This window comes from Aphidius gifuensis, linkage group LG1 (assembly GCF_014905175.1).
Source record: "Aphidius gifuensis isolate YNYX2018 linkage group LG1, ASM1490517v1, whole genome shotgun sequence".
NCBI classification, from domain to species: domain Eukaryota; kingdom Metazoa; phylum Arthropoda; class Insecta; order Hymenoptera; family Braconidae; genus Aphidius; species Aphidius gifuensis.
In genome coordinates, this window is record NC_057788.1 from 17606902 (window position 1) to 17678990 (window position 72089).

The following is a 72089-nucleotide window of genomic DNA, read 5'->3' on the forward strand; positions in this document are numbered from 1 at the left end:
GCTGATTTGTCTGCTGGTGCGTCAATTGCCGACAGCACTGCTTGACTATCGGAACAGATACAGACCTCTTGTTCCTATATCCACGTTCTAAGTTTATCTCTGCACATACTAACACCGCGAATACCTCCGCTTGAAAGACCGTACAGATTTCGCCCAGAGTAAAATTTGTACCCTTGGTCGATCCTTGGAGCCAGATTCCTGCCCCAGTGCCCTCCCTGGTCTTGGATCCATCTAAGAACCAGGTGAGATCGCATCCCGAGGTCGAACCCGGTTCATTCATCCACTTCTCCCGTTCCGGATAATTTACTCTGTATTTCTTTTCAAAGCAGTATCTTTCTTCCAAAAAGTCCTGCCTAGCTAATACCGCAGAATTTAACTTTCTCTGCTCGAAAGCAATAGTACAATGTCCAGTATCGCCTACGCGTCCCACCCACTGCCTATTTCTCATAAGTCTGCTCACGACCCTCAGTGCTGCTATCCTCTCTATTAGATGTAGCAGAAGCATATCTAATAGTGCTCTCATAGCACAAATAGGGGTCGACTTACTAGCCCCTGTAATGCCTTAACAGCCTCTGACCTGTTCTAGAAGACCCCTGGCCCCTACCTGCCCAGTTTTCTTCCACCAAACAATAGCCCCATGTGGCCCTTTCTCTACAGAACCCCCTCCAGGAGTCTCTCTTTGCCATCCTTACCGCCTGCTTAAATTCTTTTTGCAGAGCTCTATAATGCTCTGCAGCCCCCGGTCTACCTTTAAGTACCTTATTCAGGGCCCTACGTACAACGGATCTTAGCTTCTGTAGCTCGCTACTCCACCATTCACTCTTATCCCTAACAACGCTTAGAGTACAGTTATTTTTATACGCCTCGACCATTGCATCCCGCAAAAATGTCGCCGCGCCTTCGATTTCACTCAGAGTGCTAAACCTCGCCAGGAAAAACTCGATTATTTTCTCCAGCTCAGCTTCATGCATGCCAGTCTGCTTTGCGTGGATTACGAAAGGTCTGCGTGCCCTCAGCCGCGGTCGCCGCAGACCATTCAAACTTAATGTATCGGTGATCCGACAACGTCGGGTCTTTGGATACCTTCCAGTTCTTAATTCTACCTGCCACGTCTGGTGTGGCCATCGTTAGGTCTATCAGTCCTCTACGAGGGCTACAACTTCGTTAGAGGGAGGTGGGTCAGATGAATCGTGAGGCATGTAGACAGACCAACACTGTATCAACACTGTTCCACCCTCTTCTGATCCAGTCACAGTTTCACTGCAACTAGATCCCTCCCACAATGTTCCCTCAAGAGGGAGGCATTCATGTCCTTACTAGAACGCATGCCCTAGGCCTAGAAACCGTAATATCATAACATATTTCTTAAGCAACGCTGTAGCCTGTGAGCTACGGTGCAGGTTGATTTGAACAAAAAGGATACTTACCACCATTAGGCTACCTTCACCCTTTCTTTCGTCACCTTCTTGGGGCCCTCTCCGGTCTTTTTGCTCAGCACCATGAAAGATGCTCGGCCTAGCCCATAGAAAGGTTTCATGTTCAGCTTGTTCAGCTGTTCCACCTCAGCTTCCGGTATTCCGAGAACTAGTCTTTTGGCCTCCCGCTTGTTCTCTTCATATTCCACCCATCTACTGGTATGTAACCCAGTATTTTGTCTGGCAATTCTCGTCAGTATGGTACCAACATCTATGATCGATGACCGAAAGTTTGCCCTCTCCCGTCTCTAGCTTTCCTACATTCACCCTGAGCCATTTTTCAGACTCGGTGTTTGCGCACGCTACCCTAATCCCTCCCTGGTGAAGGTGACAACCTTGAAATCTCGGAAGAAAATCGCCGCACGCTATTTCGTCCATCCTTTCCAGAAATTCCCCTTGCATCAGGTTGGACTCCTCCTCCAATATGTCCGACCGGTCCTCGTGAATAATCACGAGTTTGGGCACATCGGCAGTTGCAACCGCAAATGAGAATTTATCCGTCTCATCCCGTTTCTTCTTGTGCTCTTGTTAAGCCGATTGAGGTTGTCTGGCCCGTTTTTGAGCTTTAACGGGTTTAACAGTTCCCCCCATAGGGGTGCCTGCGCCCCTTGCTATCGCCCTCTTTCTCTTGGCTGCACCCCTAAGCTTTTTAGGCCCAGTCTCGGGTAGCTCTTGTTGAAGACTATCAGTGGAAGAGGCATCCCCCCGGTGTCCCAACTTCTCCGGTGCTGTCTCTGAATATACGCTTTTTTTTTTTTGCTTCAAAGCCTTAAATTTACCTAAAAATTAAAAGCTTTAAAGATACGACCTTTTTTTTTTAAATTCGAAGTTTTTGGCATTTACGTCTTTCTTCTATAAACGTGACAATATAACTGCGTATGATATTCAAATAATGAATTTTTAAAAATAATTTATTTAAATGTTTTAAGCGATTATTACGTGGGTTTAAATAATCATTATTTCATCCATAATTCTTGTTTTGATTGTTCTACTTTATTAATTTGAGTGATAACGAACTCAAAATTCATTGTAAATATTTAAAAAAATATCAATAACTAATTATAGTATCAATTGAGTTGATAATGTATTTCATACTGCTACCTGCAGCACGCATACCACCATGCTATACTCGGTTATAATATACATTGCAAGCAATTCGCGCGAAAATTAAAAGCGAATAATTTCAAAACCCTGTTGAATGGCAAAGCGTTTTTCAAGAAATGGCACCATACTGCTCAAAATTGCCAGCCAAGAAATCGCGCAAGGCCCTCAGTGAAAATTGTCCAGTAAATTAATGAAAGAGAAGACAATGCTCTAGTCTCATACGAGGCGAGTAAGCAACCGTTTCGTACCATAAAAACAAAGGGTTTAATTTATTTGCCGGTGTCACAAAGAACTGTTGATTATTAGAAGCGAAGAATGTAGCCAACACAGGATTGCCAGCACCGACCTCTAATTGCATCGTAGATTTTAACCTTCTCCACCTCTTTTAATTTTGAGATACAAATTAAAACATTTACGGTACAAAATAGTGCAAATTAGGACGCTTCTATTAAGTATCCTAGAAAATTTTTCTAGAACTGATGCATGGTTAGTTTACGCACCTAAAAAAAAGACGAAAAAACAGGATAACTTTATTTTATTATTAAAAAAACGAGATAGAATGTTTGACCCCACAGCAACCGTTGCCAACCACAATATTATAAAATTAACAAATAAAAAAAAATTAAGAAAAAACAGACGAAGAAACAGAATAATAAATTTATTTTATTGTTTAAAATAAAGACAGAGAAGAAAAAAGAATATCAATCTAGGGAAACAGAACAACCAATCACAGAAGAAAGAACCGCCGTTACTTTTCTTTTTTTTATAATTGGAATATAAGTGATTATTTGTTTACTCAATATTTATCTATTTCGTAATATTATTTGTTATTTTTTACTGGAAAAAATATCTAAAATTGATAAATTAATTGTAATGAATATTGAAAAGTCAAGTTATTTACTTATTCACAAATAAATCTTTCTTTCTACAAAGTAGTACTTTATTTACGAGTTATTTGTTTTTTTAATATTTTCTTATCTTTTTTTTATTTATATATATTATCAAAAGTTGTTCCAGTGCCAAAGAAAGGTAACCTGTTATTCATTGAAAATTACAGACAAATATCTTTACTACCCATATGCTCTAAAATCTTTGAAAAATTATTAATTGATGTTATCATGTCGTATTTTGGTCAATTCATTTCCAAGTATCAGCATGGCTTCACCCCGGGCCGTAGCACTTGCACTAACCTGTTACAATTCACCGAATATATCATATCCAACTTAGACAGAAAGTGTCAGGTCGATGTAATATACACTGACATGTCCAAGGCATTTGACAGAATTGATTGGATCATATTGATAAAAAAGCTATTAGCCATCAATCTACCTAGATGTATCATTAACCTCATTTGGTCATATCTAAACAATCGTCAGTGCTTTGTATGTGTCAATGGAGTGTATTCAATTCCTTATACACCAACCTCAGGAGTGCCTCAAGGTTCTAACCTTGGGCCACTTCTATTTAATATTTACATTAACGACTTGCCTGAATATCTTTCTTGCTATACATTAATTTATGCTGATGATGTCAAACTATTCTTACCCATTACCACAATAAAGGACTGTCAATTTTTACAATCAAACATCAACAAATTTATTAGCTGGTGTAATCTAAATAAATTAGATGTAAATATATCCAAATGCATTGCAATGACATATGGTAAAGGTAAAAAAATACATATCACTGATTATCACATGCAGGGTCTAGCTCTAAAACGTACTAATATTGTTACTGATCTGAGTGTTTCATTTGATAGTAAGATGTTGTTTGATTATCAATTTGAACGTCTAGTCAAGTCTGCTATGTCTGCTTTAGGCTTTGTGATCAGACTGTCCCAGTCTTTTAATAATCCTAGTTCAATTAAGGCACTTTATTATTCTTTTGTGCAGTCTAAACTAGATTACTGCTCTATTATTTATTCACCAAGAAACAAAAAACAAAATAAACTATTCAATATGGTACTACGTAGGTTCCTAAAATTTCTGATTTTCAAAATATATGGTCACTATCCTGTGAGAGGAACTGATGATGTGACCCTTCTGGCGATGGCTAATATGGAGGATACTTTTCATAGACGTAAAGCATCACTCATTATTGACTTCATAAAATTATTATACGGTGACATTGACTGTCTTGATATACTTTCAAAAGTTCGCTTTAACATTATTACTAACAAGCTTCGTTCAACTGCACCTTTCATCATATCGCCATCCCCTGCTTGCGTTGCATCATCATCACCCGTCTCCCGTATGGTTAATATCACAAACAATGTTTGCAAAAAAACTACCTTGTTCAGTCACATCATGCAATTTAAAAAAATATCACCAAAATTTGTCACTGAGTGCCTAAAAATATCTAAAATATCTAATAATATCTAACTTGTTAACATGACGCCTTAATAGGCCACATGCACGACTGTCTTTAAGTTATATTAATAATTAAGTTGTATATTAATAATTAAGTTGTATATTAATCATTAGGCTAAAGATTGTAATAAGAAAAAAAAAAAAAAAAAAAAAGAAAGAAAGAAAATTAAAATTATCAATTTTTTGTATTTGTAGTCTTAAGTTATCATTATACTCAACTTTTCACTACTGTTAGTGTTCAATCACTGTATAAACATCCGACGATCAATTGTTGTTCCTATTATTTTTAAGAAACTAATTTTAAACTATGAATTAATTAATTAATTATTAAATTTAACTATAACATTGTAAATATCCTGTAGCCCTACTTTGGTATTCTTACTGCTGGGCTTATGCACTACACAAATAAATAAATAAATAAATAAATAAATATATGGAACAAATAAAGAAATATATATATATTGTCACCGATTTTTTGACCGATAAAGTAGAAAAGTCAGTGACTATGGGATCTGCGAGGATTTCCCCCCATCCTCCACTCTTACCACCAGCACCCGTATTCAGAGGATGTTCTCATTAGGGCGTTTTTTTTCCGATGGTGGCGTTTGTGAAGCTTTTCTATGTGAAATCTATATAAAAAAAATTTTGTCAAGCGCCATCAGCGGAAAAAAAAAGCCCTAATGAGAACAATTTTGCCCCGTGAATACGGGTGCAGGAGAGAGTCAGCTTGTGTATAACGGCAACCAACACTGAGAAAAATTTCTTCTATTTTTCAGAAAAAAACTCCTGAGCAATATATTCTCTGAAAAAAGAAGAAAACAGTTTATTATAAACAATAATTGGTTTGTAATAAAAAAAAAGAAAAGTCTTGGCAAAAACAATATTCTGTTCGTTTCATGAAAATGGTTTCTTGTTTCAAACCATAGATGGTTTGCTTTAAGAAGAATACTTCTAAACGTAAACCACGTTCTTCTTGACACAAACCAAATTCTGTTTTTTTATGCAGATGGCGTTTTGTTCCAAACCATAGAATGGTGGAGAAGAAGAATACTTCTAAAAATATGCCATTAGCTTCTTGTTACAAACGGTCGATGGTTTATAACAAGATCATCAACTACTTATTTCGAATGACAAAATGTTCAATACAAACGATTAATTGAGTAAATATTTAAATTTAAAAAAAAAAATTTAATCAATTTTATTTTAGTAGAACATTGATTATACGAGTTAATGAAAACAAAGTTTTTTTTTATTTTCTAAACTACAAAATCTAATTGCCTCGAACGGGAATCAAACTGGGGTCCAACCAGATAGATATAAAACACGTTACCGATGCGCCGCAGAACCAAATATGATAATGGCAATTTATTAGTTATACATCAAGAACGTTGAGATACGATCAATACATTAGATACAAAAGATACAATTATCATTTACTTTTTATTATATTTTAATTATGAATTATTTTGAATAATTTATTTTATTTTCAACGTAGTTATTTCTAAAAGAATTAAATGATGTCAGTTTATCTTAACTTGATGAAATTGGAATTAAATATCACTTTTCAACTATTTTAAAAATAAAATTAATTTTTCGAATCAATTCATTATTAAAATATCTTATGGGTTGTCTGTCTACAAAAAACAGAAAAAATATAGAATATTATATAATGCGTACATTTTAATGAATAAATAGTATCTAATGAATGAATAAATAATAATAAATGTATGAATGTATATATATGGGGCATTCCATGTCAACTCACAGGGTTTTTTCCCTCACCCTCTCAGATTTGAAAACGGATATTTTTTTTGGGTTAGTCATCGACTCAGATGTACCTCTGATTTTTTTTTTATTTTTACCATCATTAACCGCCGAGCCAGAATCAAAAAACACCTCCTTCACAAGAGTAAACTACGATTTCGCCATTTTTTAAAATTCTGATTTTTTTACTGTGAATAGTAGAGCACCAGATTAGCTCAATTTCAAAATTTCATCATGGGATAACGATGGGTTCATCATAAAAAATTTTTTTTTCCATGACAAAATTACTAAAATCAGGCAAGATCATATGCCCAAACAACAGGTTTTTTTTTTGTTTTTTATAGGAAATTTTCTCACGATTACGGGATAAATACGAAAAAAATTCCCACGCATGCGCAAAGTGGTTAAAAATCAAGTTCGATTATCGAAAAAACGGCTATTTATCGGTTATATATCGTACAGTTATTAAAATAACGATTGGTTCCAAAATTCAATAATAGTAATTGATGAAACTCGTTAAGGAAAAAAAAGTGTCATAATAAAAATTTAACATCTCGAATAAATATTGATTGTTTAGCTATAACTACAGCTATAGTTAAAAATCTAACGGCTAAGTAAATCGTATACATGTTTTGAAAAAATATCGATAATTCGAAAACTATTCGAGATATCGAAATTTTTATTAGGACATGTTTTTCTCTGACGAGTTTTATCGATCGCCATTATTAAATTTTAGAATCAATCGTTATTTTCAAAGCTGTACGATATAAAACCGATAAATAGCCATTTTTTCGATAATTGAAATTGATTTTTAACCACTTTGCGCATGCGTGGGAATTTTTTTCGTATTTTTCCCGTAATCATGAGAAAATTTCCTATAAGAAACAAAAAAAAAACCTGTTATTTGGGCATATGATCTTGCCTGATTTTAGTGATTTTGTCATGAAAAAAAAAATTTTTTATAGTGAACCCATCGTTATCCCATGATGAAATTTCGAAATTGAGCTAATCTGGTGCTCTACTATTCACAGTAAAAAAATCAGAATTTTAAAAAATGGCGAAATCGTAGTTTACTCTTGTGCAGGAGGTGTTTTTTGATTCTGGCTCGGTGGTTAATGATGGTAAAAATAAAAAAAAATTTTGTAAGCCATCTAGACTCGCGGGTTTATTATGTGTAAACATCTTCGGCGTGTTTCTACGAAAAATTCCTACGAATGCGCAAAGTGGTTAAAAATGAAGTTGAAATATGAAAAAAACGGCTATTTATCGGTTATATGTCGTATAGTTATTGAAATAACGAATTATTCTCAAATTTAATAATGGCAATCAATAGAGATCGTCGGGGAGAAGAAAATGTTTTTAAAAAAATTTCAATATCTCGAATAGTTTTCAAGTTATAATATTTTTTAAAATTTCGATATATCGATTTTTTTTTATTTATTCATTTAATAATGGAAGTCGATTAAACTCATCAAGGAGAAAAAAAAATCGAATACAATTTTTTGATCGCGCGAATAGTTTTCGAATTATCGATATCTTTCTAATGTTAATGATAATTTTTTTCATAATTGATAATATAATAGAGCTAAGTAAAAAAATAAAGCTAAGTAAAAAATATAGCTAAGTAAAAAATATAGCTAAGTTAAAAATATCGCTAAGTTGAAAATATAGCTGGTAAAATTATGTAGATATTGTGTGTTTGGCTATAAATATATAGCTAAGTAAAAAAAATAGCTAAGTAAAAAAAATAGCTAAGCAAAAAATATAGCTAAGTAAAAAATATAGCTAAGTAAAAAATATATAGCTAAGTAAAAGATATAGCTGGTAAAATTATGTAGGTATTGTGTGTTTGGCTATAAATATAGCTAAGTAAAAAATATAGCTAAGTAAAAAAAATAGCTAAGCAAAAAATATAGCTAAGTAAAAAATATAGCTAAGTAAAAAATATATAGCTAAGTAAAAAATATAGCTAAGGAAAAATATAGCTAAGTAAAATTATGTAGATATTGTGTGTTTGGCTATAAATATAGCTAAGTAAAAAATATAGCTAAGTAAAAAAAAAAGCTAAGTAAAAAATATAGCTAAGTAAAAAAAATAGCTAAGTAAAAAATATAGCTAAGTAAAAAACCTAGCGACCAAGTAAAAAAAACTTGGATATATTCATTATTTTCGAAAAAAAAATATATATTCGTGCTTAACAATACGCGACAATCAATAATTAGCAGTTTTTTTGAAAAAAAAAACAAAAATTTCGACTTTTTTTTTTGAGAAAAAAAAATTGTATACATTTTAAAAAAAATATCTATAATTTGATAACTATTCGAGATATAAAAATTTTTATTGGGCTTTTTTTTTAGCTTGGCGAGTTTTATCGATTGCCTTTATTAATATTAAACAAAAAAACTTAATATATCGAAATATATAAGTTATTATAACTCGAAAACTATTCGCGATATCGAATTTTTTTATGTTGACTTTTTTTTTTACTTGACGAGATTCATTGATGGCCATTATTAAATTCGAGAATTAATCGTTATTTCAATAACTACACGATTTATAACTGATAAATAGCCGTTTTTTCCATATTTCAACTCCATTTTTAACCACTGCGCATTCGTAGGAATTTTTTCCGTATTTTTCCCGTAATCGTGAGAAAATTTTCTATAAAAACCGAATAAAAAAACATGTTGTCTCGGTTATGATAATATCTTCTGAAATTCTTCTGTACAATTACAATAATAATTTTCTCTTTCAAACTAACACATCAGTCATCAATGTCTATTTCTCTTTTTTTAAAACATAAAATTAGTCAATATTATAAATAAATTATTATTGTATAATAATTCAATATTATCTTTTGTATTTAGGAAATATTATTTTATATAAACAATAATAATAGGTATATTAATCTTGTAAATGAAAAATACTTGCATATGCATGTATATATATGTACAATATGAACTTTACTTCGCCTAACAAATGCAAGTATAACTAATAAATACAAATAAAATACTTGTATATTAATATATACAACGGCGCGTATATATATATAATAATAAATAAATTAAATATATAAATACGCGCATTTAAATTCATCTATACTACAGAACGGCTGATGGTAACGGTTACCGACCGATTACCATGGCGCTGCAAGGTGCAATGTAGACTGAGGGTGCGAACTCACGACACGCAAAAGTTTGCGTTTTTACATGGCTGCCATAATTCTAAACATGGCGCCTCCGTGATTTAATCCACCCGCTCGACAATGTTTAATTCACACGCGCGTTTAAATCACTCGAAATTACTATTACTATATATTGCCAAAATATCACTGAAAAATGTAGTTGTGTGTAATGTGTGTGTAGTGTATCTAGTGTTCAAAGCTTGGATCATGGAGGCGCCATGTTTAAAATTACGGCAGCCATGTTTAGAATTATGGCAGCCATGTAAAAACGCAAACAGAAAATGGATTCCTGCCCAGATCCGTTACCGGATCTGACGTCTAAACTCTATGTTTTTTCCTTTTACTCTAACCCAACCCGCGCCTAAAGATGTTTACACATCAAAAAAATTAGAGGTACATCTGAGTCGATGACTAACCCAAAAAAAATATCCGTTTTCAAATCTGAGAGGATGAGGGAAAAAACCCTGTGAGTTGACATGGAATGCCCCATATATATATTTGTCATGAGATGCTGAATTTCTTGATAACATTTTTCAGGACGATATTGACAAGCAACTCTTGAATCTTTTTTATATGCTGTCAAGAATCATGAGTACATTTTGGGATTTTTTTTTACTGAACTATGAGCTCATCAATAAACAATATTTATTTAGATATTTATGTTGTTTAATTTTTATCTTACATTTGACGTGAGAATCAACGTATTCCGGAGGTTATGTATGAATGAATATAAATAATAAAATTATGCAGTGCAGCCAATATAGCAACATGAAAAAAAGAGAAAAGAAATAATTGCAAAGTTTACCAACTGAACGGAAGAAATCTGGTCGATTTGAGAAAAATGCAAAGACCGTAAATATCAAAATTATTCTTTAAATATAATTACGCAACGGAAAAATCTGATTTTTTTTTTTAAAAAAAAGCTCGTCATTGATTTATGGGATCATTACCAAACTTCAGCATCCTCATATAACTCTATCATATTTTAATTAAATTTCTAATAGATTCGCGACGGAAGGGAACAAAATATTTGATGTATAATAAGGCACGGTAGTAGTAGTTAATCTCATCTCACACATATTCTCATCAACACACATACATTTCTTTCTCATACTTGACCCGAAGCACTACCGTACCTCCTGATTTTATTTTAGTTATTATTATTTTAATTTAAAGCACCCAATTTTAATGGGGAAAAGACAAGCAGGGAGTCGCGGTCTACCTTTTGTGCTATCCTTCGTAGCTGCAATTCAAGGCATAAAATAAAATAATCATAACTAAAATAAAATAATATATGTTTTATAAAGAAAATTAATTTTCCAATTTTTATCAATTCTTTTATTATGCAATTTTAACTATTAAATATTTAATTTTAAAATTGGAAAATTAATTTGCTTTTTAAAAAATATATTATTTTATTTCAGTTTTTATTATTTAATTTCATGCCTCGAATTGCAGCTACGAAGGGTAGCACAAAAGGGAGACCGTGGCTTACTGCTTGTCGTTTCCCCATTGAAATTGGGTGCTTTAAAATAAAATAATATATTTTTTTAAAAGTAAATAAATTTTCCAATTGAAAAATTAAATATTTAATAATTAAAATTGTAAAATAAAGGATTTATATAAATTGGAAAATTAATTTACTTTCTAAAAAATATATTATTTTATTTTAGTTATGATTATTTTATTTTATGCCTCGAATTGCAGCTACGAAGGACAGCACAAAAGAGAGACCGTGACTCCCTGCTTGTCGTTTCCCCATTGAGATTGGGTGCTTTAAATTAAAATAATAATAACTAAAATCTATATATCTATATATATATATATATATGTGAAAATGAAAACCTTTGAGGCAAATGTTTTCAGCAACTACCCAACCGATCATTATGATTTTTTTTTTAAATTAAAGAGCTTATCACGGAGATCGTTCTTAGCGTTTATTCGATTTCATAACTTAAAAAACAACCGAGTTATTAATTATTATAAATAATAGCCTGTTACGCGGCAGAGTCAACAGGCGGCGCTGCTGTATTGGTGTGTGTGAAAACATGTGGAAGCAAGTCGTTGCTTCCACCACAAACCTTTGCCCATTGGCAATTGTCACTGTGATATACGGACGTTATTTTGGAAAAGTTTTTGAATCGCTGATAATTATTTTATTTTTAATGATAAGTATTTTTAATGGTAAATTATTTTTATGAATTGTTATTGTTTCGAATAAATTTCATTTGTGTTAAAAATTGTTTTTAATTTTATAACCTTTTGTGTATGTACTCTCAAAACGTTTTCCAACGTCGTTCAATCACGTTTTGCTGATTTTTTGTCGTTGTTATATCGTTGATTAGATATTGTTTGCGTTTATTGCACGATGAAAGAAAAATGTATTTAAGTTGCAAGCAGGAAGGTGAAACGACAACGTTTAGCTAGGTTAAGTCAAAATAACAATGGCTCACTGGAGGGCTGCAATAGTAACCCTGGTAGAAATATTTCTCCAACTTTTTTCCAACTTTTCTCCGCCATTTCTCGACCTTTTTACGAAAATGACCCATGGTTGGAAGTAATGGCGGACAAATTTCTCCACCCTTTCTCCAACCAAAATTTACTCCAACTTTTCCAACTTTTTTCGACTTTTCTCCAACTTCATTTTCATCCCAACCTGAAATGTGCTCCAACTTTTCCAACTTTTCTCCAACCATGGCATTTTCATTTTGGAAAAGGGTGAAAGTTGGAAAAAAGTGGAAAAGTTTTCTACCAGGGAATAGTGATAATACTGATAATAATAATAATAGAGGTTAGGTTAAGTCAATAACAATGGCTCACTGGCGGGCTGCAATAAAAATAGTGATAATACTGATAATAATAATAATAATAATAATAAGCAGCGTTTGATGATATTGATATAGCCGGTGTTCTAGACGCTATTTATGAAAATGAAGATTACAGAAGGTATCGAAGAAAATTTACTTGAGCCAGGTGTTCCATGGCGTCGCGTGAAATGTCTGCATTTACTTACTTATAAAATAATTGATTATAAAAATGATTTCACGTTATAATAGGAAATATGAATTTAAAATGTAATAATTGTCGTGCATTAAAATGGTCCAAAGAGCCTCAGGTCTCTGCTGTTCAGGAGGAAAAGTTGTTTTAGATGAAATTATTACTTTCGCCTGAACCGTTAAAGTTATGCACAAATTACTCTTTTTTTAAAAAATATAATGAGAATGTTCTGAAATTTTGTACACAAGTAGATCTTTTCATTCTGAATACAACGGTATAATTATTTTCTTATGTTGATCGGTTAAATTTTTTTGTAATTAATTATTGAAAATAATATTCAACATTGGCTCTTATGGAGATTTCAACCATTTTTTCGGAAAGAAAAATGATGAAGAATCTTGAAAAAATCACACATATACTAGAAACCGAGTTTTATTAATTGCGCGAAAATTTTCATATGTTGATCGGTCAATTAATAGAGTATTGTATAAACTTTACAAAAATTAGATGTGGCAACGTATGGCATGTTCAAACACACACACATACCCGCAATCCCATATATTGTATATGGGGCGCAGGCGCTTTTCACCTCATTTTTTTACAGTGTAGTCGGATTTCAGTTTTGTCTGTGACGTCCAGAAGCGCCCCAACACCGCAATAATTTGTGCATAACACTCCTTAAGGAGTCTTTAGAATGTTCTCATGAAAATTCAGAAGCATTTTTTGACATGATTCGTGTTTATAATTCGGCTTTTCAAATGACATCATTTGGTGCAACAGAAATTAGGCATGGAAATTTTATGCCAACATTTAAAGTTCAAGGTCAAGTTTATCATTTGGCTTTAGTTCTTAGCCAATAATACAGAAGAACAAAGTTTTACAAATATACTTTATGGGTGATTCAGAGAATGAAGTAAAAAGGCGTTTATCTATTGCTCCTCATACAGATAAAATGATACTTTATGATTTACAATGTATGTTGCATGTGAATAATTCGTACATTCGTAGTTTTAAGAGTGCACTCGATTTGATGCCATCAAATCCAGCTGAATTTAAAATTGTTATCAGGGCGGATAGAAACCACAAGCAGAACATCGTGGTCGACATAATGCTCCTGAAAACTGATGAAGTGGCTGTATTAATTGTCGGCCAAGAATTCTCAAAGAGATAATGTATTACGAGCTCGAGACGATACATTAACGCGCGTAAGTGAAATTCATCGTTCTATGATGCATTGCAGTACCCTAATGTTTTGTTGTGGACAAGATGGTTTATTCTATTGATGTTATGCAAGTTAATCCAATTACGAAAGTTCCTCTTAATAAAACTGTTTCTGCCATGGACTTTTTACTCTTATAGACTCCAGTCAGAGAAAACTCTGATTATTTACTTAGATGCGGTAAACTCTTGAATCAATATATTGTCGACATGTACGCGAAATTGAAACCGAACGATTGCAATATTGAAGGGCAAATCAAACTAGATTGCGAGCTGAAACTTACGTTGAACTTCAAGATGCCATGCGTGCTGACGGAAACCCAGATCAAATTGGCCAAAGGGTTATTCTACCATCTTCATTTGTTGGTGGTCCTCGCTACATGCAACAGCGTAAGCAAGATGCCATGGTTTACGTACGAAATTACGGGCGCCCAGATCTTTTTATTACAATGACGTGCAATCCTCAATGGCCAGATATCCAATCCTGTTTACTTCCCAATCAAAAACCCGCTGACCGGAATGACATTATCGCTCGCGTTTTTAATTTAAAAGTAAAAATTCATAGACCTTATTACTAAAAATAAAATATATGGTGAAGTTAGGTGTCATATGTATACTATTGAATGGCAAAAAAGAGGTTTGCCTCACGTTCACCTCTTGGTATAGCTCAAGGATAAAGTGAGGCCAAATGATATCGATTTAGTTCTTAGTGCTGAGTTGCCCAATCAGCACGAAGATCCTATATTATTTAATATCGTTAGTAGAAACATGATTCATGACCCATGTGGACCATTGAACATAACATCACCATGTATGCAAAATGGGAAGTGTTCAAAAGGTTTTCCCAAACTGTTTACTATCGAAACTCAATCAGGGCAAGATGGGTATCCAAAATATCGACGTCGATCTCCTGAAGACGGTGGACAAACTTTCCAGCTTAGAAAGTCTAGCCGCATAGTAACAATCGACAATCGGTGGATTGTGCCATATAGCCCCGTATTATTACGTGCATTTGACTGTCACATCAACATAGAACTATGTCATTCAGTAAAAGCTATTCAATATATTTGTAGTTATATTAATAAAGGATCTGATCAGGCTGCATTCTCGGTAGAATCACGTGATGAAATAAAGGCATACCAAAATGGTAGATATATTATTTCCTCAGAAGCTGCATGGCGAATTTTGGCCCCTAAAAATGACACCGTCAACGTCATAAACGAAAAGATTCTTTCTATGTTTGAAGCTGATGAAAAAACCTATATTTCTTTCGATACACTTAGTGATCAAGACGATGCTGTAGATATCCCGATCGAATTTCTCAATTCATTAAATCCGTCAGGTCTCCCACCACACAAACTTGATTTAAAAATTGGTGCCCCTATTATTCTCATGCGTAATTTAAATGCTCCAAAATTGTGCAATGGGACAAGGTTAAGAATAGTATCTTTGAAGAAAAATCTTATCGAAGCCGAAATCCTAACTGGATCTGCGAGTGGTCAAATTGTTTATATTCCAAGAATACCAATGATAACGAATGAATATCCCTTCGAATTTAAACGTGTCCAATTCCCTATTAAACTTTGTTTTGCTATGTCAATTAATAAGGCACAAGGACAGACAATGAAAGTATCAGGAATTGACAACACCGATCCCTGCTTTACTCATGGACAATTTTATGTTGCCTGCTCCCGTGTAAGTTCAGAAAAAAACTTATACATATACGCCTCTGACCAAAGAACTAATAATATCGTTTATAAAGAAATATTAGATTATCAGTAGTATTTAGCACATTTTTATAGGAATAAAATTACTTTTTTAAAAACATTTAGCTTAGTTGTTAGTTATTAGACTACAGCAAGTTGAGTGTTTTATATTACTTTATTTTAAATTTTTATTTTTGTTATTCAATTTTTGTGTTAATAAATATAGATAAAATGGCTGTACTAGAGTTGAATCTTATAAACCTTCATTAGAAAAGTCAATAAAAAAGCTACAAAAGCTAAAAAATTTTGAACCATACCAGCAAGCAGAACTTGCTGCCAGTCCTAAGCCTGGGTTAAAATGGGAAGGAAAATGACGCTCATAGCGAAGGTTAGGATGCAACTCTAATACTGACAGTAGAGTAGTAAACCACCCTCGAGCGAAGCCGGGTAAATCAGCTAGTAAGATTATAAAATCAAACGAGCCCGAAAGGCGAAGTTTGATTACAATTATATGACACGTCTCGTTCGAAGATGATAGTATAACATGTAGTAGTATCGATAAGCTATCATAATGTTTAGAGTCCCAGCCGTCTGTGTTTATATTTTATTTCTTTATTTAATTAATGATCCCTGGATGGAATAGATTGGGAGGGATTGAATCATCTTCGAACGAGACGTGTCATATAATTGTAATCAAACTTCGCCCTTCGGGGGAGTTATATTATAATTATATCATACGTCTCGTTCTTGATGATAGTATAACATGTAGATGTGCATAATTAAAATATTAGATACAAACCATATGTGTATTTATTTATTTTATTGTTTCAATATAGAACAGTTAAATGAATCCGCACATGATACAATTGGTTTATTGTAAAATTTTGCAAACATCTTTGATTGTGTTGACCATACAGCTGTACGTCGTATTGTCTCCATGTTGACACCTTTTTGATATGCTGTTGATACTGCAGCATGTTTTGTGCTATATGCTATAAATTGATTATCAACACCTGCTTCTCGAAGTGTATCTTTTATCCACTGGCTCAGAGTTTGGGCACTGGCAGCACCATATCGTTTTGTTGATGATAAGAACAGTTTTTTGTTGTTTTCTTTTCTGTGTTCTTTCGTGTATTTTAAGTATTCTTGTGTAAATGATACTTCACAAACCTTTGGATCTTCATTGAAAACTTCCAAGATCAACTCTGGTTGGAATGTACCCGGTCTTGATGTCTTTATCTGATCTGGTATTTTTATTATTATTTTTGATGATTATAATTCGATGTTACCAGTGTTTATCAATAATAAAGTTTGCAATCTTTGAGCTGTTGTTAACATCAACTATGTGGCAAGTTTTTTACCTGTCTCTTTGAGGTTAAGTGAATCAAGTGGATGTTGTGTTTTTAAATAATTTAAAACAACTGAAACATCCCAAGTGTTGGAGTATTTGGATCTTGTTGGTTTCTGTTTATATACTTCTCTAAGAAAACGAGATAAAAGTCCATCTTGTGATACATCGCGAGATGATATAATGGATATGGCAGCTCTGGCAGAATTTAATGTGTTATATTTTGCTCCTTCTTCAAATCTTTCAGTTGAAAAACCAATAATATTTTCTGTTGATGCATTGAATAGATGAATTTGTTTTTCATGTGAATAATTTCACCATTCTTTTAATGATACTTGATATTGTTTAATTGTTGAGTCTTTTAATGAATTTGTCATCACTTCTGCTGCATTCTCATCTAGGCCTTTGTTTATAAATGCTGACTTAATAATTTGCCGACCACCAGAGAAAGGCTTGATGACAATGGATGAGTTCTTTTTCTGCAAGGAGAAACCAGCATATTTTTATTTAGATGTAATATAATTGAATCTTGGAGAAGAGATGTAAAAAGAGGATACCAGGGTTAAGTTGTCCATAAAGGAACAACTACCACACCTTCAGCTTTGTCTAGAACTATTTTTCGTAAGCAACGTAAGACGAGTGCAAAAGGTGGAAATGCATAGAACTTTTCTTTTTCCCAGGGTATTGTGAATGCATCTATGATTGTTGCATCTGAGTCTGGGAACCTTGAACAAAATTTTTTGCATTTTTTATTCAGTCTAGAGGCAAATAGATCAATTAAAAAAGGACCAAACTTTCCAAGAATTATTTTGAAAAGCTTAGGTGATAGTTCCCATTCAGTATCAATGTTTGTATTTCTTGATGCTACATCAGCCTCTATGTTTTCTTTTGAGGCTATGTATGATGCTACAATCCATATTTTTATTTCTTCACACCACTGCCATATTTTCCTTGCTAATTCACTGAGGTTACGAAATTTAACTCCTCCAGTTTTATTAATGTATGCAATAGCAGTTGTGTTATCTATTCTCAAGAGAATTTCACAATTGTAATATTTCTCAGCATAACATTTTAAGGCAAAATGTGCTGCAAGAAGTTCAAGATAATTAATATGAAGTTTTTTTTCTTTTTTGTCCCAAAACGCATGTGAGCTGAGACCTTGGCAATGAGCTTCCCAGTCTGATAAAGAAGCATCTGAAAATATTTCAAGTATGTATCTCTGGGTCTTGAAGGGGTTTATGCCAATTAAGGCATTATTTTTTCACTATATAAGATCTTCAATAATATATTTTTTTATAATCATTTTCCCATCATAATTATTATTATCAAAAATCAACGCCAGGAATTTTTCTCTTTCAAGTCTCTTGCAGTAAACTAAGCTGTAAGCTACTGCTGGACTGTAAGAAGTTAGAACTCCTAGCAGTTGAGCTACATCAAGAATCTTGTACCAGTTGTCTTCTCTAAATTTACTAACTAAATACTTAATATTGTCTTTTTTCTTTTGTGTTAGTTCTACTGTTAAATTTTTTGAGTTTAGTATAAATCCCAAGTATTGGCACTTTTGGTTTGGTGTTAAATTGCTTTTTTTGTAATTTATGAAAAGTCCAAGATGTTCTAATAAACTCTTAATTTGATTGACATTAACTGGGGTGATTAACTTGATTCTATATTGAGAAAATAGTTGGTCACACTAACATTATATCTACGACTTTAAATTTACTATCACACGTTAAAATCCATCTAGAATTTTTTCTTCGTAATAAAACAAATAACAACAAAACTTAACATACGTTTTGTTTTGTTGTTGAATTTTTTTTTGTTTTTTTTGCTTTCCAATTACTCTGATTTATAAATAATTACATTGACATTGTGGCTTGTTGAAATTTTTTTTTTTTTTAAACATCAAAAAATACTTTCTTTCTGTATAAAAAATTTCGATTTTGTAAATTTTTTTTATGGAAAAATATTTATAAACTTATGATACACTTTTATTAAAAAAAAAAAAAAACCTTTTGTATTAACTTAACTGTTTAAATATAAATAAAAAATCCACCATTTTGATAAACCATTCATACATTTAAAATTCAATCGCCGAGCAATAATTTCAACTGGAGTAATAGAATTTTCACTGAAAAAATTTAAAAAAAAGGCATTAAATAATTATTGAAAAAATATTGTTTAAAGTTTAATTTATAAATGAGACTAAATCCACACTATATTTTTGTTAATATTTTAAATTTTTTAAGTCATTCAATAATAAGCTAACTTGTAATTTATTTTTGATAATTAAAATACTGTTGGCAAGTTTGGCTGTTGAATTTTATAAACAGAAAAATTGTTTCGTCAGTTACATCCTTCCTCGAGCGAAACTTGCATGCATTATTTTTATTAATCACCAAATTAATTTAAATTATGTTGCAGTAATTGATAAACAAAATTGTATGAATATTTTTAAAAAGTTTTGATTTTACTTACCGCAGTTGATCACCAACAGGAATTGAAAATAATGGAAAACACTTTTCTCTGCACTGACATGTTTTTATATTACAGATCCTTGGTATCGTGGAGTTTACAATAAATATCACAGATATAACTACAGGTTATTATTATCTAAAATAAAACCTACAACTTAGTAAAATAACAGAAATATTAAGATTAAAATGAATAAATAAAAAAAAAAAAGCAGCGTTAGGAAATTTTTCTTGGACTTTTTCACTACACAACAAAAAAGAATAATCAATTGTAGAACTTTCAATGTATGACTACTTGACACATTTTTTTCTAATTATTTTTATTATTAAAGTATCAACTATTAAAGTATTAATTATTGAAAATATCAACAAATTAAAAACGAAACTCAAGATTTTAAGGTTAGGGTATTAAGTCCAAGGGATTTTTAACTATAGTATTATTCTTAAAAACAATATAAAATTTTCGGGTCATTGTTTAAAAAACACTGAATCATCCAATTGAATTTAATCAATATTTATATTGTGTCAATTAATTTAAATCAAATAATTTATATATAAAAACAAGACAACAAATTTTAGACAGCTGTGTGTTGACTTTATCATAAATTAATATTTTTATTATTTTGAGTTACAATAATTATGGTGGCGCTGATATCAGCCAGCCAGATCTGCCGATAAATAAAAAGTATAATATAAGTTGGTATTGTAGAAAATGTCTTGGCGTTATACGATATTATTTTCTGTCTATTTCTCGGACGAAAATTGGTTTTTTGCGCTGACGCACGGTGCGTTTAGTAATAGATATAAGCCGCCTAATGCTTTGTGAATTGGGCTGCTGAAATACACGTAATGCCTTCGATACACTGCTAAGGATTAGAGATATTCTTCCACGGTGGATTTTTCCGGCAGATTTCTACCTCCACATCTTTTTATATATGTGTGCACCACATTAAGGCGTGTGGCCACTAGCATAGTTTTTCGAACAAGTTCTATGCCATAATCCATTTATTACCAGAAACAACTGACTTTTTCAGTGATAACTGGGAATAATCTAGATGTTTCTGGTAATAAATGGACTATGGCATAGAACTTGTTCGACTGATAAATAACCGCTATATGTGGCGCACACATTATGCACACATATATAAAAAGTTGCGGGGGTGGAAATCCGCTGGACAAATCCGTCGTCAAATAATATCCCTAGCAATGTATACTTCTATAGAGAAAAAGAAGAGGCAAAAAAAAAGAAAAGACATCTTGTGGAGGTGGAAATCCACCAGAAAATCCGCCATAAAAAAATATCCCTATGATCGTGCTTCTCGAGAAGAAAAGAAAGAGTACGCATAATATTAGATATCATAACCTAAAAAATACATTTAAATTACACTAAATAGCTATTGCACATATAGTTAACTGAAGTTCTGATTATGATTTTTGTCAAATGTGCTTTTTTTTGCATTATAAATGTTAGTAAGGTGTGTTGATTTTTAATTAATTTTTTTATTATAGAATTTCAGTCATGAAAAATTGCATTAAACAAGAAATTTTGAACACAAAGCTCCAAATTCACTCTTTGTTCGATATTTTACAACATCGTTCGACTGTGTTGAAGTAGTTTTCGACTTTTAAGCACTTCCTTCAACCAGGTTGCTGGAAGCCTTGGTGTTCTCGTACGATTCTCATGATTGAGGTCAACGTGTACAATTTCAAAAGTTTCACTTGAAAGATCAGAAAACAAAAGTTATTCTAACACAATTATTGATTATTCTTAAAATCTTCATTTAAAAATATTCTAAACATTTTTCATTTGTTTCGTGTTTCATCCTTGACGGAACGCTGCAACCATTTTTCTTGGTTTGTTAATTGTTATTTGTTAGTTCGGTTCATTTCAGGTTATTTAATGATTCAATAGCCGTTATTGAACAGTTAAATAACCACCCAGGAAAAAATCGATTAGATATAATTAGATCCGAAAGTAGCAAGATCTACTTATATATGCTTATATATAATTAGATCTATTGAGATCTAATGATATCTAACTAGATCTTATTAGATCTAAGTAGATATAATCAGATCTAATCATATCGAGAAAGCTGCGGGATCGAATTATATATTGTAACGAAATTTATTATTTCGCTGGTTCTCGAAATAAATAATTAATAGAATGAGCTTGTATGTTCTAATTATTTATTTGCTGTAAACTGAATTGTTAACAATTAATAGGAGTTGATTGTTAATAATTCTAAGGGTCACCATACGTGGAGGGTCAAGTCTACTAACGAGTGGTGTCAGTGTGGCACATGTTTCGTATATATTCGAGGTCCCGTAGTAGACTTGATACGTTAAACCTCGACCTGTGCTAGTTTTCCCTTCCATCCGTCGAAAAAACGAACTCTCCGAAGGCTACGGGCTGGATCGGATACCTATTCGTGTTGCGGGCTAGGAAAGCGTGTTGCACATGTCCGGGGCGATAGGTGAAAAAGCGCGTGAGTGAAAGTCAAGAGCTTGCAGTGAAACTACACGACTTGTCTGGCTCTCGAACTGATCACTACCTTCTCTTGACTGGCTCTCTTGCACTGAGAAAAATATCCTGCGATTTTTACACAGATTATTGTAAAATTTGGGACCGTGGCCGGCATCTACGAAATACACCATAATTTTGTGTAATTTTTGCATAAATAAAAAATGATTCTACGTTATCTGATAAATCCCATAAAATTTTCATTGACTATATTGTAAGATTTATTATTTTTAAATGGAAACTTATTTCATATGAGAAAATGTAAAGTTTGCATTGAAAGAAAGATAAATTTTGTAATATTTTATTGTTAATTTTACATTTTTTTGAGAGAAATACCGGATATTCCGAGAAAATGAAACACCAGAATAATTTAATAGAATTCATCTTATTTATTGTAAAATTTACCGAAAAAACATGAAAAAAAAACATTTATTCAGTGATCTTTTTGATTTACGTCGTTGGAACGTAAAATTTACACTTTTTCCGTAGAAATATTGTGACGTACACATTGCTCCCACTCTTGCTTTTTTGTCGAAATGTTTTTTTGCCAAATAAATTAATACGTAGTTTAAATTACTTTTACAGCCATACGACACAATAATTATATTTTAAAATAAATAAAAATGATGTAAAATTAAACTAGACTACAAAATAATTTATTTAGCAATATCGATTCCTTAGCTATTTTTCCCATAATTAATTGATAAAAAAGCTATAGGCAAATGTTTCTAAGAAAAGAATGTTGCCAAATAAATTGAGTCGTAATTACGACTGGATTAATTTTACAGCCATTACGTAGTAGATAAAAGACATGTAATTTTATTTTTTAAAAACAAAAATGTCCAAGGAAAAGCAGTAGCTAAGGAAAAGATGTAGCTAAGAAAAAGATTTAGCTAAGGAATTAATGTGACTAAGGAATTATTTCCTTGAAATATAATTTTTTGGCAAAATTAATTCCTTAGCCACATTAATTCCTTAGCTACTGCTTTTCCTTGGACATTTTTTATTTATTTTATAAATAGAATTCATGTAAATTTATTTTTTAAAAATACATGTAAATTTATTTTTTAAAAATACAAATGTCCAAGGAAAAGCAGTAGCTAAGGAAAAGATGTAGCTAAGAAAAAAATGTAGCTAAGGAATTAATGTGACTAAGAAATTATTTCCTTGAAACATAATTTTTTGGCAACATTGATTCCTTAGCCACATTAATTCCTTAGCTACTGCTTTTCCTTGGACATTTGTATTTTAAAAACTTAAATTTACATGTATTTTTTTTATAAAATAAATAAAAAATGTCCAAGGAAAAGCAGTAGCTAAGGAAAAGATGTAGCTAAGGAATTAATGTTGATTTTTTATACATTAATTCCTTAGCTACATCTTTTTCTTAGCTACATCTTTTCCTTAGCTACTGCTTTTCCTCGGACATTTGTTTTTTTAAAAAATAAATTAACATGTATTTTATTTATAAAATAAATAAAAAATGTCCAAGGAAAAGCAGTAGCTAAGAAAAAGATGTAGCTAAGGAATTGAGGTTGCCAAAGAATTATGTTTCAAGGAAATAATTCCTTAGTCACAATAATTCCTCAGCTACATCTTTTCCTTAGCTACTGCTTTTCCTCGGACATTTGTATTTTTAAAAAATAAATTAACATGTATTTTACTTATAAAATAAATAAAAAATGTCCAAGGAAAAGCGGTAGCTAAGGAATTAATGTGGCTGAGGAATTAATGTTGCCAAAAAATTATATTTCAAGGAAATAATTCCTTAGCCACATTAATTCCTTAGCTACATCTTTTCCTTAGCTACTGCTTTTCCTTGAACTTTTTTCATTTATTTTATAAATAAAATACATGTAAATTTATTTTTTAAAAATACAAATGTCCAAGGACAAATACATGTAAATTTATTTTTTAAAAATACAAATGTCCAAGGAAAAGCAGTAGCTAAGGAATTAATGTTGCCAAAAAATTATATTCCAAGGAAATAATTCCTTAGTCACATGAATTCCGTAGCTACATCTTTTCCTTAGCTACTGCTTTTCCTTAGACATTTTTTATTTATTATTTAAATAAAATTACATGTTTGTTACTAATTAAAATTATTTGCATCGTGTCAATTACGACTGTCGTGTAAATAAATTTTTTTTTTTGTTTTTCTTTTAGATAAAACTACGGGGTATTTTGTAATTATACCTTTGTTGACGTTTTATGTTTTTTAAAAGTACGGGGTGCCCCGTAAAAATAAATTCTCTATTTTTAAAAGCCTTTAAAGTTTGTTTGTTGTCATAAAAAAATAAAAGAAGCCGTAAAAGTACGGGGTCCCCTGTAAATATAAATCGGTCACTTAAAAATTCGTCAGTGTTTTGCTAACTTTTTTAGAGTTTTTTTCCGTATTTATAAATTTCTTGGTAAACGTATCTACGGTGTCATACCGGAATATTTGATGTTACATTCACAAATAATCTATATACCCTACATAGACTATAAAATAACTCGTGAATACACCGTAAAATATTCAATGCGCAATAAAATAATTCCGTGATAATTTGATATTTTTTACATCATATTCCCGTAATTATAAATTCCTGAATTTTTACGGTATTCTTTCGTAAATAGTAGTAACCACATGCAGAAAACTTAGTGTAAATAAATAGTTAAATACGGAAATGTCAACTTGGCCCACTTCGTAGTGGTTGCCCCGTAGAATTAACAAAAAAATTCTCTCAGTGTAGTCTATATTCATATCACAGTTAATTCTAGTTTATTTATTTGTTTTTAATTTTTATACTCCATTCATGTTTTAATTTTTTTTTATATGTTTATTTCTTTATTAATTTAATTTATCAATTAAAAATGTATTATTTTTTATTTGTCGAATGTCATCCTTGATATGGACGAAAATTTTCCGACTTTTAAGTTTACGCGTGATGGCTTAGGGGATAACGCACTGGCTTTAGGATTATAGGTTTATATAGGTTTAGGTAGATGTAGGTTCAAATCCCGGTCGGGTCAAGCAAAAACAAAAATAAAACAAAACAAACTCCGTTAATATTCTGAATAAAAAAAAAATCTAAAATTTTTTTTTTTTTTTGTCAATTTAAAATCGTTATATATTATTCAAAAACAAAAAAAAATGTAAATTTTACATGATTCGTCGGTAAAACACCATTTCTACAAAATAAAGGTAATTTCTACAGTTTAACTTTATAAAACAACATTTCTACAAAAAAAATGTAATTCTCGCAGTTTAACTTTGTAAAACACCACTTCTACAAGAAGAATGTAAACTATACACAAAAATACGTGAAACACTCGATTACTTAAAAAAAATGAATTCTTACAATATTTCAATACGGTCCCAAATTTTACATTATTTTTTGTGTAAAAATCGCAGGATATTTTTCTCCGTGTGGTTCACTACTGGTTCTCTCGACATCGTTTGGATCTCTCGTAAAGGCTCTCTAGGTATCAGACGTTAAGTCCTGGTGAAACTCTGCCCGAATTTCCCATGACGGACTAACACTAATGATCACGCTATATGGTTCTCTTATTATAATAATAATTATTATTATATTCTCGCTACATAATGTGTATGTGATGATTAGACCATCATCACACATAAATGTGTATGTGTGAGTTCACGAATGGATCGCTGTAAATAATAACAATAATAATAATATTGAGATATATTATTATTGCAATGGCAACGTATGTGTAAGACCTGGTCACGGATGGATCGCTGTATGGTTCCCTATACAAAATACTTATTCCACATGTAGAATATTTGCTCCTACACTTATGATACTTGTGACGTCAGTATTTTACTATAATATAGTCGCAATGTAACATAGGCGTATGTAACACACTATACTCGGTTCACGATAGTTCCCTCAGGTTTGGTTACGTATTTCATAGTCCGATCAGGTGGACCGCGCCCCTCTACCATTTCTAAGACTGAGTTAGGTTTTCGTATTTTGTTCTCGTTACTCCTACGGCTATTGGCTTCCGAGATAACCAACATGGCTCCTCCCGGTGATTTTGAGGAGGATGGTGAGAAATCCTCGTTGTTAACCTTGGCCGATAGTTCTCGCCGCGCAGGTCAGAAAATCGGTTACAATATAAACATATATAATGAGATCTAATTAGATCTAAGTAGATATAATCAAATCTAATCGTATCGAAAATGCAGCAAGATCTAATTATATCTCGATATATATACTTATATATGTCGGAATTTCATAGGAAATTCATTTTTTTTCATGTAACGAAAATTTCAAGAAAAAAAAAATTTTTTTTTTAATCATGAAAATACATTCCGGGATCTATAAAACTAATACAAATAAAATTTATGTTTGATTGTTTATATTTTTAAATATTATTCTATGCTTATATAATTTGCCGATCATCAGCCGAGTGTCGGTTGATTCTCAGATTGTCATGATAAATATTCAATTGAAACAAATTTTCGTTGTTTTTAATTATTGCTGCTATGGTTGAGTAGGTAAGGCTGTGGACTTTTATCAAGAAGATACCGCGTTCAAGTCCAGGTGATGGTGAAAATTTGTGGTCAAAATCTTTTGGTCCAATAGATCATTAATTATATAAATAAAAAAATAAAATTGTATAAACAATTTGAAATTTTTTTTTTTTTAAATCAATAAATTTTTGGAATCTCCGTAGATCTACTTAGATCTCAGTATATCTAATTAGATCTAAGTGTATCTAATTAGATCTAAGCATATCTAATCAGATCTAAGTAGATCTAATTTGATCTAAGTATATCTAATTAGATCTAATGAGATCTAGTTATATACGAGTGGATCGCGCTACTTTGCGGATATAATTATATCTAAAGCAGTTAGATCTAATTTGATCTACGTCGATCTGATAGATTGATATATATCCATATCTGACATTGGAAGGCGAACTCTTGCGTTAAATGTGTCGCCGAGAGAAAAACGACTCTGTTGGATTCTTATCCTTGTCAGTCACGTCAACTACAGTTGAGTTAATACTACTAGAATATAATGTAACTTCCATTAGATTTTTAGAGTAGTGCAGCACCCGTATTCAAAGGGGATTACAATTTAAATGTTTTTTCCTTCATTGGCAGCGCTTGTGAAGCTTTTGTGCAGGGTTGCCACAAGAGATTTTGGAAAAGTACCTCGCGGAGTGGGAGAAACGTAGTGATGTGCAAATACCGGTATTTTATTTTTGATACCAAATACGGTACAAAATACGGTATTGATACGGTAATTTACCATTCAATACCGTATCAATAATCTGTATGTAAAAATACGGTATCAGTGAAATTTTCGATACCAATACCGTATTTACAACTATAGAGATGTTACTCATGGTATTGAAAAATAAAAAATATATGAACATAACTTGATTTTATTGTATAAATAAAAATAAATACATACGAAGTTATAGATGATAAATAAATTCAATAAATAAATTCAGTAAATAAATTATATAGCAAAATTAAAATATAAAAAAAAAAAAATATTTGTCCTTAAAAAAATAAGGTTTTTTTAAATAAAAAAGTTAGTATTAAAAAAGTTAGTATTATTGGAAGAAGTATTTATATTAATAAATTTTCATTACACTTAAAAAGTTTCTTTGTTATTATATCGGCTTTTAAAATAATAATGTCAATGTGGAATGTGCAATATAATAAAAACAGCTGAGCAATTGACATTTGACAATAAAACAAAATATCAAATATGGCCGCTATTAATGACCAGTGCCACGGTTGATAATCTAGAAATTATATGAAAAAAAAAAAAAAAAAAAAAAAATACCGTATTTTCACCTATATAGTTGTAAAAATACCGTATCGAAAATTTTACTCGTATTTACATGGAAAAATCGGTAAAAGGCATATTGGTATGGTATTTTAATTTGATACCAAATACCGTATTTTACCGTATTTAATACCGGTAAAATACCAAATACCGTATCAGTCGACATCACTAGAGAAACGTACCTTTTAGAAAAAAAAAGTACCTCCACTTAATTTTTAATTTCATCAACAGATGGCCTGTTTTCGGCCTCCATTTTGTCCTTAAATAATTTTAAAAAAATTAAACATGATAATACAATACAAAAGACCAGTGTTTTTATTTATTGCAATTAACAAATATTTAGTACATTTTCATATAATACCGTCGAGTAATAAAATTATTCTTTTTTTTTTTTTTTAAGCAACGTTCATACAAAATATATTTGTATGTGTATATATTTGTTAAATATATTTTATATATTTTTATATTAAAAAATAATATATTTATTATAAATATATTTTATATATTTTTATATTAATTATATATTTGTTAAATATATTTATATTCTCCTTAAAAAAAATATATTTCATAATTCCAAACTATATATTTTAATGTTGACAACTATTTTAAATTCAATACGTTTAACTTCCATATCAATCATAGCTTGAGGATTCATTTGAAATGATTTGTCAATTGTTACAACATTTTTTGAAATGTTAAAATTGTTTTTATGTTTTTCGGTCAATGCATGACGAGCAATATGGTGAGTGCCGCCAGATAATATTGATTTACACAATTTACAAAAAGGTTTATCAGATTCATCAACATCAAGCCAAGTGTAACTATTTTTTCTCTTACACTCATCAATTCTTATATTTCTTGCTACTGATCTAGCTCGTTTGCTGTTATTATCTTTATTTGGTTTTGATAATTCAATAATACTTCTGTTAATAATAAAGAATAAAAAAATTATGTACTCATTAAATTAAATGGTTATACATTGTATAAAATGTTTTAACTTACGTAGATGAACTTCGTTTACGATTATTTTGAGTTGAATGGTGAGTTGTTTCCAACTGATCTGGATTACTTTGTGTAGAATCTTCTTCAACTGTTTCAAGTATAGGTATAAATTCACTACAATATGATCCACAGCTGTGTTAAACAAAAATAACAAATATGTGAAGCTAGTTTAAACATTTAATTTATATTTAAATAAATAAATGAACTAACGCCAAGATAAACTAACCTCGAAACTGATCGTGATGAAAAAACTGAATTCGATGTGTCATCATCTTCATCAGAGTATGTATTGAGTGTTATTGGTGTTATTAAATTATTGACAGCTTTTTCATTCTTCTTCCCTGGTAGAAATATTTCTCCGCCGTTACTCCGGCTTTTTCCGGCATTACTCCGGCTTTCTCCGGCATTACTCCGTTTTTGGCCCATTTCCGGAGAAACTACTCCGGCATGAGGTTGGTGGCGGAGAAATTACTCCGGCATGAAATTGATGGCGGAGAAATTATTCCGGCATGAGGTTGATGGCGGAGAAATTACTCCGGCATGAGATTGGTGGTGGGAAAATTACTCCGGCATGGGATCGATGGTGGGGAAATTACTCCGGCATGAGATTGATGGCGGATAAATTTTTCCGGCATGGGATTGATGGCGGAGAAAATATTACAATTGTTATTAATAAATACTATTTTTGAGCAGACAAACTAGAAGTATTTTTCATCGGTTGAACATTTTTATAATATGACAATCTATTCTTTTTGTGTTCTTTTTGGTTCATGGAGACCACATCCAACCCCGCACATACACACTTTATAAAAAAAAATTGTCAAGTTCGCTCACACATTTATAATCTAATCCTCGCCGAGTCGCCGGACGGCTGCCAGAAATACCACCTCTACTGCTCACCATCGCTACTCATATGCATGTGTGCGCCACTGTAGCATAGCAGTGGAAGCAACGTAGATTGTTTTTATTCATTATCTTGTTAAAAGAAAAAAGTTGTAGTGTTGTGCCCTAGTATATAAGGCAATGGAAAATCATATCAATAAACAAATAAAATAATAAAAAAAGCCATATTGTGCCCAGGGCTAATATTAAAACACTCAGAATAAATGAATTCTGCTTGGATAAATTTGTGGTTCAGCAAAATGGCAGCAGCCGACTCACCAACGGACGACAGTCTTTATCCAATTGCAGTTCTGATCGATGACTTATAAAATGCAAATTTACAAGTAAGTACAATAATTATTATTTTTCAAATATTACCAAAGTTTTTTATGTTTGAAAAAAAAAAAATAACTCGATCTTAGTCAGCAAGTGTTTGTAACAATGAGGTTATAACTGGAGCGGTTTTTTTTTATATTATTTTCATCATATCAGTTGACTTAAAATTTGTTTAAAATGTAAATATGATGAACATTTTATTTTATTACAATTAATGAATATATTTTTATTTTATAGCTGCAATTAAATTCAATCAAAAAACTTTCAACGATTGCCTTGGCACTTTGTGCTGAACATACTCGTTGTGAGTTGATACATTTTGTTCCATTGGTACAACGTTTGGCATCTGGTGATTGGTTTACGTCAAGAACATCGGCATGTGGTTTAATAAGTGTATCTTATCCACGTGTAAGTACAGCAACAATAGCTGAACTAAGAAATCATTTTTGTAATTTATGTCAAGATGATACACTAATGGGGCGACGTTCAGCATCATCAAAATTGGGAGAATTTGCGAAAGTTGTTGAAATTGAGTATTTAAAATCTGATTAATGTTATGCCGGAGTAATTATTCTGGCATAAGATGAATGCTGAAGAAAATACTTCGGCATAAAACTAGTGGCGGACTAATTTTTCCGACATTACTTTCATGCCGGAGTATTTACTCCGCCATCAATCTCATGGCGGAGTAATTTTTCCGCCGTCAATCTTATGCCGGAATAATTTTGTCGGCATGAAGTTAATGTCGGAAAAATGAATCCACCACTAGTTTTATGCCGGAGTTTTTTCTCCTTCACTGATCTAATGCCGAAATAATTTCTCCTTCACTGATCCCATGCCAGAAACGTAGCGTAAACGGTCGGTTAAAACAAAAAAACTTATAGAAACTACCCCCCCTAAAATCTTATTATCTACAACTTTTACTTGAAACATTTTACTCTAAGTCTAACGGGAAACGCGTAATTGACTTTTTTATATTAAATTATTTTTTTTCAACCCTTTCCCTTGTCCCTATCAAATTTTAAACCCCACCATTCGATTCGCGAGCCCCGATTACATACCCCTATATTTTTTGTTTTAAAAATCTTAAAACTTCCCCAAGTTGGACAGATTTTGACCAGACTAATATGTTCTCAGCAACTACCCAACCGATCATTATGATTTTTTTTTTTAAATTAAAGAGCTTATCACGGAGATCGTTTTTAGCGTTCATTCGATTTTATAACTTGATATACAACCGAGTTATTAATTATTATAAATAATAGTCTGTTACGCGGCAGAGTCAACAGGTGGCGCTTCGGTAGTGGCTGCTTCACACTCATACAATCACAGAGTTAGAAAAAGAGAGAGAACGTGCTATAGTCCCAAATGATTTATGTATTTGCATTTAAACATAATCAAAAAATTAAAAAAAAATGAACGATAATGTTTTTTAATCAACTAGCTTAGGAATCATCAGGCCGATAGATGAATAGAAGTGTAGGTCAAAATAAAGTTACAAGCTTAAAAATTTTAGTAAATATTCGGTTCAAATGGAATGTGTTATCAATAGAAAATGTGTAATAAACAGAGCCGGGAAGTTCGTCTGTTATTTCAGCTTGCCGTAAACACTATGGCAACATGGTGAAACATAGTTCTGAAAAAAGACGATCTGAACCTCGTACATGGAAAAAATGGCCTCAAAAAATGGCCTTATTTTTTTTGGCCTCTTAAAATGGCCCTTCAAAATGGCCTTATATTTTTTGGCGTCTTAAAATGGCCTCAAAATGGCCTTATTGTTTTTTTGGCTTCTTAAAACGGCTTTAAAAATGGCCTCATGTTTTGGCCTCTTTTAGCCATTTTTGGGCCATTTAAGAGGCAAAAAAAGCCATTTTTGAGGCCATTTTCTATATACGAGGTTCAGATCGTCTTTTTAAACTATATTTCACCATGTTGCCATATGGTATTCTGAACGAACTTCCCGGCTCTGTTCATTAATAACAATTGCATGTAAAAACATAAAAAACAGTATAATTAAGCATTTAAAGTATAAACAATTTCCAAAATAATTTTTTTTCAATTTTATATCACTATATGCCAGTTGACTCTGTCTCGACACCGAATTGAGAGATGCCTAATTTGCTCATTTTTTATTGTTTCAAATTGTTTAAACATTATAATGGACTTTATTAACAATAGATTAGTATTTTTCTATAAAAAAATTAATAAAAAATATAAAAAAACTTGTAAAAATTTAAAAATTTTTTTGTTTTATAATTTTAATTTAATTTATTCATAACAATTGCATGTAAAAAACAATATAAAACAGTATAATTATGCATTTAAAGAGTAAACAATTGCCAAAATAATTTTTTTTCAATTTTATATCACTATATGCCAGTTGACTCTGTCTCGACACCGTTTCGATCGCGTTTCGACAGCATTTCGACCGCCTTTCGACAGGCTTTCGACACCAGGTGAGGAATTACCTAATTTGCTCATTTTTCATTGTTTTAAAATTGTTTTAAACATTATAATGGACTTTATTATCGATAAATTTGTATTTTTTTTATAAAAAATTAATCAAAAATATAAAAAAACTTGTGAAATTTATAAACAAAAAAAAAATTTTTTTAAATTTTTTTTCTTTCTATTATTTTTTTATAGAAAAATACTAATCTATCATTAATAAAGTCCATTATGATGTTTAAACAATTTGAAACAATAAAAATAGCTAATTAGGCTCTCAATCAGTGTCGAAATCATCGAAGGCGGTCGAAATGCTGCAATAAAGTACGATCGAAACGGTGTCGGAGTCAACCGGCATATAGTGATATAAAATGAAAAAATTATTTAACGATGTCTTTAAATGCTTAATTATACTGTTCTATTATGTTTTTACATGCAATTATTATTAACTGTTATTTAAAATTATATACAAAAATTTTTAAATTACAAGTTTTGATATGATATTTTATGAAAATCCTAATCATCATCGTTTAAACGATTTAAAACAATAAAAAATGAGCAAATTAACACCTCATTCGGTGTAATCCTGTCGATTGTGACAAAATATCTGTAGCCAGTCAATTACCGATGAATGGTCTGAGGCTCGACAGCTTTCTGACTCCAGTAGAAATGCGAAACATATCAATCTAACCTCTCTACCGTGTATAATTTAATCTCTTATTTGATATTAAAAATATGTACTAGTCAAGGTTTCATTCAGTTTAAGTTATTCTCATTATAATTTTATATTTATTTCATATTTTTCCAACTCATTTTGAGTATCCAGTGCTCGTAGATTACGTTTTATATATGCTGTCGAATGGCTGTCAAATCGCTGTCGACTGAGTGCTACATTTGAGAGTCAAATCCCGATCGAATAGGTGTCGACGCATCCGCTAGGGAATTATCATCATACCTTATTAATCCATTCAAAAAATAAATAAAGGAAATTTCATTTAAATAATTAAGGTTGAAAGTAAATCCCATCATCAAACAAAGTTTGGGCCCAATAGTATGTAATCCGTATTGTAAAGAAAAACAAACTGATAGTTAAAAAATAGTGGTAGTAAAAATTTTTTTAACGACAAGCGTAAATATGTATTCTGCCCCTATGCCCCTGCCCTTATATGTTGAAGTTGTCAACTTTGACATCCATTATCTAAAAAAAAAAAGTAGCATGAAAACTTAAAAAAAATCCATCGAAAAAAATTCTGACGTTTATTTGCTACCTAAAAATCAAAAATTGAATAACGGGAAATTTATTTAACTTTCAACCTCAAGTTTGGAATAGGAATAAATCACATAATGTGATCAAAAAATATGATGTTTTCTAATTGAAAATTACATTTATATTTTTTGATCACATTATGTGATGGGGTTATTGATAACATTGAGAGAATAATCACATAATGTGATCAAAAAAAATATAAAAGTATTTTAAATTAAAATGTGATCAAAAATAAATCACATAATGTGATCAAAATATAAATGTGATTTTTAAATTATAGTGATTATTTTGTCATAATTAGTGTGAGTGCTGTGTGTGTGAGTATGCAGCTGCGCATTCATCCAGGGCAGCGTTCGATAGCTGGCCGAGGCCAAAAATCCGGCCAATTTTTTATCATGGTTTATTTTATATGTTCGTAGTGTCAGCACTGCTACATTATAATTTCAAATATTTACATGGGATTTTCTCATAGTGAGTTTTGATTTATCAAGTTGTTTTTCCGTTGGCCAGGCCAGGCCCTCGGCCAGCTATCAGAACTCCCAGCGAATTTATGACTTAGCTCTTCCTGGCGTTCGAATTTTGAATTAATTAGAAAAAACAAAACATTTTAATCCATGGCGCGTAACACACACGTGAGTTCAGACGCCATAATGATGATAATTATCGACGCTTGATTCTCATTGGTCAACAAAACGTTAATAACTCGAACAAAGCGTCGTAGACCCAAAATTTAAAAACACGTACTATTTAGAATTTCACGTTCAATCTCGTGGTATACCTGGCATGCGCGACTTACGAGACATCCTGTATAGATGTATATGGAAAGTTGATTATTTTAGTGACTTTGTATACAACCATATACAGTTGTATATAAGTTTATACAATTATATAAACTTGTATATGAGGTATAAACTGTTTGTATACAACCATATACAACTATATACAACCATATACAACTATATACAATCATATACAACCATACAACATGGTAGCTTAGTTTATTAATCTTGTATACAATCATATATGGTTATATATATGGACATATACAACCGTATATATATATATGTTTATATATAAACTGACATATATATATGAATTTATAAAATCATATACAACTATACAACTTGGTAGCTCCCGAGATGAAAAATATTATATATACAAAAAAAAGGCTGTCGTATACGGCTGTTTCCGTCCCACCAAGCAGACAATAAGCAGCCGTATACAAGTATAGAAGTATACGTATATTATATATACAAATATTGGTTTGTATATATATAATATACGTATGCAGGTGAAATAAATTCTGATTTCCATTAGGCAAAAACGGATGAAAACCTCAATGTGAAAATTTATAAAGAAACATAATCAACAATTAAAAAAAATTTTCTTTAATTATTTTTTTTTTAATTGGTTTATTAAATGAATATTTAACTAGTTATCACTGACTGAGCGAGAGACAGAGAGAGAGAAAGAGAGAGAGTCGTAGAGAGTAAATAATGGAAAATTCTAGAAATAAAATACAGGCTCCTAACTAGATTCGAACCCCCGAACAATAGATTTTCTTTTATTTCAAATAAACGCCTCAGCCCGCTCGGCCACTGAGCCATTGATGCAAAATTCATTTCCTTTATCTTTATATGCCATTCAGTCACAAGAGGTACAAACGAAATCGTAGACTTAAAAAAAAAAAACTAACAAACAAAATAAACTTAGAACTATTTGAAAATTGTGATTTTTCTTCTATGGAAATTAAAAGAGTTGGTTAAATATTTTTAAACATTTTAACACTTGTAAAATATTTATGGTGAGGACTGATTCATTTATTAATTTATTTTTGTTAATTTATCGGAATAAAATTATAATAATTAATGAATATATTTCTTTTAATGATTATGCTGTTACGTACCAGGCTAATTAATTTGTATTAATTATGAAATAACAAAAGAAAAGAAGGAACTTTGAACAACAAAAATAATAAAATAATAATTTAGCAATAATACAAATTAATGAGCTTGATATTTAACGTAATTTTTATAATCCTCTTGTTTTGTTATTCCCTACTGGGTAACGGGTTAGGAGGGAATGTGTGATTATGTAGATTCTACCTTGATGTTGTGGTTTATCCAAAATTTTATCGAAGAGATCGTGTCAATCCGGATGGTCGCCTGATGATGTTGATAATTGAAGATAATCCAATTGGTAACACAAAACTTGCAGCACAGAAAAACAACACCCCGGAGAAATTCACAGTCAATGTTAGGTTTATTCATATATGGTTGTATACAAACCGTTTTCCCGGGTGGGCTGTTCGGATTTATTACGGTGCCGACAATCTCTCTGTCGCAGTCATACTAGTATTATTAAATTCATGCCATACTAGTATTATTAAATTCATGTCATACTAGTATTATTAAATTCATACTAATATTATTATCATACTAGTAGTATTAAATTCATGCAGACAACGCAGGAATTAAACAGATATATCATATGAATACAAAATGGTGTTCCTTTACTACTAGACTTTTTCTCTTGGCGTTTACTGGCTACTGCTCAATCGCTCATCGGCCAGTATGTGTTCTAATCTGACTTAAATTTTCCGTTATTTTCAATACATTAAGTTATTAAAAGTGTGTCAAGACTGAGAATAATTTTCTGCTGTGACTTTGTTGTGATGGGTTAACATTGTAGAAAAAATTAAATGCAGCCTTCCAGGGAAAAATCTATTTCAGATCTAGCCAGATAAAGATTATTGGACATTTCCAGATCTGACTTGATCTAACTAGACTGGATCAAAATTTATTAATTTAATGAAAATAATTTCAAAATATTCTATGGTTAGTTGAACAATTTGATTATTCTTTTCATAGACTTAATGTAATACAATTTAGAAGTATATATATTTTTACGGTAACTAATTGACATCTCTCGGACTTGAACTCAGTGCTTCTAATGTTCTTACCTACTTAACCACAGCAGTGATTATCAAACATAAGAAAAAATTGTCTTCTTAAAATCTTAAACATTCATTCACCCTTGATCTACCCTAGCGGAAGAGTCATTAATGAAATGGGCGCTTACTCAATAGCAGATTAATAGCAAGTCAATAGCAAAAAGAATTATGGATTACGAAGGCTCTGCATTATACTAAACATATTTAATTGATCTACATAAATTAAGGAAAAAATTAACAATGTTTCTATCACATTATTATAGCGTGATTCGATGTCATTTCTCAATAATCATAGCGAAGAATGACGTTAAACTTTTTTAGGTTATTTTCGAGCTGTCTTTCGTTGTTATCTGAGTTTTAGTAATTTATGGAAACTTACCGCGAGAATAAAATGACATGAAACATCCACTCAATAGCTAGTCAATAGCTAGTTAATAGCAAAAAAAAAAGTCAAAAATACGTTATTTATCATTGTTATTGTGTATTGTTGTTGTTAAATTGTTCATTATATTGTTTTTTTTAATTTTTCCGGTCTCTAGTCTTCTTGGTTTCTTTCAAATAATTTTTTTTTAGTTATTCTTTTAAAATTACAAAATCAAATTTACAAACTATCGTAAGATATAACCACCTCATTTTTTTTATTTATATTTTTATTTCACATATTTTGTTTATTTGAAAGGGAAAAAATGAGTTACTTTTGTATATAAAAATTAACAATTTTTGTTTTGATGTTATAATTTATAGAAAAAAAATTTCTTTTTTGAAAATTACATTATTTACTACTCATTTTTTTTTTACATAATGAAAATTAAAAAAAAAAAATTAAACAAAAAATTTTCAGTATTAAATACATGACAGCGGCTCTCAATATATTTATATAATATTATGTCGAAAAAATGAAAAATAATCAGTCTTGGTGACCCAAAGAAGAATCAACATTCGTGCCAACTCTTAATTGTATATTCGAAGTACTGGCCCACCGATAATTAACCGAGGCTTGGCCGATGAATAGTTGATCAATCGCTTGCTGCCCTAGCGCGGATGGCTCGACTCTCGAATGTAGCACTCAGTCGATAGCGATTTGACAGCCATTCGACAGCATATATAAAACGTAATTCACGAGCACCGGATACTCAAAATGAGTTGGAAAAATATGAAATAAATATGAGATTATAATGACAATAACTTAAACTGAATGAAACCTTGACTAGTACATGTATTTAAAATTAAATAAGAGTTTGAATTATACAAGGTAGAGAGGTTACATTGACATGATTCGCATATCTACTGGAGTCGGAAAGATGTCGAGCCTCAGACCATTCATCGGTAATTAACTCGGTCATTATTACCGAGATATTTTGTCACTAAATCGACAGGCTGAGGAATGGCTTGAAAAGAGCTGGCCAGTTCTTCTTTGTTGAAAAGGTTAATGTCCCCATTACCGACCTATGTATTAAGGGTATAAATTGTGACCTGTAGGACAAATAATAGAGAGCTGCGTCTCTCTCTGTTTCTAAATTCCTAGATATTCCTCTCCCCTAAAATTGTATCCTCTCCTATAACAACCATGAGGTCTGGTCTTCTCAAACCAGCCCACGTTTAATAAAGTATCATAACCTCCGTGAATCTATTTATTGATTATAAATCCTTATATTTACCTTGCTAAATCCAACAGGTTATGGGCCCAGGTGAATCACTGAGCGATAAAATATTGTTATTTAATTAAAATAGTTAAAATCAAGCAAGTTATTTTTTGAGTTAAAATTACGTGGTGTTAAAAGTTTAATTTCGTCAAGGCCCGCCAGCCACGTGCAAAAGTGCAAGTGCTACAAAGTAAATTAAATTATACAAAGCAAAAGGTTAACTAAGTTTATTAAATTAAACAATAAGATGGAAGGCCTGGTGAAAAAAAACTGGCAGAATCTGCAAGAATCTGTAAGAATCTGACAGAATCTGCAAGAATCTGACAGAATCTGGCAGTTGTTCCAAAAACCGGTCTAAATCTGTAAGAATCTGGCAGAATCTGCAAGAATCTGACAGAATCTGGCAGTTGTTCCGAAAACCGGTCTAAATCTGTAAGAATCTGCCATAATCTGTAAGAATCTGTAAGAATCTGCCATAATCTGCCAGAATCTGTCATAATCTGTAAGAATCTGTCATAATCTGCCAGAATCTGCCATAATCTGTGAGAATCTGCCAGAATCTGTAAGAATCTATAAGAATCTGCCAGACTATTTTTACGAAAAAATTCTAAAAAAAAAAAAAAATTCTGGACGAATGATTGTGGTTATTACAAACATCACGGTAAGGTATCAAGAAACTTCAATCTCGAAGCGTTGCATTTTTTTTTTTAAACTTGAATATGTTTTTATAAATTTTTATAAGTATCATAATCTCAGTTCCTATATATGTGAATTAACTCTGACCTGAGCACATGTGAGAATCGTTGAATAACAACTAACGTAAAATAATGATATATGAGCTATAAAAGAATAAATTACAACATACTAATAGTTCGATGACGACTTGATGTCTCCTAATCAGTTGTATTAATTCAAAAAAATCAATTTATTGAAAAAAAAACAATATTTATCAATTGAACTGGCAGAATCTGGCAGACTGTTAATAGTCAAATATGTGGCTGGCAGAATCTGGCAGACTGCTGGAAATCAAATATGTGGCTTACAGAATCTGGCAGACTGTTGAAAGTCGAGTATTTGTCTGGCAATACTTGACAGAATCTGGCAGAATCTGACAGATTTTTTCTTTTTTTGTCGAATCTTGCAGAATCTGTCAGAATCTACCAGAATCTAACAGAATCTGCCAGATTTTTTTCACCAGGGAGACATACTCGAGGTATCTAAAACAAGTAAATTAAAGGGAGTCGAAGTAGAAGGTGGCTCTTCTGGGCGAATTCCGGGAATTTGGTTCCCCCTCCTTTCCCCCTCGTGTGTGTTGTGCATGGGCCCGCATAGGATGCATGGGGTAAAAATAAAATAGCATAGGTGCGAGTGAGAGGTATGTGTGTGAGAGAGAGGTATGTGTGTGAGGGGGTGTGTAGTATAGGATGAATGAGATTGTAAGGGCGCGTAGTAAAAATGCATGGGTGACGTCTGGAGTAAGGAATAACATAAGGACTCGGATAGAAAAACGTCTTATGGAGAAAGCAATGCGTGGGAGTGAGAGGTTTTTATAGTTACATAGTTGGGTCAGTTTCAGACATGGTGTATAGAACTTTTCTTAAAATCTTTTTTGGTTGAAAACAAAACTTAAATATAAAATAAAATATATAATACTATATGGAAATAAATTTCTGAAGACTTTTTTTTTAAATATAAATTAAATTTTTATTTTCTCAAATTTTTATTTTTTACAATTTTTATTTCAAACATCAGTTTCATCCACACTGTGTATGTTTCCGGGATTATCTATTTCAGGCTCACGAGGTGTACGTAAATGTTCTGGTATAGCAACAGCCTCCTCATAATTTCTTTGTTTAACAAATTCATATCTATTGTTCATCCACTTTTTTATTTGTCGCGCAACTTGGAGGGCGCATCCTGTTTCTTTCTGTAACCCATAGTGAATACAGGTTGTTGACGGTGGTAATTGTTTGATAAATTCAGGCCAAAATTTCTCTTTATCAACATCTCTGATTGCCGTGCATAGTACTCTCTCGAGATATTCACAGGATTCATTGCCAGAACTCAAAATAATTCTGCTTTTTGAGGCAAGGGTCCTTAAAACTTTGATGACTTGTGCTTCCTCAGACTCACCATCGAACCAATTTATTTTTAGTCTACGGGTACGCTTCAGGTTTTCATAACGACCATACGCTGAGAGTGTTGTAAAGTCGCAAGGTGGCGTTAATAGCCAATGACCAGCTATTTTTTCATTTATACCAATCACAGAAATTTCTTTTGGTGAAAAAGTAAAATCTTTTTCTACAAAACCAAGAACAACAATAGCGATATCCATGACGACCAAATAAAGACTGAAGTAGTTTCTCGAAAACACAGATAAATCCAAAATTCTTATTATTATTATTATTATTATAGAGGTGGGGGGAAAAATATATACAAGTCAAATTATTTTCAAATACAAGGAATTAATTATTATTATTATTTTTTTCTTTATTTATTTATTTTTTTAAATACAATCATTTATTATTATTTATTTATTTATTTATTTTTTTAAAATACAAGGAATTTATTATTTTTTTTTTTTTAAATACAAATCATTTATTATTATTATTATTTATTTATTTATTTGGAATACAAGGCAATATTTTTATTTATTTATTTTTTTTCAAATACAATTCATTCATACATTATTTAAAATTATTTTTTTATTTTATTCAGCGTCGTTCTCCATATGGTCGACATAATGAGAAGGTGTTGGTCCACGATACTCCACAGGATTTAAACTGTTTGGTGCAGTTGCCGGATAAATAAAGTCGTATAACTGATCAAAATTCTTGACTAAAATATCATTATACAATAAAGGCAAACATGGGTCCATAAAACCCGGCTCAAGTTTTGTGTCGTCTTCAACGGATTGCTGTATTTCCACAAATAAATGGTTCCTAACAGTCATCTGTAAAAAATGCTGAAGAGTTTCTTTATGAATACGTACACCTCCAAAGTTTTTTCGTAGATATTTTATAATGGCATCTGAGTAAATATCTGCAGGATAATGAGTCAATATTTTTTGACAAGCTGCTACCCATGGTCCAAGATAGGATAATGTCCTCAAAGTTTTTTTCATAAATAATAAACGGACATTCCCTTGTTCAAAAAGAATACCTCGCTCGCGTTTATGGTCTGTGGCTGGAAAACTTATAGTTAAATCTCCAAGATGTACTGGTTGAGTGTAATTGAGTTTGAAGTCCGGTCTCGAATCGTCACCATCATAATAATATGAAAATGATCTACACATTTTCGTCAACGGTATCCATTGCGTCTCGTTATCCAAAAAAATACTTCTTTTGGTATCACTGGCTATAATTTGTATTGCAGATTTAAAATACTCGCCACTTGTCCACTCAAGACCAACACACAATGATTTTGTATTAGATTTATTAAGAGCCGTTGTATATGGTAAAACGAGAACCCTGTCGTATTGAGCCATGTTGAATAACTGATGAAATAAACTTTTTTCGAAAGCTTTTATACTTTTTTAAAAATAAGAGTGGGAGAGCTTACAGATTTTAGTAGATGTCGGTGTTGGTTGGTCTGTCTGAGGATCCAACATCATTTTCAACTTTTATGTCGTTGAATTTTTTAATTTTTTTTTCTTATTGTGTAAAAACAATTCAATGTTGGTTTTTTTAAAATATGGTACAAAAGAACAAGTCCTAATAATATTTGACCCAGTAAAATTTTTAGGTGAGTATCGTGAATTTTTTCTTTTTCAGTCACAGTAAATTTCACAGCATTTAATGTCTTTACAATTTCTTTGAGACTTAGAGGACTTGAGTTGACAATCATTTTTTCAATCGCTGTTTTATTAGTTTCATTTATACCTTCAACTAAATTTAAAAAATCATATCCACCAATATAGGGATGGAGGACTTTATCATTATTTTGGGATATGCCAGGAACCCCGACTAATGTCACAGAGTCGATACGGGCTCTATATCCACTATTGACAGTTATTATACCTGTATAATTTAGTTTGCGGGTTTTCACGTCATCACCACAAATAACTCGTAACTCAGTATTTTCAACCATGCTATATAACCATTTTTTATTATATAATTGAATAAAATTTGGTTGAGGATTTTCATAAAATTGAATATCACAATCTAACATATTATCTTGTTTGTTTGTCATTAATAAATTAATTTCACATGAATTTATATTTCTTGTATCTTGTAAAGAAAAAGAGTGAGTACAAAAAGATGTTGGTACGACTGGTGAAAATTGACATGCCTGGATATTAACGTTGGTACTGTATTCACTTTTCTCTTGGGCTATAAGAATCAAAGAACTTTTAGGTTTAATGTATGCCGCAATATGTGATTGGAAAGTATGTTGTTTTATCGGTGCTGGATGGATTTCATATATTGAATAAATTTTTGGTGATAGTAGAGGTATCATAATACTCAGTAAAATTCGTCTCTCATGGTAGGTAATAGATATTTTTGCAATTTTCCGCAGACCATCAATACCCGCTTCATTTATTGATAATGGTAGTACATACTGATTATTATTATTTTGTAAAAAAAGACGCAAAGAATCTTCAATTTTTTTACTAGACATTATTCGAGGGTGGATTAATCCGAGTCTAGCAAAACTCAGCTCTATATTCTGAAGCCAGGTACGACCGAGGTTTACCATAGTTTCAAAGTGAACTTTCCATAAAAGTGTATCCTTGCTTTTCCATCCAACACTAAATTCTTCCATTTGTGCACGAAAATAATTGATAAGTCCGTCATTGTTTTTTAATCGAGTCTGCACTGTATGTAGCTCTGTTTGTAATAGATGGGTTGTATTATTTAAAACAGAAATTGTTTTTTTATTATCACGTTTTAATTTATTGATTTCTTCGTTAATCATCTTGGCATCGTCTTTATTCAGAATCCCAAATAAAGAGCTTGATATTGCACCCACGATAGGGTAGATCGGTTCATTACGTTTTGTTTTTATAACGTCTTTATGAAATAATGAATTAATTTGTTCTGTATAGATTGCGATTTTTTTTCGTTGCTGTTCCAAAAAAGGAAGGCGTCGTGATACAAAGTCACAATTATTTTCTACAATTTTATCTGCTTCATACTTTTGACATATTTTATGTAGACCAGCCAATCCTGGGTCTTCTTTAGTATAATTACCTCCCCCGCCCAAATCAGCATCAAAGTAACGCAAAGGTAAAATATTCGGTAAAAAATTGAGAAGATCGTCAACATCGATATACGTTGCAAGTCGCAGACTATTACTCGTTAGACGCACAATTTCGATATGATCATAATACAAACCCGGTGTTTGTATTCTCGATTCAATTATCTTCACAACTACAGAAAAAATTAAAAATGCTGTAAACGCCATGGTATTGACTGAATCACGGCTTGTGATTGACTAAGTCGATTAATTTACAACATGGGTATATGAATAGGTAAAATAATTTACAAGACAGGTTATATTTGTTTAAAAAATTATTTTTATTTTTATATTTATGAAATAATTGGTCGTACAACTTTTTCAATATCTGCTCTACATATAACACATTTTTTTAAATCAGTTGAACAATTTCCACAAGAAACAAAATGTCTACATGGTAAAAATAATATACCTAAATTATTTTCAAAACAAATTTTACATTTGAATTCAATATCTTCATCTATACTGTGGTAATCCGTAGGTATATTTCTCATAATGACTATTGAGTTCGATTCGATTGTCAAACTTTCTCATCGTCTGATAGTTGATCATCGGTTTGAGGTATTTTAAAATGATCAATAAATTCTTGTCCTTTGATAACACGTACAAAATAAGTGTGGATCAGGGTACGGTGGTGGTACATAATCAAAAAGACTTAAAAATTCTCGATGTTCAAGTCTTGATACCGCAGCTGAATAATATGAATAACGGAATGACGGTGAAATTACAGGAGAAATATTTTTCCGATAAGGGTAGAAAGTAGGTACAGCCACGGTGTCAGGGTGGATGCCCACAGGGACATTTCCACATGGTATTCGGCGTACAAATCTACAGCTTGGTTTGTTTCGATGATGTTCAAGCCAAGGATCATCACCCAAAGTCCAATCGTTAATTTTAACTCCACATTCGAAACAACATACAAAGTTACCAACTCCGGTATAATAGAATCCCGCAGAAGCCAATTCAAAAATATCTAAAAGATGAGCTAACGGCCATGTTTCAAAACTTTCACGGCGATTGGATTCTACACGATACAATAATCTTTCACCACGTTCAAACCAAGTACGTTTTTCGATGTGTTCTGCCATCACCATGCTTGTTGATGAAGCCATTTTTTTAAACTAAACATCAATTTTAAAATTCTCTTTATATATATTTTTTAAAAATTAAGGAGAGGGAATAATTCAAACAAAAAACAATTTTATTTATTTTATTTATTTATTTATTCAACGAAATTTACAATAAGAATGTTGTACAGTTGCACCACTACCTCGGAGAAAATGGAAACGCTTATTTTTAAATATATTTTTTTTTTGAATCAGTTTTTTATACATTGTCATTATAGTATTGTCGTTGAGTTTAGTATCGTCGCCAAACAGGCGTTGGAAACTCGAAAGATTTCCGCCATTGGAAAACCAATGTAGAGCAACAATGCAATAGCAACCACACACATTAGACGAAAAATCTTGAAGCCTTTTATTATTATACTCGTAACAGACAGTGTTCCTTCTAAGGACATAGCTGAAGCGTGGATCGGTAGGTCTTTGTCCAAAACTATCGAAGTATATTCCATAGCCAAAATGATCGATAAATAATGCGACCCAATGAGATCCTGGCTGGTTATGATTGTCTGTATTTGCAATTATTGCACACGGCTTTGGCCAGACAAAAGGAAGTTTGTCTACAGGATAAATTCCACCAACAGAGATATCTGTATACGGTAAAGCTCTAGCTAGCTGTTGAGTATCCATGAGATGAATCACGCTATCCTGCGCTGCTTAGACTAATATATATTTTTATTTTCACTCTTCTTTATATTTAATTACTATAATCCATTATAACTTGACGGCTGGAGTCTATTTCGATAATATTATCATATTCGGCATAAACAAGACAATTAACGACTTGCGCCAAAGCTTCACTGAAGCGTACTTTAATACGCAGGCTACCACTCTTAATTAAGTTCCAATGACCAGCACTATGTGCGGAAAGATCTGGTGTTAAGTCAAAAGCAAATAACGTATAACCTTTTCTATAGCTATCTCTATCTATTTGCATGCCATGGTCTCCAAAATGAATACCAGTACCAGAAAAAAGTGTGTGGTATGCCTCAGCATCAAATATATTATTGGAAAATGTAGGCTGCAACGGTTTTCCAGGTATTTGTTTACCATCGACGTAGAGACATAGAAAATTTATATTAAAGTGTTGGAAGTAGAATGGATTATAGAGCCTATTACCATTAAAGCCCCGGTTATCAACAAATCCAATAACAACTCGCTTAGGTAAAGTACCAATAATAATATTGTCGAGACAATTTCCAAGGATTCCTGCGGTGAGTAAAAAACTCTTGACCTCCACTCTAGTAAGGGGATATTTAGCTGTCGTTTTCGCTAAGGCTTTTGCATGAGCAATCATAATATGAGGATTTAGCTTGACTCGGCGTACAATCAATGACGCTTCTAATATTTGTATTTTATAATCCTTGTCGTTTAAGGTATCCATTAAACAAAATTCTTGTTTTGACCGTGTGAGATTAATTTTCATTTCAATCCCGTTCAATAAAAATTTTTCCTGGTTAAATACATCAACATGTAAATGCCCAATCATCTCAAATTGTTTTCCGGCATTCGTATGAACACATCTGGCAACTAAGCCTTCATTTTTTGCATCTGCAGCAACAACACTATTTGTATTCATACGTCCGGGAGTGTCAGGATACCATAACGCTAGTTGAAGATGACTATTTGTTGCATCATATCTATAATTAAGAATTGTTTCAATGTATGCTCTGTAAGGATATGTGCTATTTGAAGCTGATACTAATTTTTGATTGAATAATACATCAACTTTTTGAAAGAGACTGTGGAGTGTTAAATTAACTGGCCCTACAGCGTCAGTTGCCGGTGCTACTGCCCCATTTTTATCCACAATCTTAGCACGAATTTTTAACAGTGTATGTGGTAAGTCTATATATTCCTCACTTATTCCAGGTACATGAAATTCGATTTGCGAATCATCACTCATTGAACTAATAGGATTGTAATAAGCCCATGTAGAATCTTCGATCGTTGTTTGTGTTGGAGGTATTGTAAATAAGTCAAGCTCCGACTTTGTACACTCACACGAATTATTATGTAAAAAAGACATGGTTATTTAAGGAAAAATATCGTAAACGTTACGTTTATTTTTCTTTTTTATTGATCTTTTTCTTTTATTATTGTTCTTTATATTTTTCCTCTTTTTTTTACCACCACCTTTCTGGACTCTAGAACGAGATTTTTGCTTCTTGACGCGTGGACGACCACTACCTTTCTGATTACGTTTTTTCTTCATCACACCCTTTTGTTTATTAATACCAGAGCCTTTTTTAATTTTTTCGACGCCGCTTTTTCTTATGACTACTGCTACCACCCCCACGGTTATTCCACAATGTTTCTAAGTTATCTACTGCTTTACGTTTGAGTCGGTGACCAGATTCTTTTAATCGTGTCTCTAATGATTTTTTAAAATCAGATTTATGGGTTAGTACATCATCCAATACACTAACTTCAGCCTGCCACAACTCTTCACCAACAGGTTTAGCTACTCTTTGTAATATAGGATATACTGTTCTATACAATCCCTTGAGAAAACCTCCAACACCGTTTCCTCGCTGATTATAAGTAATGTATTGACGTTGATGAGTTGTTACACCACCACCGACTTGATTGTCATAATACTTTAAATACATTGACATAATTAATCAATTTTTTGAAAATGAACCGTCATGGTCAAAGGGTCATCCCCAAATAAGACTATGTGGTCATTAGAATCTTTTATAATACATGATATTGTTTGAAAAGTCTGTTGAATTACTGGTAAATAATAAGGCTGGAAATTCACATTATAATTCCCACCATACTTATTCATTACTATCAAAAGGTACAATTCTTAAAACTTGTTTATTTTTATCACTTATAATATATGGTGAACAAATATCACAATAAACATACAATAAGTTTGGCAATGCTCTCAACAAACTGGCTGGTTTTTCACTAAGACGTATAACAATTTTTTTGGAAAATAATAATCCACACTCTATGTAATTAAAGCCTAGAATATCTGACAATTTTTTTGTTAGTGTTATTGAATGTGAAGCACAGGTTTCACCACAAATTTTTTTTATACTGGTAAAGCGTGTTTGGGAATTAAATTTGAATTCAAAATGTTGATTCAGTATTTTATCTCCATTCAAGGCATTAATTATTGCCTCAGTATTTTGATAAACGCCATGAGGTAAAAATATCGTAATACCCCCAGACTGTGTTACATCAACACCTATACAACCTTCTTGAGGGTAGACATGTAAAAAACCGATAGGTATATTTATATCACAGAGACCAACAACCCACTCGCCCTCCAAATTGATTTCACGTGGTAGTTGTATACTAAATTCTGATGCATTATTATTAGGATAAAATTCAGCACTTTTGTTACTAACAAGTGTGAGGTAAAAATTTCTGTCATTATTCATTGTAGATTACTTGCAGGAATCCAGCTATCAAATTTCGATGGCCAATCCAGCCAGTGTACAAAATATTCTTTTCGCTTGCCTTTACCACGTTTTTAGAATTTTTCGATTTTAAATACACTTTCTTCAATGTTTTTGTTGACTGGAGACAATTCAACCTCATAAAACATACCATCAATAACTTCACCAGCTAAATCGGCTAACTCATAAATCGGTTTGCCTTGACGTGATGTAGCTTTCGTTATTTTAAATATTTCCTGAGACCATGGTATATCCTTTCTGAATTCACCTTGCTGTACTGATGCGCACACGGTCATTTACTTTATATTTAAATCGATCAACTATTTTTTCATCATCATAACGACTTTCTATTTTTTCTAACGATTTCCAAATTATTTATCGTCACTGCAGCTGGTGTCATTTTAATCGATGTATGAATAGAATTATTGTACCCATCGACAATTTGTTGTAATATATCTATATATTTATGTGTTCTTTATGTGTAAAATAACGCCAAATACGTTCTTTTATTGTACGTATTACGCGTTTACAATTGATGCTTTTATGTCAGGATTTCTTGCCACTCGAAAATAAATATTAGCATCGCTTAACATCTTTTGGATAATTTTGTTTTAAACTCACTTCCAGAATCGGTCTGTAAAAACAGGCATACGGCCATTGCTCTTTTAAATATACGTTCAAATCCTGAACATACTTCAGGACCGGTTTTATTTTTTAATGGTTCAATCCATAAAATTTACTAAATACATCAAAAAAAACAAGTAAAAAGTTATACCATTATTTTCTGATTTTATACTTTGCAAATCTGCTAAATCAGCTTCCCAAACAGAATCGATGCCTGATACATTATAATGTAAACGCGGAAATTTACGTTTGACAGGTTTGTGTAATGTATACGCGTCTTGTGAATTTAAATACTCTTTTATTTTATCGCTTAAATCTGGATATTTTGCTACAATATTACGTGCACTAGTATAAGCAACAGGATTTGATAAATCATAATAAATATTTGCAATGGGTGTATTATTTTTTATATTTTTCTCATTAGTATTTATGAGGTCTTTTTTGACTTTTTCTTTTCGGGGCTTAGTCTTTGCCATGATACTTCAGGTTCACCACTAGTAGTTGGTTGCTCACCATCCGGAAATTGCGGCTCAAGTCTTTTACTAACTCTGTGATTTGGGCGGTCGGCTAATGGTGTTGAAAATAATATTGTCTCTTCATCATCTTCATCTTCTGAAATGATAGGTGACTTCCAGAAATTGTCATTACCTACAAAATTACGTGGAGTATTTATACCACGGAGAAACTTTGCAAATTCTTCTTGACCAACAGCATTATGACTTTTACGATAACGTAAAGCATCATTCAATAAATCAACAATATTTGTATTGGGTATTTTATTGTTGTTTATACTTATGTGTCCAGATTTATCCCATTTGAAACGCTTATCTATATCCGCAGTGTTAATATGATCAATTATTGCCTTAGCTTTTTGCTGATATCGCGGAGGAACACTTTTTATTATATTCTCGACAGGGTACGATGAATCCTCTGTAGTATCATCGATATCTTTATATGTTAATTTTGTATGTGGTCTGTCACCATCACTATTAAAAAATAAAAATCGCCTAAATAACTCACGATATTCACTCCATTTTTCAGCATCATTTTTAGAAGAATTTAAAATTTTTGTAAGTTCTTTATCAAGCCGTGATGTTGGATCCCCCGGTGTTTGGATACTTGTTAATGCATGATTTTCATTTTCAAGCGACTTGAGTTTGTTTATAGAATCGTGAGGTACGAGGGCCATCTTACGTGTATGCTCCATATTTTACGCCAAATTTTTAAATAAAAGATTTATTATAGGTGTAATTAATAAGGCTAAAATACCAATACAATGCTTTATGATAATTTTCTTTTTAGATGCCCAACTTATTTTTGAAATTAATTGTCTCAAAATTTTCTTATATTTTTTTAGCTTTCTTTTTTCCTTATCTTTTATTGGTAAAACCCCTTTCAAATAATTCAAAATGATTTCACAAATACAATGAATAAATTTAGAATCACTGTGTTGAAGTATTGCTCGACGCTGTTTTGGATTAGCATGAACAAGTGATGTTAATAATATTGTATTTTTCCGATCAAATGGTATTCTCAAAGGCACCCGCTTTGGTGTGTTGTCAGACATTATAGATGTACAACTGGTAAATTTAAAGATGGATCACTATTATTTATATCACGTACTTGTTTTGGGACATACACATAATTTACAGGGTCACTAGGAAAAATACATGTCCTAATACGAATGTTTTCAGGTGTTGACTGATTCAAATCAATTAATAAGTAACCATGTGGCGCTGATGTAGCATCTAAATAAGCTTCTTGAATAAATTTTGTATTCAATGGGGATATTTGTCTAGCAAGATGAAAAATTTGAGCTTTGTCACGAGGATTTTTGAAAACAACAATATAATTTGTATTCAAAGAAATTTCCCTATAAAATTTTCCCCCATGGAATAAATTTTGTGATAATAATAATACACTTAAATTACGGTGATGTGAACCCTTGGTAAATATATCTAATACAGATGAACCACTACTACTTTCACGCATTAAATCATCCATGATGATTAATTTTTTTTTTTAATATCATTAAAATCTTTCATGTCTGGTAACCCTTCTTGAAATTCAACATTTTTATCTTCAGTATACACAGGTTGCCATTCGGCGTAATATAGAATAATACGGTCAAATTCAGTATCACATAATCCCGATAATTCTTTTAAGAAACGTTTAGTCCAAACACTTTTACCAGCCTCTGATGGTCCTGAAATAATAATTTTAAATGGGTGAGTCATTTGCCAAGCCATGATGATAACTGAAAAAAAATTTGGTGTGGGTGTATATTCAATAAAAACATTAAACAATTCATTTTTATTCAAGATTTATTCATATAACATATTTAGCACGTTTAGTTACAGTATTATTACATGTATTATACTCAGTCGTTAAGTCCCTAGGTCTTTTTTTACTGGTATTATACAGGCTAGTATTATACTCAGTAGTTAAGCCCCCATGTCTTTTTTTACCGCTATTATACATAGTATTATAACCATACGGTAATGTATTATTCATGTTAGCCGTAAATTTCCGTTTCGGTCCGGTAACACGTACAGTTTTCGATTCTGATATTGTATGTACATCATGTTCTTTAGTTCTACGTATTGAGTCACAAGTTACAATAATTTTGTCGTTTTCACCATCAGTTAAAGTCTTAATACTATCATAATTGACTAATTTTTGAGCATTAACGTCAAGGCGTTAATTTACATACTTTACTTATTGTACCATCAGGTTTTTCAGCAATATAACTATAAAATTTAGGGCCCCCAGAAATAAAAGTTTTTATGTAACCACCATCAAGCTCATCAGTGAGATCACCTAAATAATTACCTAATGGCAGTTTATCATTTTCATTCTCAGAAATAAAAACTATAGAGTCAGTATCAACATACAATACTCGTGACTGAACTTTATCAAGATATTTGTATAATTCTAAGCGCGCATGCGCAGTCGTGAATGCGCCTAGAACTGGATTAGTTGAGCTATCAGTTCTATCACAACTTTCAAAATATTTCCAATTGACAAATAGTGTATCATCATCGATAATAGTTATGCAAGAAACTTTAATATTGGCAATTTCAATAATTTTATTAAAATCTTGAATATTTTGAATAATACTGTACATATCCGAAATATTATCCATTGCTAGCCTACCCCAAAGCGAATTCAAGTTATTTTTACTAACTTGACGTAAACCAGGATTTTTTTCAATTTTCGTAGGATCTAAATCAATTCCCTCTACTTTACTATAATTATCTATGTATGCTTGTTTTGATGCGTCATCAACGCACTCTACAGGCCAACCACTAGCTTCTTGTTTTATTTTTAAAAATTTATTTATACAACCTGTAAATAGACCACCAGTTCTAGTTTTCGGGTCATATTGAGTTGTTTTATCCTAATGCCATATTTCTTTTATTTGTAAAATTTTATACCCTTTCTCAACCGCTACTTTCAACTCTTCAGATACCCAAGTACCAATAAGTGCTCGTTCTGATTCATTATGAGTACAATTTTCTTGATTTAAAGTTAATGTACATGCGTTACAAAGTGGAAAAAATAATTTTTTATGACATCTCATTGGCAATACTGGTATATATAAATCGGGCGGTGGCAAAACTCGACATTTAATTAATCCTATCACATTACTTATGTTATTATCTGGACAAAGCTCACGTATATCATCCAGAACAAAAACTTTAGGGTGGCCTAGCGGGTAAATATTTTTCTTCAATACCGAAGGATAAAGTGATGTGACGTCCACGTAGTATATCTTTTCAGAACCAGTAACAGTATGTGAAACACAAAAATTTTCAGTTCGCCCACCAAATAAAGCATCACGAGGCAATATTGCTTCTTTATAAAAATTATTATCAATTGTTTTCAAGAAATTCTTCAAATCTACGTTGTTTTGACACATTTTTTTAAAATCACATTCCCAAATAATAATCAATTCATAACCTTTTTTTTAAAAATATGCATTTATGTACTCAGTATTCTCGCGCCTCGTTCTAAGCGTTGTATTATCCCCTAAATCTGCATCCACATCTTTGATCAATTCAAAACAATCACAACCATGATAGTAACAACCTAAAAAAGAGTATATGGTTTTTTAGTCCATTCATGGCATTACAATTTAGCTCACTCTTGTAGAGCTTTTGTATGTGAAATCTATATAAAAAAAATTTGACAAGCGCCATCACCGGCAAAAAAAAGCCCTAAATTGTAAAAAATTTGCCCTGTGAATTGGACTGCTGAAATGCCATCGACCAGATAGGGTCCTACTCTACGCTCACGCCCTCTACCAGCATGAATTATTTTAATCCCTTGAGAATGTTCAAGCCATAGTAGCCATTGTATAGCTATGGTAGATTGCATGTCACCTAACCTATATTCATTCTTGGGAATCAGTGCTACCTCATTCTCTTTTAAATAATTTCTACGATAAATTAATAAACTAGTCGATGCAGCAGTTAAAGCTTCGGTGAATGGGCAAACATTCCCTACGTGCATCATTAATTTTCTATATGTAATACACGCCTTCTTAAGTAATTCTACATCAGATTTACAATACATCGCCATTTCTCGTTTAAAATCAAATGGTGGGCCCTGAAGTCGTTCATTATACCATTTATCAAATTCTTGTTGTTTTTCAATAGTCAGCGCGCGCACACCAAAGTCTTCTTTAGGCGGTAAAGGACCAATATAATTTTGATTTTCTGGTTTATTGAAGAAAAAAGGAAAAAAACCCTTAGTCAATTCGTTGATTCCAAAAGCTTTTGGTAGCGCACTTAATGGCATGAAAAAATAATTCAGCGAGTCTATAAATTTGACGTTATCGAAAGATATTAATGTAAGTCTAGTTCCTTTAACAATTGTTTGAATATTTGTTATAGGCACTCTTTTAATTATTTCACGTAAGAAAAATTGAGCATCATAGCCACCGCCATTATGAGCTATACAAATTAATTTTGAGTATCTTGATTTTGACTTTAAAACTAAATCAACAAATTTTTCCATGGCATCATCACCCTGATGTGTAAATTCGTGCGTCTCACTACAATGACAATTTTCTGTACCGTCTGACTCCGAACAAATTTCACAAACTATTTGCACACAAAAATAATTGACGATATGCATTTTTAATTGTTTATTATTTTTATATGATCTCAGCTCAGACCGTGTTTCAAAATCGAAAAATAAAAATCCGTTAACTTTTTTTTCTTTACGGGCACTCTGCTTTATCGGCCGTGGCTTCATATAACACAGATGGTTTGGTTGTTTATGGTCTTGACAGGGCGCACAATATTAATAACCACACAAATGTTCACTGTCACGGACGTAGGCTTTACGACAAATATTACATTTTTTAATTCGATTACAAACTGAAAAATTTTTGGAATACGAGTCTGGTTGTAAATGTTTTTCATAACACTGTTCACTATAAAATACTCGATTACATATCAAACATTTTTTAAAATCATCATCATTACTGTTATTGATTTTACATGCCGGGAAATTTAAGCACTTGTCACATTTTGTCCAACATTGTTTATGATATTCATTTTTTGTAAACCCGATACGACACCAATCACACCAGAATTTTATATTTGTAGCCATGAATACATGCATATATTTTATAGGCGCGAAATGTTTGTCATCAGGATAATACACAATATTCAAAATTTTCATATTTTCACGCGAAACACCACGATTGAGTAAAGTTTTTTTACCATCAAAAAAAATTGTATGACTATCATTAATATCGAAATTCCAGATAACTAATGCGGCAGATTCAGTAACTAAATAATTTTGAAATAAAATTATTTCATTGATCCCACACCCGCCAGGGGGCATACTAATGTTAGCTTTTTGACAAAGTTCAAGACCCAGCTTTTTACCAGCGACTATAGTTCTTTTCTTTTTTCTTATTGATAAACACGTTACAATAGAACGTGGCAAACATAAATATAGATTATCGTGGTTCAGTTCCAGAGCACCACGAGCCTTTTGTATCACTTGGTGCGGGACACTACCACCAGTCGTTGATTTTAATACAACCAAGTCAATAGTAAATAGATCGTTGGCTTGCACTGGATCATTACTTTGACAAATGCTACTTACAATCTCCCATAACCGTTCAAATGTAAAATTATTGACAAGTGTCAAGTGAGTATGCGCCTCAGAGTTCATAGAAGGGGTTTTGAAACTGAGAATAACTCGATCACGCGCATTATTTGAATAATTTCTGATCAGCTTGTATACTTCTGCAAATGCTTCTTCAATCCATGTTTCAACTACAGTATTTTCCGGTATTTCTTCCACTTTAAAATTTATTAAATGTTTATTTAAATTATATTTTGCCACAAATGTCTGTGTTTCATCAACAATATCTATACGCTGAAAATTATTATCACTACCACCACCTGTTTGTAAAATTTCACTTCAATGATGTTGTTGTAATGGCGATTGCATGATTCGATTTATTATATCCATATCGATAAAATTATCGTCAGCAGCATCCAAAAGAGGTTGTTGTTGTAAAACTTCAGATTCTTGTGGTACACGTAAATGCTGATCCAAATGCTCTTGTTGTAACCGTGGATCTATAATATTGTTCGTTAAACTACCATCGAGTAGACTATCAATAAAAAACTCACACTCTGCACTGTTATCAACTCCAACATCATCATCTGAAACACGCTCCATTTTTTTTATCAACAACTTGAAAAAAGATCTTCACACTGCAGTGGTCACCGCAAAACTGATTTTTTTTTTTCTAAATTCACCTGTTTCGTAAAATATTTTACCCAACAAAATTGAAAATTTTTCTGTCCCTCTAGTGTGAAAAAAATATAGCAAAAGAAATAACGAATTTTTTTTCTAAACAAAATTATATTTGATAGCTGTAAAAAGAAAACAAAAAATATGATGGGTAACCTGAAAAATTTTTAACAATAACAAATATATCTGTAAAAAGAAGGCAAAAGGAAAAAGGTATACAAAATTTTTATTTATTTATTTATTGTTTTTTATATTTTTTTTTTTTTTGCGATACAATAATACCTGTAAAAAAAGACATAAAAACAATTTATTTATTTATTTATTGTTTTTTATATTTTTTTTTTTTTTCGATACAATAATACCTGTTAAAAAGACATACAAACAATTTATTCATTATTATTATTATTATTATTATTATCTATTAATTGGGCACAGCGTTCACAATGACAAAATTCATTTACAATTAGTTCTCCACAGCAGAGATCACATTTAGTTTTGTTTAATGATTCTTCGAGCTCACGTATTTGCTTTTGTAAACATGTTATCCTTGCATCTACCAATTTCTGTCGTTTTTCAATTATTGTGTTTGGTATTTCTACTGGTGATGGTTGTGGGATATGTGGTTGTTCACCCATCTGCCATTTTTCATGACAGCCTTTACAAAATTGGCGATATGGCGTTGCTGCTTTATTTGGGCATTAATATCCCTCGCAGTCAACGCAGAAATCTGTAATATCTACAGGATCATTTTTAAGTTTTTCGACACGGGGCTTTGAAGACCCTGCTTCAGCCCGATATTTATTTTTTTTATCATACTCCTCAGCAACATTATCTTCGTTCATAATCGGGGGTGGTCCCGATGACGATGACGATGACCCCGATAACCCCGATGACCCCGATGACGATGATGATGACGAAGACGTTGACGATTGGCTCAATATAACCACGTCATCTACCATACAAAAAATATGTATGATTAATATTATTATCATTATTATATTTTAAAATTTTTTTATTTATTTATAAAATATTTACCTTCATCATCATCTACGGCTATTATTTTTTTTCCGTGTTTCCCGGATCGAATAGGTAATACTGGATCCTCTTTTTTTGTATTGTAATCTTTACTGTGTTCTGTAATAAAAAAATATATTTTATTATTATTATTATTACCATAAAATTTTTTTCTATTTTTTTATTTTATAAAATATTTACCTTCATCATCATCTACGGCTGTTATTTTTTTAGAATTCATTGTAATTCGTTTAGTTGGTGGTAATATTTTCACCGACGTAATTGCAGGTTTTTTAATTTCTGAATACGTTATTTCTTTAAGTCCATTTTCTTCAAGAGCACTTTGTTCTAGATCTGTAACATAAAATTATTATTATCATTATTATTATTCTATAACGCGTAAAAATATTATGAACAAAAAATATTTCACCTGCAAAAAACTTAGCCAACTCCTCATCAACTGGTTCATTTTCTTGTATCTCCAACTGTGCATTGGCAAACAGTTCCGCCGCTGTTTCATATTTTCGGGCTGTGTTAGCCATGTCATTTTTTTCAAGAGGTACATTTTCCCGTTCAGGCTCATTAACCGGGATTTCATTGTTTATCACAATTTCGTCAACTGGCATTTCAGCCGCTGTTTCATATTCTCGGTCTGTGTCATTAACCGGGATTTCATTGTTTATCACAATTTCGTCAACTGGCATTTCAATGTCTATAAAAAGTATTGAAAAATTATTTATGGAAAATTTATTTGTTAAAAAAAAGTATTAAAAATTTTTTTTATTGAAAATTTATTTGTTAAAAAAGTATTGAAAATTTTTTTTTTTTTATTGAAAATTTATTTGTTAAAAAAGTATTAAAAATTTATTTGTTGAAAAAAAGTATTGAAAATTTTTTTTTTTTATTGAAAATTTATTTGTTAAAAAAGTATTAAAAATTTATTTTTTAAAAAAAGTATTAAAAATTTATTTTATTTATTAGTTAAGAAAAAAGTATCATTGAAAATTTATTTACCTAAAAACATCATATCATCCTCATCAGCCTTCTCAAAATCCTTCAACAGATCTTCACACTGTATAGAACTTTTTTTATGTATAACACTTTTTTCACTTTTATCATGAACTCGTTGTATAATCTTTTTGAATTGCACTTCTAATTCCGGATACTCTTCTATATAGCGCATATCTGTCAGGTTACCGAGTAATTTATATCGAATAAAATCATGAAGTTCCTTATCTTTTTTGGGGAAATCTTTGAAAAACCCGGAGACCCAATATCTGCGGGCAATCACAGTACACTTTAAATTTTTGAGTTCACTCAACAGTTCAGGATATTTATAAATTTCGTGTATCCATTTTTTATCACGGCTATCTTCTACTTTTTTTTTTTTACAAGTAAATTCAACTTCGTTAGTTTCAAGTCCGCGTTTCATTTTTATTTTAGTAGTTAAGATGTGACTACGTAGACCCGGAAAACACAACTGACACTTGTCGTGAAAATTTTCAAGGATGATAGTCAAAATAATTTTAGTCAGGCCCATTTTCCCACCACCATAAATACTTATCATTTCTAATTGGTCCATTTTTGCTAAGATGTTGCCAATAGAAAATCAGAAAATCAAAAAAAAAATAACAGGTGTATCTTAAAATTTTTAGAAATTTGTCGGTAAAACTTACTTAAATACAAAAAATAAGGTAAGTTTTTATTTTAAGATGTTGTATAGGATTTTTTATGAACTGATTTTCTAAAAAATTTTTTGTAGTTTAAAATGTTTCTTTTGTTATTTTATTTTTACGAGTTGCATGTTTTTCAGATTTCCATGCCGAGGGTTAATTTTTTTTCGATAGACTTTTTCTAAATGTTCCTGCTGAAACAGGGAAATCTGAAAAACATGCAAGTCGTAACAATAAAATAACAAAAGCAACATTTTAAACTTCAGAAAAATTTATGTCGTTCGTAAACTAAATTAACAGCGGGATGATTTTTTCTATTCTACCCTTATACGATTTGAATACGAAACTAAAAACTATATTAAAAAAACTCCTTTATTCTTATATTTTCCGAAAACTATACTAAAAACTATATTAAAAAAACTACTTTTATCTATGTTTTCTTGAAACTCTATTCTTTTTCCCTACTATAAAACTAAACACATGTATTTCAAAACTAACACCGAAAAACTATACTAAAAAAACTAAACAGAAAAACTATATTAAAAAAACTACTTTTATTTATATTTTCTTGAAACTCTATTCTTTTTTCCCCCTATAAAACTAAACACCTGTACTTCAAAACTAAAGCAAAAAAACTATACGAAAAAAACTCTACTAAAATTCTATACTAAAAATACTAACCCAAAAAACTATACTAAAAAAAAAACAACTGAAAACTCTATGCTAAAAAACTATCTACCTGTACGATTTCCTTATTCTATGCCTATACTACGCTTACCTATGCTCTATTCTTATTCTATTTCTATACTACGCTTGGCCTATGCTCTATATGTACTTCACCGTTGCCCCGTGACGTCACCCATGCATTTTTACTACGCGGCCTTACAATCTCATTCATCCTATACTACACACCCCCTCACACACATACCTCTCTCTCACACACATACCTCTCACTCGCACCTATGCTATTTTATTTTTACCCCATGCATCCTATGCGGGCCCATGCACAACACACACGAGGGGGAAAGGAGGGGGAACCAAATTCCCGGAATTCGCCCAGAAGAGCCACCTTCTACTAGTCGAGAATTGGATGTCTTGGAAATTTGAGACAAAAGTGAAGCTGATGGCCATTGGGACTATGAGCACAGTCACCGAGACAAATCCAATGCCGTTCCAACCTGCAGAAGAAAATGGTATGCAGGAGTATAGAAACTCACTCGTTAATAGTGGGAGCTCAGTGAAGGAAAAGCACAGAGCGTAATTGTGTGTAGTGTAACACACCAGGTGCAGCAGCATCTCAGAAATTGTTCAACAGCCAAAGAAATGTGGGACCGTCTTCACTCAGTGTATGAAAGCAAGAGTGAGACATTAGCTCACATGTTGGCCCAAGAGTGGTACTCCATAAAGAAGGATGACAGTGAGAGCATGGCGTCATATATATCAAATGTCCAAGAGCTTGCTCATAAAATGAAAGAATTGGGTGAGCCTGTATCTGACGTAATGATAATTAGAAAAATACTTTTAACTTTGCCTCCATCTCTAGATCATTTCTATACTTCATGGGAAAGTACAGAGCCTTCTTCACGTACAATTGAAAATCTCACCTCCAGATTGCTAATGGAGGAAGAGAGAAAATGTATAAGAGAAGAGAAGGAAACAAGTGAGGCTTTAGTAGTTAAAAAGTTCAACAAAAAAGGTAGAACAAAAAAGGACAAAACCTGTACTTACTGCAAGAAGACAGGTCATCTGTGGAAAAGCTGCTATAAAAGAAAAAATGATGAGGCTGTTGAAGCAAAGCAACCCAAGGGTGAAGTAGCTGGCAGTACTCATGAAGAAGGGACCTTCATCCACGAACTACTCATGGCCTCGTCACTGCCAAAAAAAATGAATTGACAAGGACGTTTGATTCTGATGAAACTTGAAAAATAAGAAGCCCTGTGGTCTAGTGGTCAAGGCGTTTGCCCGGAAAGCAAAAGAGTCTGATTCCCGGCGGGGAACTTCTTATTCTAAGTTCTGGTTTAAAAGAATTGACATAAAACAAATTTGTGATGAAACTTATAAATATAAGTGTGGTCAATGGTGAATCCTGGGTAAAAATGAGTCTCAGTAATGTGCTATTTATTCCTGAATTAAAATATAATTTATTTTCCATGATCAGTGCTGCAGATAAAGGTTATGCAGCAACGATGACAAACAGCAAGTGTATCATCACGAAAAATGGGTGCAGAGCAGCAGTGGGAGATAGAGAAAGAAATCTCTACACCATGAAGTTTAAAGTGTGCAATCCAAGCACAGAAAGCATGAAACATGCTTTAGTTGCTGAAAACCCTGGCGGAAATGGTGAGAGCTAAGCCAGAAGAAAACGATATCGCTTTTGTCGCCAAAGCCAGAGCAAAGCCAGAGATAATAAAAACAGAATAATAATGATATGAAACGTAAATTTGGACTTTATATGGATATATTATTTAAATTAAATTATTATAGAACTTATTTTTAGCAATAATATTGATGTAAAGAGTATATAAGTATATAAGTATAACAAGTAATGTAAAAGTTGACAGATTTTGACGTTTTGAGGTTGACTTGAATCGGCTAAACACAAAAATCCCTAGCGTAAAGCAATAGTAAATCCAAACTTTTTCCAGAGTGAAGCCAGACTTGTAAATAATACATTTATTTATAACAATAGCACTAACTATTAATAAACAATACTAAATTGATAAATTTTAATGATTTTTAGAGACATTTTTATTGTTAAAATTAATTTTTCGCTTAAGAAAAAAAAAAAAACATCGATTCGTGGCAATACAAAAATACGCGAAAAATTAATTATCATAATAAAAAAGTCTCTAAAAGTCATTAAAATTTATTAATTTAATATTGTTTATTAATAGTTAGTGCTATTGTTATAAATAAATGTCTTTTTTACAAATCTGGCTTCACTCTGGAAAAGGTTTGGATTTACTATTGCTTCACGCTAGGGATTTTTGTGTTTAGCCGATTCAAGTCAACCTCAAAACGTCAAAATCTGTCAACTTTTACATTACTTGTTTTCCTTGTATTCTCTCTATCTCTCTACATCAATATTATTGCTAAAAATAAATCAAATAATAATTTAATTTAAATAATATATCTATATAAAGCCCAAATTCACGTTAGATATCGTTAATATTCTGTATTTATTATCTCTGACTTTGCTCTGGTTTTGATCTGGCTTTGGCGACAAAAGCGATCACGCCAGTTCTGCCAGGGAATGATAATTGCAGCTTAAAACAGTGGCATGAGCGATTGGCTCATCAAAATTATGACCACGTTAAGCGTTCGTTAGCCACTAAGGGAATTAAAGTGGTTGGGAAAAGAGAAGAATGTCAACCATGTGTCCTTGGAAAGATGACTAAAATACCACATCCACCAAGTTGCTCAACAACAACTCGAGTTGGTCAACTGGTACATGCAGATGTATGTGGTAAGATGCCAGCACTATCACTTAATGGGTCAGAGTACTTTCTATTATTCAAAGATGACTTTTCAAATTACCGATACGTCTACTTCTTGAAACAGAAGAGTGACGTAACAGCTTGTCTTAATAATTTCTTGATCAGAATTAAAAAAGAAACAGGTGAAAGTGTAAATACTCTGAGGACAGACAATGGTAAAAAGTTTGTCAATGAGCAGATAGAAAAACTGTTGTTTGAGAATGGTATTCAGCACGAGAAAACTGTCCCATATACACCTGAGCAAAATGGCAAGGTTTACACCATTCAACAGAATGTTCGTTGAAGCCGCCAGAACTATGTTGTGCAGCAAACAACTACCTATAGCTGAAGCTGTCAACACAGCTGTATATACCATCAACAGAACTGGCAAAAGCTCAACAGAAGGGAAAACACCAAGTGAAGTTTGGCACAAGACCAGTGTCAACATGAAACAGTTCAGAGAATTTGGTACCAAAGTACATAGTCCAAAAGAAAAGAGAACAAAATGGGATCTGAAAGCTGAAGAAGGTGTAATGGTGGGCTATAGCCAAGTGGTAAAAGGTTATCGAATCTGGTTCCCAAATGACCATAAAATAGAAGCCAGATGTGATGTAAAGTTCCTTCAACCAAGTCAACAAGATAAGTTGACATTTAAGCTAACTGATGAAGAGACATCAAAACTCCAATCTTGGGGTATAAGATTGCCAATAGTTGAAGAAGATGCAGCTGAACAGCAACACAATGAAGTGTTGGATGATGCCATCAGCATAAATGACTCTTCAACGTCAGATGATGAATTGAACAGCTTTGATAGCAGAACTGTTGATTCAAATGATGGCAACATATGCAGGGCTATTGTGTGCCTTTACCCCAAAGAAGACTTGCTAAACTGGATCTGTTGTGACCAATGTGGTAACTGGTACCATATGACATGTGAGGGTGCAAAACCTGCTGATGCTGAGGGTCCATATGACTGCACTATATGTAGAGACAATCATGATGCACCTGATAATGGAATAGTCAATGAGGCTGCTGCCTTAGTTGGCGACGAACCAGAAAACTACTCCAGTGCCAAATACAGTGACAACAAAGATGAATGGCAACAAGCCATGAAAGAAGAAATGTTGGCCCATGAGATTAATGGTACATGGATCCTGACTGATAGACCAGCAGGAGCAAATGTGTTGAAAAATCGTTGGGTATTCAAGCTCAAACAAAAGGCAGATGGATCTGTGGACAGGTATAAAGCTAGGCTCGTTGTCAAAGGTTGCCAACAAAGAGCTGGCTTTGATTATGCTGAAACTTTCAGCCCAGTCGTAAAGTTTGATTTCATCAGAGTAATGCTGAGTCTTGCTGCATCAAGAAATATCCAAATTAAACAGTTCGACATTAAAACAGCATTTCTATATGGTGACATAAAAGAAGAAGTGTATATGGAACAACCAGAAGGGTTTAATGATGGTTCCAATAAAATATGCAAGTTAAAGAAAAGCTTCAAGGGACTGAAACAAGCTCCAAGATGTTGGAAGTTGAAACTAGTTTCGTGTCTTGAAAAATTCAACATGAAACCAGTTGATGCTGATCCTTGTGTACTCAGATGAGGGTGTCATCGTAGCCATCTATGTAGATGATGGCCTTGTAATTTCAAGAGACTTAAAGAAAATCGAAATTCTTCTTGAACATTTGAAACAAAATTTTGATATTAAAGTGTCTCCTTTAAGTATGTTTTTAGGTATCCAGCTCAATAGAACTACAGATGGATCAATTGTTGCACATCAAACACTCTACACCAGAAAGATTCTGGAAAAATTCAACATGGAGTTGGCTTATCCTGTCAGCATTCCAGCTGACAATTACCAAAATGTCAGTATGTTAAAAGGCAAGCAGAATGATCGTTTGCTGAACGTACCATTCAGAGAAGCAGTTGGCAGTTTGCTGTTCCTGTCAATGGTGACAAGGCCAGATATTGCCTTTGCAGTCAATTCTGTCAGTCAACACTGCAACAACTATCAGAGGCCTCATTGGGAGGCTGTCAAACGTATTATTAAGTATTTAAAAGGGACTTTAGAATTTGGGATAAAATTTGAGTCAGGGAAAAATATAAAATTAGTTGCTTTTGCTGATGCAGATTTTTCTGGGGATACAACAACGCGAAAATCAACTTCTGGGTATTTATTGGAATCAAATAATTGTCCAATAATTTGGGGGTCTCGTAAACAGAAGGCAATTGCCTTGTCAACAGCAGAAGCTGAATTTGTTGCTGCTTGTCAGACTTTAGTTAATTTAATTTGGGTAAAATCATTAATAGATCAATTAATTAAACAAAAATTAGAGACACCTCCTCTATTAATTGATAATCAATCAGCAATTGCATGGATAAAGAATGGTCAATTTGAGACAAAATCCAAACATGTTGACATCAAATTTAAATTCATCTTTGATGCTGCAAAGCAGTCTAAATTCATTCCTGAATATATAAACACGAAAAGACAATTGGCCGATATATTTACGAAGCCAATAGCAACAAAAAGATTTCAAAAATTAAGAAAAATGATTGGGATAATTGATTGTGCTGAATTGAACTAATATTTATTATATTTTTGTTTCTCTAAAATAATGTAATCAGCACAATGTTTTTATAAAACACCAATAGTAATAATGGAAACATTAAAGTGGGAGTGTTGAAAAGGTTAATGTCTCCATTACCGACCTATGTATTAAGGGTTCAAATTGTGACCTGTCGGACAAATAATAGAGAGCTGCGTCTCTCTCTGTTTCTAAATTCCTAGATATTCCTCTCCCTTAAAATTGTATTCTCTCCTGTAACAACCATGAGGTCTGGTCTTTTCTAACCAGCCCACGTTTAATAAATTATCATAACCTCCGTGAAAGTATTATCTATTTATTGATTATAAATCCTTATATTCACCTTGCTAAATCCAACATTCTTCAACAAATGGTCAGCACGAGCATTGGCATAAGAGCCTGGGTAAGCAAAGAACCAACCGTGAGTCAACCAAGCCTTAGCCCATGAATATGGCGCACAATCAGCTGCCAAGCATTGAATACCATTATTGAGACGAGACTTGGCCGTGTTGTGAGTCTTGGCAATTCTTACACGGGTAAAAGAATATCAGGAAATCTCCGAATATATATCTCAATATCAAACCATATCCATAATAACCATAAGGGTATTTGTGTATGAAATAATATGTTTTAATGTATCTTACACAATTCAAAGCATGAACAGTGTTGTGTCTTTATATCTTTAGATATACCGAGTGTCCCATTTTAATTTATCAATGGATTTTTTTCGAAAAATAAAGCTTAAATTGTAAAATGTTTCAAGTAAAAGTTTTCCGGTTTTTTCAGGAAAATCCATAAACAGAGAAAATTGGGTCGAAAAAAAAAGTGATTTTATCGAAAAATTTTTCAAATAAAAAGTGTTAGTTTTGATGTAGAAAACGTTTTGGTGCAAAAAAAAAATGCAGTATCCATTTAAAAAAACTATGATTATACCGGAAACTCCGCCATTTTGGATTTTTCGAATTTTTTTTTTTTTTTTCTCCGTCCTCCTCCAAACCCTACAACTTTTACTTGAAACATTTTATAATTTAAGCTTTATTTTTCGAAAAAATCCATTGATAAATTGAAATGAGACACTCGGTATACTCATATTTGTAAATATATCGAGAGATATTTGTATATGAAATAATATGTTTAAATGTATCCTTTATAATTTAGAGGATGAACATTGTTGTGTCTTTATATCTTTAGATATGTACTCATATTTGTAAATATATCGAGAAATATTTGTATATGGAATAATATGTTTGAATGTATCCTTTATAATTTACATGATGAACATTGTTGTGTCTTCATATCTCTTGATAGATAGTGCAACCGATTTTTTGACCTGCACGGCGAGAACTATCGGCCAAGGTTTACAACGAGGATTTCCCAACATCCTTCTCTAAATCACATGATAAAAACCTTTTTAATTCCTACGTTATATAACCTGCGGTTTTTATTACTATTTGAATTCTTTTATTTTATATTCAAATTTTACCACCAAATTACTTTAATTTAATATTATAAGATTTTAGTTAAATATTTTAAATAAAATCGAACACAATTTTTTAATTTAATATTATTTTAATTCTTTATTTTAATATTCAGTTTATATGATATACTGATAATAATTATACAAGATATGCTTTAATGTATGTGTGATGTGGCAAAGCCACGTCACCAAGAAGTATTTATAAGTTTTATTTTACGGACGCACTCGATGGTGGCCGGACTGGAAGTAATTTTTATATTTTTAATATTTTACAAACTAAATTTTCTCCGCTGGCGCTCGTACAAGTTCGAGCGTCATCGGGCTCATGTGCGCAGTAAAAGATGCAGTAGCGCAAATTTGCGTTATGCCACTTCCATCTCGTTACATCACCCCCCTTTTTTGTCAAGATTATAATTATAATCTTAACAAAAACAATTAGCATAATGCAAATTTATGTTACATAATCAAAACAATAAGTTCACACCAATACTTTGAACTCATACAAAAGGTTTAAATTTCAGTTGTCATGGACTTAAAATTATCATTATTTCCATTTGAAATTAAATCTAACTTTTACCCAATGAAAATTTTATAATAATTCTATTTACAAACACAAATATTTCTTTTAAAAAGTAAATTGATCTTTGACCTCGAAACTTCAAAATACAAAATTACGATTATTAAATATTAAACTATTAAATTATTTACAAAAAAAGGATATAATACATATTTTTTTTTTAATTCATTTTATAAAATTTTAATGAATTTGCGCCACTCCTTTAATATTCCCAGCATATTGTAGAAGTAGCATCCACCATGATATTATTTGTTCTTGAGCGTTATCACACATGGCATATACTTGAATGCGCCATTGAAGCTCACATATGAATATGAAAGTTAGCAAGCCACCTGGTCCTTGGCATGAGGCAAATGACATTAACCAGAGTAATTCAGCATTCACTCCTCTCAATTGACTAGTCAAGTTAAAGTCAACAAACATCTCCAAATGACCCAAATATCTTTTACATCCAAATTTGCCATCAAATTTGTACTTTCTGCCAGTCATATTATTATTATTAATTAAATGTTTGTATTTTATCTTGCATTTAATTTTATTTTGAATTTTATTATTGACACTATTAACCAGTTTGTATCGTTGCCCAGTATTTACTTTTTCAATATCATTGTCATATTTATTATTGACCACATTGACTTTCATTTTCTTTTCAGCAACATTCAAATTGTTATTATTAGTATTATTTTTACATATATTATTATCATAAATTATTTGGTGATAATTATTTATTTTCTCAACATGATTCTGGTGATTATTATGGACAAAATTTAATTCATTTTCATGACAACCATTTGTTGCATCAATGTATTGATTATGAATTTTATCCACAACATTAGATACACCTTTATTTTCACATATATTTTCAACAAAATTTAATTTATTTTGCTGATTACAATTTATTTTATCATTTTGATTGTTGTGGTTATTCATCACAACATTAAATTTATTTTTATCTTGATTATCAACAACTATTGCTTGATTGTGTTGATCACACATTGTTTTATCACTGTGATTAGCATCTTTTAAGATATCACCCTCCTGCTGATCATTTATTTTATTTTCATTTTTAAACATATTGTCATCACCATTCAATTTATTTTGTTGATGGTTATTTATATTTTCGATATGTTTAAATTTTTCTTCAAGCTGTGCTCGTGCTTTATCTGCTTGTGCACGTTTATGCTCAGCTTGCGCACGTTCACTTTCAGCTCGCGCACGTTCACGCTCGGCTTTTAGTTGTGCCTGTCTCGACTCTTCTATCTCAAATTTTAATATTAATATTTCTGCCTCTTTGGCTGCCATCTTGCACAACAACGTGTTATTTTTATTTTTATTATTTTTATTATTTTTACTTTTATCAACAATTGTTGTATTTATTTTATTTTTGTTTTTACTTTTGTGGCAATCTTCTGAGGTGTTACCCCCCTGTTGCTCACTCAATATTTTCATGTTTTCCATTTCTTTAGTAATAAATTTTTCATTTGTATGTTGTGACTTCATATCACCAAAATACTGAACAATATTGTATTTGTTTATGCTGATAGATTCATCACCATAATTTATTGACACTTCATTTTTAATCATCCATTGATATCCTAATACCATATCATAACCAAGATCATATTCTACAACTGCTTTATCATAAAATTTGACCCCGTTTATTATATATGTAAAATAAACTGTTTTATTGGCTGGATTATTTTGGTCATCATCTATTTCTAAAACTTCTAGATGTGATTGTTTAAAAACAGTATAAGACATCATATTATGTGCACCACCTGTCCTTATCAATGCCTTGTATTTATTCTTGCCCATTGTAATTATTACATTTGGACATTTTATGTGCTGATTATTACTTAAACTCAATATAGTATTTGGTTCTTCCATTTTATCCTTATTCGAATACCGGCAATTATTTCAATATTTTGAATATTCTATTATCAATTATTTTATGTTGAATATATTTTTAATGAAAATGTTGTGTTTAATTTTCACGTATTCTTTTCATACAATTAATTTTGTTGAAAATATTATTATTATTATATATGTACTTTATTATTTTTATTTTATTTTTATGATGAAATATTCAATACTATGACGTGTTCAACTTCTAGTTGCCACGTGTAATTTTATTTTATTTTTATTATTTTCAATTTTCTTGACAAATTTTTACACATCAGGCGTGTCCAACATTAGTTGCCACGTGTAATCAGATTTTATTATTATTATTGTTTAATTTTTCTGATGAAATTTTCACAAATATAGCGTGTTCAACACTTCGTTGCCACGTGTATACAAATTATTATTATTGTTATTTGCTCACAAAATTTGTTGATTTTCATTTAATTTATATGCGAAAATTCTTTCTCAACAATTTTTATATTTTAATTTAATGATGTATTTTATATATTTATCAATTTTATCTACAATATTATTCTTCTCACTCTTGTGATTGAGATTATAATTTTGAGCCAATTATATGTACTCACGACTGAATTTTCACAATTTTATTGATTTTTCTCTTGAAGATGTCTTTCATACAATCATCAAGTATTTATATTATTCTCTTTTTCTCACCTCGTGGTCGAGCCTCTATGTTAGGAGCCAATTTGTAACCTGCGGTTTTTATTACTATTTGAATTCTTTTATTTTATATTCAAATTTTACCACCAAATTACTTTAATTTAATATTATAAGATTTTAGTTAAATATTTTAAATAAAATCGAACACAATTTTTTAATTTAATATTATTTTAATTCTTTATTTTAATATTCAGTTTATATGATATACTGATAATAATTATACAAGATATGCTTTAATGTATGTGTGATGTGGCAAAGCCACGTCACCAAGAAGTATTTATAAGTTTTATTTTACGGACGCACTCGATGGTGGCCGGACTGGAAGTAATTTTTATATTTTTAATATTTTACAAACTAAATTTTCTCCGCTGGCGCTCGTACAAGTTCGAGCGTCATCGGGCTCATGTGCGCAGTAAAAGATGCAGTAGCGCAAATTTGCGTTATGCCACTTCCATCTCGTTACAGTTATCTATCTCGTTTCTTCCTTACCAGTTAAATTGCAGTTTTCCTCGAATGGATAGTAAATTTAAATATATAATGAAACCATACAATTAATTTGATTAAAATTTGTATTTTTAAAAAATAAATTTACATGTATTTTATTTATAATATAAATAAAAAATGTCCAAGGAAAAGCAGTAGCTAAGGAAAAGATGTAGCTAAGGAATTAATGTGACTAAGGAATTAATGTTGCCAAAGAATTATATTTCAAGGAAATAATTCATTAGTCACATTAATTCCTTAGCTACATCTTTTCCTTAGCTACTGCTTTTCCTTGGACATTTTTTATTTATTTTATAAATAAAATACATATAAATTTATTTTTTTAAAATACAAATGTCCAAGAAAAAGCAGTAGCTAAGGAAAAGATGTAGCTAAGGAAAAGAGGTTGCCCTACATGTTAATTTCTTTGGCAAAATATATTTCGTATAAATTTACATGTGACAACATCCTTTCCTTAGCTACCTTTTTCCCTATGACCATTTATTTTTTTAAATTAATAAAAAGCTATGGGAAAAGTATTAGCTAAGGAAAAGAGGATGCCTACATGTTAATTTCTTTGGCAAAATTAATTTTATACTAATTAACATGTGGCTACATCTTTTCCATAGACATTTTTCCAATAGCTTTCTATTTATCATACGATATTAAATAAATAAATAAAAATAATAAATATTAATCACATTTCAAATCATAATATAAATCAGTCGGTAGCATAGTTCGGGCCGATATTAAAGATATTATTGTCATATTATCCACATTCTCCCCTCCTTTCACCCAAACGCAAAAATCGGTCTCTGCGCATGGGAAAAATCTTCAGTTAGGGAAAAAAATAAGCCCAGAAAAAAATACACGTAGTGCTACCCCCCTGTAGTATAGTGTCACATACGCCTATATTAGGTGTATTCTTTTATGGCGGATTTCCACCTCCCTTAGATGTCCGTTCTTTTTTTTACCCCTTCTTTAAACGTTTGAGCATAACTAGTTAAGAAGGGGAGCTCAAACGCTCAAAGAAGGGGTAAAAAAAAGAAGGGATATCTAGTGGAGGTGGAAATCCGCCAGAAAATCCGCCATGAAAGAATACACCCATTACATTGCGACAATAGGTGCGTTCTTTGACTTGCGGGAGCCTGCGGGTATCCCCACCTCTAGCGATCCCTCTCTACTCTTTTTCCCTTTCTTTTTCTAACTTGCGTGAAATTTCGTTATTGCGCTTCCAGTTCCACGCAAATCAGAAGAAAAAAGGGAAAAAAAGTAGAGAGGGATCGTTAGAGGTGGGGATACCCGCAGGCTCCCGCTAGCGAAAGAACGCACCTTATACTATAGGAAAATACTGACGTCACAAGTATCATAAGTGTGGGAGCGAATATTTTACATATGAAATGAGTATTTTGTATAGGGAGCCATACAGCGAGCCATCGTGACCAGGTCTTACACATACGTTGCCATATCTCAATATTGTTATTATTAATATTCTTATTTACAGTGATCCAGCGTGAACTACAATCACATATATCATTGTGTAGTTGTAGTATAATGCGTGTGGATTTAGGAGTTTTAAATTGACAGTTGACAATTGATAATTAATAATTATTAATAACAAAATCATTGGAAACTATAATCAGTAGTAAAAAAATTGAGGAATTGTGTATTCATTATTGCATAGTCATGTTTCAATAAAATGTTGATTAATAATTACACATTTTCATTATTATATTTTCTGAGTATTGTATAATCTATATACCCGGGAAAAACGGTTTGTATACAACCATATACAACCATATACAATCATATACAAACATATACAATCGTATATAGATGTATATGGAAAGTTGATTATTTTAGTGACTTTGTATACAACCATATACAGTTGTATATAAGTTTACACAATCATATAAACTTGTATATAAGTTTATACAATTATATAAACTCATATATGAGGTATAAACTGTTTGTATACAACCATGTACAACCATATACAACTATATACAACCGTATACAACTATATACAACCATATACAACCATATACAACTATATACAACCATATACAACTATATACAACCGTATACAACTATATACAACCATATACAACCATATACAACTATATACAACCATATACAACCATATACAACTATATACAACCATATACAACCATATACAACCATATACAACTATATATAACCCTATACAACTATGTACAACTATATACAACCATACAACTTGGTAGCTTAGTTTATTAATCTTGTATACAATCATATATGGTTATATACAAACATATATGGACATATACAACTGCACTGAGAGAAATTTTAACTAAAAATTAAAATCATGGTTGAATAGAAATTACTATAGTACTTTGTAATTTTTGTTTTAATTCTGGGACTGGCCGCGAGAGTTGGAATTCTACAATAAAATTATGTAAAATGTGTAAAATGTCAAAACATTGCTAGGTTACTTCAAGCCTCTATACATCGTTATCCATTGCAGATAGACATGGGGTTGAGTGAAGTTTATTATT

General features: G+C 31.6%; 5 protein-coding genes across 5 annotated transcripts; 2 read left to right on the plus strand and 3 right to left on the minus strand.

Moving 5' to 3' along the window:
* The first annotated feature begins 14879 nt into the window (after positions 1-14879).
* On the plus strand, positions 14880-15893 carry LOC122859540. Its single transcript, XM_044163228.1, has one exon. The coding sequence runs from the start codon at positions 14880-14882 to the stop codon at positions 15891-15893; it is 1014 nt and encodes a 337-aa protein (XP_044019163.1).
* A 29664-nt stretch (positions 15894-45557) lies between these two features.
* On the minus strand, positions 45558-46889 carry LOC122859612 (uncharacterized protein F54H12.2-like). Its single transcript, XM_044163332.1, has one exon. It carries the CDS (start codon positions 46887-46889, stop codon positions 45558-45560), a length of 1332 nt encoding a protein of 443 aa, XP_044019267.1.
* Positions 46890-50906: 4017 nt separating this feature from the next.
* LOC122859722 (DNA polymerase-like) lies at positions 50907-52819 on the minus strand. The gene is made up of 4 exons (XM_044163442.1): positions 52335-52819; positions 51625-52265; positions 51366-51569; positions 50907-51103 (listed from the first exon to the last, which is right to left on the minus strand). Exons 1-4 carry the CDS (start codon positions 52817-52819, stop codon positions 50907-50909), a joined length of 1527 nt encoding a protein of 508 aa, XP_044019377.1.
* Positions 52820-56381: 3562 nt separating this feature from the next.
* On the minus strand, positions 56382-57880 carry LOC122859829 (uncharacterized protein DDB_G0280579-like). The gene is made up of 5 exons (XM_044163540.1): positions 57712-57880; positions 57128-57409; positions 56899-57051; positions 56719-56817; positions 56382-56635 (listed from the first exon to the last, which is right to left on the minus strand). Exons 1-5 carry the CDS (start codon positions 57878-57880, stop codon positions 56382-56384), a joined length of 957 nt encoding a protein of 318 aa, XP_044019475.1.
* Positions 57881-63661: 5781 nt separating this feature from the next.
* Positions 63662-66034, plus strand: LOC122859919 (secreted RxLR effector protein 161-like). Its single transcript, XM_044163621.1, has 2 exons — positions 63662-64138; positions 66026-66034. Exons 1-2 carry the CDS (start codon positions 63662-63664, stop codon positions 66032-66034), a joined length of 486 nt encoding a protein of 161 aa, XP_044019556.1.
* Positions 66035-72089: the final 6055 nt, after the last annotated feature.

Excerpts from the sequence above, each read along its gene's own strand:
- LOC122859919 (XM_044163621.1), top strand. The coding sequence starts at position 63,662 with ATGGAGTTGGCTTATCCTGTCAGCATTCCAGCTGACAATTACCAAAAT.
- LOC122859829 (XM_044163540.1), bottom strand. The coding sequence starts at position 57,880 with ATGCGCTATATAGAAGAGTATCCGGAATTAGAAGTGCAATTCAAAAAG. Across the intron at positions 57,410-57,711 it reads GGATGATATGATGTTTTTAG|ACATTGAAATGCCAGTTGAC; the intron begins GTAAATAAATTT and ends TACTTTTTATAG. Across the intron at positions 56,818-56,898 it reads AGCCGTAGATGATGATGAAG|AACACAGTAAAGATTACAAT; the intron begins GTAAATATTTTA and ends TTTTTATTACAG.
- LOC122859540 (XM_044163228.1), top strand. The coding sequence starts at position 14,880 with ATGATTCATGACCCATGTGGACCATTGAACATAACATCACCATGTATG.
- LOC122859722 (XM_044163442.1), bottom strand. The coding sequence starts at position 52,819 with ATGTGTCAAAACAACGTAGATTTGAAGAATTTCTTGAAAACAATTGAT. Across the intron at positions 52,266-52,334 it reads AAAGTAGCGGTTGAGAAAGG|AACTGGTGGTCTATTTACAG; the intron begins GTATAAAATTTT and ends CCCGAAAACTAG. Across the intron at positions 51,104-51,365 it reads TAATACTATGTATAATAGCG|GACCATCAGAGGCTGGTAAA; the intron begins GTAAAAAAAGAC and ends TTATTATTTCAG.
- LOC122859612 (XM_044163332.1), bottom strand. The coding sequence starts at position 46,889 with ATGTCTTTTTTACATAATAATTCGTGTGAGTGTACAAAGTCGGAGCTT.